The sequence below is a fragment of the Anopheles nili genome, chromosome 3 (genome assembly GCF_943737925.1).
Source record: "Anopheles nili chromosome 3, idAnoNiliSN_F5_01, whole genome shotgun sequence".
Lineage (NCBI taxonomy): Eukaryota > Metazoa > Arthropoda > Insecta > Diptera > Culicidae > Anopheles > Anopheles nili.
Window position 1 is genome coordinate 71686051 of NC_071292.1, and position 72089 is coordinate 71758139.

At 48.3% G+C, this 72089-nt stretch overlaps 2 protein-coding genes and 4 non-coding genes across 6 annotated transcripts; 5 read left to right on the plus strand and 1 right to left on the minus strand.

Moving 5' to 3' along the window:
- Positions 1-9839: 9839 nt before the first annotated feature.
- Positions 9840-10248, plus strand: LOC128726949 (uncharacterized). The gene is made up of 2 exons (XM_053820798.1): positions 9840-9857; positions 9928-10248. The coding sequence occupies exons 1-2, from the start codon at positions 9840-9842 to the stop codon at positions 10246-10248; spliced, it is 339 nt and encodes a 112-aa protein (XP_053676773.1).
- Positions 10249-27293: 17045 nt separating this feature from the next.
- On the minus strand, positions 27294-28019 carry LOC128725006 (uncharacterized). The gene is made up of 2 exons (XM_053818724.1): positions 27915-28019; positions 27294-27848 (listed from the first exon to the last, which is right to left on the minus strand). The coding sequence occupies exons 1-2, from the start codon at positions 28017-28019 to the stop codon at positions 27294-27296; spliced, it is 660 nt and encodes a 219-aa protein (XP_053674699.1).
- A 211-nt stretch (positions 28020-28230) lies between these two features.
- Positions 28231-28302, plus strand: Trnam-cau (transfer RNA methionine (anticodon CAU)). Its single transcript has one exon. It is a non-coding gene; the product is annotated as a tRNA-Met (tRNA).
- A 3468-nt stretch (positions 28303-31770) lies between these two features.
- Trnam-cau (transfer RNA methionine (anticodon CAU)) lies at positions 31771-31843 on the plus strand. The gene has a single exon. It is a non-coding gene; the product is annotated as a tRNA-Met (tRNA).
- Positions 31844-33150: 1307 nt separating this feature from the next.
- Trnam-cau (transfer RNA methionine (anticodon CAU)) lies at positions 33151-33222 on the plus strand. Its single transcript has one exon. It is a non-coding gene; the product is annotated as a tRNA-Met (tRNA).
- A 433-nt stretch (positions 33223-33655) lies between these two features.
- Trnam-cau (transfer RNA methionine (anticodon CAU)) lies at positions 33656-33728 on the plus strand. The gene has a single exon. It is a non-coding gene; the product is annotated as a tRNA-Met (tRNA).
- Positions 33729-72089: the final 38361 nt, after the last annotated feature.

Sequence of the window (72089 nt, forward strand, 5' to 3'; positions counted from 1 at the left end):
ACTCATGGAACTTCCACTCAAAGCGCGACAGTTCACAATTCATAGATTTCTATCTCTATCCATAATTAATCGCGCTGCGCCCAGCGACGCGTGTTCGCATGGAGGCGGGCAAGCAAAAAACAAATTCTTGCAATTTTTTCTCTACTTTTTTCTCACTCTTCTCTTCTCATTCACACACACGCACACACGCAGGCCCACACGGGACACGGTTCGGTGCGGTAGTGGCGGTAATTAAATTGTGCTTTTTATGGCACTATCAGCGCAAACCTGAAAGCCTAATTTGCAACATAGCTCCCACAAGGGCGAGCCCCAAATTGGGCCCGCCGGCCTGGGAGCAGCACCAGTCGCCTGGGAGACCTTCAAATCGTCACCTTTCCGCCAACTCGTTAGCTACGGGAAGCTTCACCCTTGGGATCCTTGGTGGACACGCGGGAGAACGCCGTACGATCAGCCGCATTCGATAAGACCCCGCGGGACGGTAAATTATCGCGATAATCAAGCGGCAACGTGATAAATAATATTTTACGCCATATGACAAGGCTTCGATTGCGTACGGACCGTGCCAGCAGGATCGACTCGCAGGAGCAGCAGGGGTTGCAAATTGGGAGACGCGAGACGAGAGCGATCCGACACGATGTAAGTAAAATAAGATCGTGTTCAGTTGTCGTGCGGACAAGGGTGACTTGGGTAGCGGTACGAGCCGGGAAATACTTTCAAGTTCGGTAGCAACGTCCCGGACATGCATTAGCCGTGCCAGGCAACGATGGCGACGACGACGACAACTCGACCGGCATCAGTACACCGAGGGTGCCTTAATTATACGCACTTTCGTACGCAAACGGACGGATAAATTATGGCCCTTTCTGGAGCGACGGTTTTGCAGCCCCACGCTAACGATTGAGACGCCTCGTTCTGCTCGGGCCCTGGAGAAGGTGTTTGGCTTCCTACTTCCCGGGACATCCCCTCGCAATTGGGTGACCGTTCGAGGAGAGGAAGGGGAGGCAAAAGCAAAGGGCGAAAGTGTTATGCAATAAAGAACGAAATTTATGAGGCCCCCTATTAAATACTAATTTAATCTCACTTTTCTCATCACACCACGGAAAAGCTCTCCTGTAACCCAAGCTCCGTGTTGTCCCTTCATGGGTTCAGCGGAAGCTAATGTTTTGATTTCGTTTTTCGATCTTCTCTGTTGCTGATCTCAGCCCGTGATCACACGCAAGGACACGGCACGAGGAATGGCATGTCCGCAGGGCAAGGCACTTGTAACAAATAACGCAAAAAAGGCGCAATCTCAGTGTATTTTTTGTTGTCGTTGTTCACCATGCTGCCCTGCCAAGTACCGAGGGGTTTCTGCAAAGGGGTCCGGCTAATTATCATCATTACCGTCGCTGAATGTGATAAGAACGATGTAAAATAATCGACGAACGCATCGAAATCAAAGGCGCGCGGATGCGCAGGTGGACCGAGAGTTTCACTCGCCAAAGGAGCGGTTACTTTCTTGTTGCAGGAAACCGCCAGCGGCACGATCGTCGGGCCTTGTGATCTTACCCAGGAATCCTGCTCAGTCTCCGTTCGTTCCAGTCTTCTACGTGGGATGAATAAAAAGAAGATGCACTCTGTGATTCATTCGCGTATATCCTCCAAAAGCCATCTTCAGCCACGATCGAAGATGTCGTGAGCGTTGCACCCGAAAGTGCATCGGTCATTCGCTTTACTTTTATTCCCTTTCAATTAGGTTTGTCTCTCTGGCTCTTTCACTCGCTCTTTCTCTTTCTATCTTCAGCTTCGGTGTGCTTCTTGAGGGCGTTAAAGTGGGCGTTTGCGGGGTTCCGAAAATGAGCCGCGTGATGGCGGTGTCGGCTTATGGTAATTAGCAGAATGCGTTCGTTTAATGCGAAACCGGTCCCGGTTCCCGGTGGCCCGGTCCGCTACGAGAAATGGGTGTTTTAATTAATTTTTAATTAAACTGCATAAACTTGCTTGCTCAAAAGAGAAGAAAATACGTGGTACACGGTGGGCCGACGCGTAAACGTCGCGTTTGCACCGTTTCGAGCTCAGTGATCGCGATGATGCTTATGCTTATCCCACCGATGGGATGTTTTTGTCACATTATAAACCAGGGAGCGCAGGTATGGCAGAGGATAGCTGTTTTATGTACAACCTAATTAAAAACTCGTGACAATGTTGCACTTTACAGGCTCGGTGTGGGGAATCATGGGTATTTTTATGTTGCTTTTTCGTTGGAACGATTTTTACAGCCGAGAAAACGCTCACAGGTTGATTCGATTCCATTCCCATTGCAATCATTTAACGAAGGAAACTTACGCTTTAAGATCGATACCACGAACTGTTGCATGAATGCCGTCAGGCAAATACCAATTTGTAACCTCTTAGAAGTAAAACGATGCTCCTTAGCTAACTGGAATGTCAAAGTAAATTGCAATCACGGCACAAAATGGGTGAGTGTGTGAACCTCGCCGTCCGATTTCCCAACCAGACAGGATGTTCATGTCAAACGACACCTCGGGTGCCAATTCCACAGAGGGGTCTTCTTTGGCCACCTCAGGGATGCAAAGTTTGCGCATTCGATCGTGTAAAAATTAATTATTTGAACGCACGCTCCAGCCGGGCCTTTGGTCAGTCATGGAGTATGGCTCGTAAATCTTAACTCACATAATTACTGCGCGCATCGGACTGGTGAAATTGGTTTATCCCGAATTTGCATATTTGCCACAAGTTGCAGCAGGTCGCTTGTTTGCTCTTATGTATTATTTTTAATATTCACCCCATTCCAGAGCATCGTGTCGTGTAACGAAGAAAGCGCACGCTCGTTGCGAATATTTTCGTCCGGTTTGCGCCCTTTTACAGGTCGAAGCATACGTGACACGCGTGTTCCGCTTCGAACATCGACCGACCCACATCGACCAGGTGGAGAACGCTCCCGGGTGCAGGGGAATAAACCATTTTCAACACTTCATCTCGCCAGACGCGACCCTCAATTATCATTTTTGTACGATTGTCCGCTAGTAAAGGACCCTGAAAAAGGAACGAATGTGGAAAACGCGGGATGACATTGGAAGGAAGTGGTACGCAAAATTTACATATCACAAGATTTGTTGCCATCCATGCTTCGGAGTTGGACTTTAAAGTGCGGCTGCTGTTTTTCCATTTGATTCCTTTTTCCATGCTTATATAGCTGGAAGGAATGTTCGCGATTTGTGTCAGCGCATGAGCAACGGATCGCCAATCGACATATGCCATTTGCATTTTACCAGTTTTAATTGCTCGGTTGCAACATTCTGCATTGGCGCATGTAAAGGCAAATACAGCTTCTGGGTACTGCCAGCTGCACTCGGATCACATTTACAGCAAAAGAAAACATCACTTAGGTGCCGATGTATGTAAAATACCATGCAGAATTACAATTAGGCATCGTTTTTCATTTACTTTCTCTGTCGTGATTTCAAGGGCAAGGAAAACGCAAATGTTTGCTACACATCCTGCTGCATCTTGAGGTGAAGATGAATTTATTGCCTATATTTGCCTGTTCCTTTTATGATAGTTTTAAATAAGTAGATAGTTTTGTAATTATTACTGTAATGTTATAGGCCTTAAATGAATAAGGGTGTTGCGCTGCATCGAAATTTGTGTCATCAATTTCACTTTCTCATGATGGAACAAAAATACGAGTGCATCTGTGTAGTGAAATGCTACTAAACGACATTAAAACTTCCATTTAATACAAAGAGATCCTGGCGATAAAGGCAAAATTTATCCTCCAATTACACGGTAATGGTAGAAAAGACGGAAAGGAAATTAGTACCGCTTTCGTTCCTCGACAAAACCACCGCGTAAAAGCTCCTTTATCGGACGACCGATCCGTTCCATTTGATCTCCCCTTAACGATGGCAACAATAAAAGTATGTTTTATCGCAAAGAGCAAAAACAACAAAAGCCATCCAACCCCGTTTACAAAACCAGAGGCCCCCTTAAAGTCGCTGGATCGCGGAGATCAATAAAACTTCAAATAATTTCCCTCCTCGCCCGCTCGGTAATGATCAATAAAAAGATTACAGTGGGCAGTGGCCATCCGAACGAGGCGCTTTGCCCCGTTTTGCGATGGCTATAAGCCCTTACCGAATCGGGTGAGTCCTTCTGGAGCGCCGCGTGTACCGTACGCGAACGGTTAGGTAAACATTAAGACGTCATAAATTAATGACACTTAATTGATACTGTTCGAAGAGGATTGTAATGTTTTTTTTCCTGCTTGTGCGTAGTTACGCTTTCCTCTCTTGTCGTCCGATTATCGAACCGTCTCAAGCAAAGCCAATAAGGCTTGCTCCAGCGGGAATGCTGGCGTTGGTTTTCTTTTGCTTTTAGTGCTCGTTTGTGCGGCCATCAGATGCGACCGGATTTTCCTTTCGCTTGCAGGGAAGGTTGCGTAAAGTTGCGCGGGCTGCCGAAATTGGGTTCATAATTTGTTCCCACCCAAGTGATCCCTTCGCGCTTTCCCTGATTCTCGAATCGAACCGTACGCTCTGATCCTTACGGACTTATAATCGGTTGGGTTCGAGATGGGTAAAAGGTACATTCTCTTATAAAAACCACTGAGGAAATAATCTCAAATCATGTTTATTGAAGAAGATTATTATTATGTGTGTTTTCTTCCGAGCTCCTTGCTGCCACGAAACGAACGATCGGGATGAAAGATGTTATTAATCGAAATTAATATTAACAAATTGTTTGCACAAGTAAAACACATGATGCGGTCGATTGGGCAGAAAAAGCCACCGTAGCTGGAAGGCAACGGATTGTTTATAATTTGAAACAATCTCTTTTACGCTTTGATCAATTGCAAAATAAGTACAAAAAAGTTGGTTAATGCACTTAGCTGAAAATGAAAGAATATTTGGAGAAAGAAAACCTTCACGTAGCTGTCCCAAAATTGTTCGTGTATATTACCCAAACGTTCAAACGCAAGTGATCGAGAACACGCGAGTAAACCAAAGTACTTCTTATCAGCAATCGCATACCGTTCCGGAGCGTGTAATTTAATATACGGAACACCTAACATCTGTGCACGTCACGCCACGCAACTGTCCCAAACTATCAGCGATCGATCTAGAACGCACGCAGTTGCTAACATTACGGCGAGGCTGTAATGAGCCCCCAACCAATATGGAGCACACCCTCGGGTGGAAATGGTTTTTTTACTGATGCTTCTTTTTTCCCAGATTGCTTCTGCCGATATGTCTCTCCGGGAGATGTAGCGATGAATGCTCCGCTCCCAAAAGCGTTCCCAGTGAGCACTCTAGGAGCTCCACATTTGGTGGCGAGGATCAGCCGAAAAGCTAGTAGCACCCTGTTGCCAACGGGATGCATCTTAATCTCGCCATCTTTCACTCGCTTTCGCTGTCTGTCACACGGAGCCTCGGACATCGTTTTTCCGTTCGCCTCGGGACGGTACGGCAGCAGAAGCCTTACACCAATCATTATCTGATAGGGCTTAAGATATTACGCCAAGGAGCAATCCCGCAGCCTTGCACACGGTCACGTGCAGAGCGCCCGACGTAGATCCTATCAGCTCGGTCTCGCTCGAAGGTCCTGACCGGTGAGATAGCAAGCGAAAAGAGTGAAACGACGCGTGATAAATCAGACCACGAGCTGTGGATTTTTTGCCACATGCAAACACCTCACGAAGCGTTATCCTTTCGCGCGCACGGTTTTTCATTCTTTTTTACAATTTTGGGTACACCGTGGTTTCGTCTTATCATCGAATCGGCTTCATTACTGCTACAACCTCGTGTGGCAGATCTCTCACGGCAGGATGCCAGAGGTTTTGCTTGCGACTCACCCGATTCAAATTTGGCGAGTGTACCCAAAAAAGTTCAAGCTCTTTCCAACCCCGAGAAAATCTTGCACCATTTTTTGGGGCGGATGAATAAACATACCGCACGATCACGCGTACGTGACAGTACGATCGTGTGACCGAAGCGACCATGGCGTTGGTTTTTGGGTTCGGCTCCAACAGAACAGGATGCGTGCGTCACCACGAAGCAGCTTGAAAGGTTTTTTTTTATATCAAACTAACCGAGCAATAAAAACGATCCCCCTCACGAAATGCGTTTCAAGGCGAAATCGGTAAAATGGCTGGAATTGCTGCTCTTGGGGGCTGATGGAGACTATCGGTGGCATACGATCAGCAAGGAGAGACCTGAGCCAAACGTCTTTCAGCGAGCGAAACGATAAATCACAATCGCACCATCACGATCCAGACGATCATCCGCTCGGGTGGACACGTCGAGGACATCGATACTGTGGGGTGATGAGCGATCACGTTTTTTTGTTAGACTTTGTTTTTCATCCCATCGGTCGCTCGAACGAAATTGATCCATAAGCAGAGCGGAAATGGAGTGTGGAGTGATTTATCCGTTCGGAGCAATAACACCTTTTTCAGTTACTCGATTTTGAGGGTTAGTCTGAACGGGTGTATTGATTTTGCTGGCTTCAAATTGTAATTTGTTGACTTCTGATTATGTATTGCTCATATCAAACATTATGTAAATTGCAACATATTATCTAAAATTTATATCACGCAACAAATACAAAATTGTTTGATAATATAAATCTCAAACTTATATTGTGCTCAAAGACGTCAAGTGCATATTTGGGGCACCAATCCCCAGTTTTGAGACCCGTTTCCATCCCATTTTCAGCGTCAAAAACATCGCCAAAAGCACGCAAAGAAAAGGTACATTTTTAACCAGCAAAACTGCTACAACACAATCCACTTATCGCCTTTGCGAGCCACCCGTACCGACGCGGCATGTAATTCCACACACACCGCTACCGAACCAACAAGGATTAATGCGCGGTACGCCAACACCACGCACCGGCGGTCGCATCTGTCCGTTCGATTCCGGGCGGCTATAAATTATCCACGGATCGGTCGCCGCCCGGTCAGCTTATCGGTTGGGATCAAAGCGCGTTGGGAAGCGTCGCTTGCAGGATCTGTGCTGCTAAGGCGCGGTGAAAGGATCACATTTCCGACTGCACCACCCATCATCGTCATCATCAGCAAGGGTAGGGCGCGTTACCGACGAGAGCCCGCTTAAGGATCGCCTTGCCCTAGAGTCTCGGAAAAGTCGTTACTTTGCTCGGTGCCCAGGAGCGGAAGCCTGCCAGGATTTAATTGATGTAGAAAGTTCCATCAGCCTCGACTAAGATGGCACGAAAAAAGGGAAGGTCGCCCGGGGAAGGCGATGTAATAAATCGTACTCATTACCGAGCGGCGTCCATTTAAACCTCCACCACGGGCTCGTCCGAGACCGAGGTTGACCTGAGGATTTCTCACCCCAGTTTTGCGGTTCGCGGAATTGCTGCAATCCGCAATCGGTTCCAGCTGTCGTGCGCCGAAAAATGCATTTAACATTACGCTGTGGCAAAAGAAGCCTGAGGTTTTTTCTTCTTTTTTTTCGTCCACTCTCTTCCCAAAGCCTTTCCCACTGCCACCGTGCGTACGTTCGCCAAAACGGTGCATTTTTCTGTGACACAAATTTTTACTACCCATCGGTAGTCCTGAGAGTCTCGACCATTTCGCCGAACTCATCACCATTAACCGCAGGCGAAACGTGGACGCATTCGCACGACACCACCACCACCACTGACTTTCGGGAGACAAAAGAATTCAATCAGCGATATGGCGACGAACCCCTTGTTAGTCAGGCCGATGGGCACACCGTTTCGCCGTTATACGATGTTGTTATTGAGTAAATTAACTAAATTACCCCGAGGCCGGCATCGATGATACCGATGCGCGTGTAATGATACGGTAATGTGAACCGAATGAACCCTCTTGACAAATAAGGATGCGTACCTATAAAAGAGGGCTCGCAAAAATAGGGGGACCGTCTCGCTGGATCGACTTTTTTCTCGATTCGTTTTCACGGTAGTTATCGAACCGATACGTGATCACTGTAAAAGCTGCCATTAAATCATTAGAATGCATCAAATGAATCGATCGTACCTTATCACGTCCTCACCCAGGTCAGAAGCATCTGAAGTAATCGTATTAAGTCAATGGAATAATCATGCCTTAAATTGAAGTGTATAAAACCTTTCGTTGCCTGTTGATTATTTAAAGAAGAAGTAATTCGATGACACTTGTTTAATAATGTTATTAATGTCTCATTCATCGTTTGGTTTGACTCACTAAATACAATAAAGTTGATCGTTCCTTCAGAAAAATTAACCAATTTAGTCAATCAATCTGCTCATTTAGTCCCAATTTCCCGTTTCATTTAAAAACTGTGCTTATTTTCTCTTACTGAAACGTATTGATCTACTAGCCATTTTCGAACAGTTCGAACATTGCCCGTTTACATTCTTCCATTTGCTCGCTTCCGTACGTTGCACCAGAGACACTTAGCAAACCGTACGAAATGTGGCGAAACGTGCCGGAAAGCTTCCCGAACAACCAGTGACGCGAGATGCATTTCAAAACCATCAAAACGTCTCGTAAATCGCCGCTCGCACGACACTATCATCTGCCCATCAATGCCAAGCAATCATTGCCTAAAAGGATGGGATCGCGGCTCCACACAGGGCTGAGGGATCGACGGTTGGGAAAATGGCCAGGAATTCCGAACCGCTATCGAAACCACCGCACGTCGCACCAGCACACCAGTTTCACAGCTCTTTCGGCCCTTCGCTGCTTGATGAACACCAATCACGACGAGCGGTACTGGTGCGAATTCGACGCGAGACATGGACGACGCAAGTTGGGAGGACGAAGAAAAAAGGCTCCCTCTCCAAAGACGACAAAAGAAGCCGCTTTGTGAGTGTTGACTCCATCCCGAAATAACCAGCTGGCGATGTAAAGCGCGGTCCGATTCGCACCAAACGAAGACAAACGAGCGAGCTGACAGTTGGTCAGAGAAAGAGCATGAAGCACGAAGGTTCGAGGGCACGCCAGAAGTGATTTCAATCAGGAGGCCCTACGCGCGAGCCGCAGCTTTCGAATCGAATTAACAAAACAAAACGCACGACCATCAGACAATCGAAACCTGTTCGAACGCTCGAATGTCGGGTGGCAGCGGTCGGTATCGCGGTTGGGATAAACAGGTGGAAATAAGTGCCACAAACGAGCAGAATCACCACCGCAAGCCGCATAGGGTGACCGATCTTTCACCCTGTGCCGTTTGATCGGTGATTTTGGGGCGCGTGTCGTCGGACTAGAAACCACACGTCTTGAAACCCGATCGTCTGCGGCGGCTCTATTACGACAGACTCCCAGGGTGGCTGAATCAACCACCGATAGAGCGTCCGCTTGGTGCCCATTACGATGGACCATTTCACTCGACTGAAGCTGAGGGTTTGCTCGCACCTCCTTATGCAGGTCACGGTCGTGTACCGGTCATCATTCGTCAATCGCCACCATAGACGCCCCGGATGATGAGCCGCTAAATGGGCTTCGAATCTGTGACAGCCGGCACGCGAGTCAACCCCCATGGACGGTTCCAAGTCCATTCACTCCCGAACATACCAAGGACACACGTACCGATGGGTTGCCAGCAACAACCATTATCGGATTTGGCGATGCGCAAGGTGAACGGACTATAGCGCGTTTCGACGGTGCAAGTGTACTGCGAGCCCGTTGAAAGTGAACCGCTAAGAAGACAAAACGAGCATGTAAGCCTAACATCATCCCCATGCATATGCGAGCGCGTGCGTGGGGTCGGAGAGGTTTTCCGTACCACAGGGTCGCTATAAAAGCCCACCAATGTCGGGCCATGCCGGCCATTTGGTCCCCTGCGGGTTGGCAGTATTGATCGTGCGTAATGAAAGCGACAGTGAGCGTAAGTAGGGTCTCCCATACATCCGTCAACAGCTCGTTTTCTCTTCAGCAACTTTACTCCTTTTCCACAGCCACTGCTGCTCGTGCTGGTACTTGTTGGCACGTGCCGGGCAGCACCGTTCAAAGGAACGCGAACCTACAACCTCGAGACGGACGCGGACCGGTACGGCCGGTATGAACGCGTCCTGCTTGGGTTACGTTCGTCCGAGGGCCTAAGGGTCGATCCGGCACTGCTGGAGGAGGTGCGTCAGGTGCTGGTGCAGGAAGAGAAACAGGACACATCCGGTCCGGTCGAAGTACGGCTCTACCAGCCACTCCAATCGCGCCACATTGCCGAGTTGCTGTACCGGGCTCGGCTTGGACCTGCTGCGGACCACAAGCGCACTCGATAGCGCTAATCGGCACCGGAAATTGGTCTCAACCGGTTGCTCGATCGATGGTGGAAGCTGCAAACAGTACAAAATAAATAATTATGGTTTAGGCAATAAGTCGAAACAGGAAAACGGGGACACCATGGCATGTCGAGTCGCTAGAAACGAGATGCTTGCTGTTTGATTTTCACTCGCTTTGGAAAGGGTAGATAAGATGAAATAAAATTGTTTCAGCTGATATATGTTGGCTGCAGTGCAAAAAATGAAACGAATATAATTACAAGAAAATAAAAGAGAAATTTTAAGTTAATCTACACAAACATTTTCTAATTTAATTAAATTTTTTCGACAATATTTAATAAATCATACCAACATTAAATTACTTCTCTTATATTATAGAAACTTCTCTGCAACATCATTTTTAAATATAGTTTCATTGACCGATTGTATACCAACTTCAATCGCACTAAAACATCCTGACAAACCAGAAGGCAACCCCTGTAAAAAATTCACCCCGAAGTATCGGTGAAACAATAAATATGCAATCCGTGGTCCCGTTCTCGTGTGCAAGTACGAAAGACTCGACATGAAATTATTCTCACCACGGATTTTGGAAACGTTCGCCCGAAGGGAGACACAAGAAACCCGCAATCTCCGCCCGTGCCGATCGTTCCTCGACGATCCTGCTTCTCCGCTGGCCGGCACATGTAACCGGGAAAAATATGTCGATTGGAATGAAAATTTGCCGCTCCCTGATATCGGTGCCCGGTTTCGGGGCGATTCCGATGCCGATTGTTGCGCGTAATTTAATGATTACAATTACAAATAAATAACGGCAGCTGCTACTCGGCGAGCCGCCATCGCCATGTCCTGCGGTACACGTGTGCTTCCGTTTTATTTTAGTTTTTTTTGTTGCTACTTTGGTCCGCATTGCTTGTCGTTGCGTTCACTTGCCTTGCGCTGCTCACGCGCTGCCGCCTTCCGTTGGCTTTTATTCTGCCCTTCGGGGGTTGAAAAGGCATGGGTTGTGTTGCGTTTTGCTGGGCCGCCAAGACGCTATCAGCATCGGAGAATCGCGCAGATCGAACCGCGGAAAGATATTGTGCGCACTCGCGCCATCTCTACTGCTCCCGGGCTGCCGAAGACCCATTCTAGACGGCCGATCCGCTGGTTCGATTTGGACTTACTTTATCGCGGCGTCTCGCCGTACTCCTGGATAAAGCCCGCATCAAGCGAGGAACAAATTTGTTGATCATTAATCAGATTCAAACAAGAATTATTATCAACGAGGCTCAAGCGATGCGAGAGGCAGGCTTGCGATCAGCGAGCAGTGAAGTATCGAATGGCTAAAGTGACTGTATGCAAATTTAGCGAGCAGCGTTTCTTCTGGCCTGGTAGCCGAATTCCGGCCCTACAGGTGCAGAATGGCCCGCCGGCGAGGGACAGCGTGAACACTTACTGATCACGTCTGAGTGCCGTTCTAACATGTTCAAAAAACAAGCAAAATCGTAACACCGATGCAATGCCTATTGAAGATAAAATCGATTCGCTTTTTCGATTGTTGGCTACTGACCAAGTTATGACTTGCAAAATGAACAGGAAAAGATACACTTGACAGAGTTCATTTCTTATAAAATAATGTTTTTAACACGAGTAAAGGCACATTTTTTTTATTATATTGTTGTTTAAAATTTTTCAATTTTTCTTGTTATGATCTTATAAGAAAATATGCTTTTTATATGCGACGTATTAAGCATCAACTATAAAATTTTATCCTTAACACACGAGAGAAATTATAAAAAAAACGCTAACAGAGAAATCGTTAAAACAGGCTTAGTTTATTAAGGAAAAAGTTTATTCAACCACATAAACCAATCGGACCAATTTTTCATACGACCACTCCGTCCCGATGTAACTGATTAATGATTGAGAGTTGATAATCGTTCATTTCTCACAAAATTACAGCTCGCTCGTTCCCTCCAAGGCAAACAACTGCTGCCAACTGGCTCAAAGCTGCACTGCACCCAAGTTGCACTTCTCCAGATCGAAGAATTAGCTCGTTTTGCATACGCTCCACATCCCTAAAGTCCGTGCCCGTTGCGAAGGCGAGCGAGTTCGAACCGCCATCTCTGTCCCTGCGTACGCCCCGATTAAGCTCCGATCCCGGCGGCGGCTGCATGCAGATACCGCCATTGTTCTGATCGCTCCGTCGTTCTTCTGCAAAACCCGTGCCACGATTCAGTCGCTTATTGTTATCAGACGTACGCCCGACCCGCGGGGACCATTTCAAGCTCCAGCGGTTCGTTTTCGCGATCGAAAAAGGCAAGCGGCTCATTTATCACTCTCTTCGGCTGGTACGTTCGTACACGCGGCTCACGCGCGGCCAGCGATCGACCGATCGACAAGTGGTAATGAATCACGCGCGATCTGTCAATTGTCTTGTCAGTGATCGATATCGGACAGCGGATCCCGGAGGCGTCCCGGCAGGGGAGCAAGTTGAAAAGTACGAAGAAATAAAAATCGATTCGGGGATTAAGATTTACTTGTCCACCGTGGGACGCGGCGCCGATGCTCAAAGAGCGAATCCTCGTGGGTCCTTGGATTGAGTGTGTTTAGGGCGCGAAGGGCGCACTCGTGCGTTCGATCACGCGTGACAGTGCAAATGTGCAATGAGTCGACCGAGGCTCAACGGGAAAACAAGAGTAATGAGCCTGCTGCTGGGATTCCGTCCGCAATGACCCGCTTTCATCCGACTGAGGCACGTCCTGTGGCGCATTATTCACGTCGAAAAAATACATCGACCTCCGCACACTGCACGGCGCATGACTGATGGAGCAACTGCTCCGAATATTCGGCAACGGACGACTCAATCTGGCGTCAGCTTTAGCCTCCCGTTTTGGGAGGAACTTCGCTTGCAGACGCTGTTGAATATTTATTTATTCACTCGACGCCGCAGTGACAACACTTTGCGCCCAGATTCATGCATTCATTTCGAGGTCGGCTCCTGGCGAAGGGAAAGTTAATCACGTTAAGGTCAACGACGACGCCACGCGGCCCGGTTTCGCAACAGATGGTGGATGAGATAATTTAATCGGCCCGACGTTGACACTTCCGTCCCAATTTGCGCATTCTAGCCCGTGCGCGGCACCGGAACAAGTTCCCTCGTTGCTGGTGATCGTGCCGATGCGCTGCTGCGATGCCGAATTTCTTCGCTCAATCAGTGCTTGGGCACGCAGCGGAAAGTATTTTAAGGACACCGAGATGGGACCCGATACTCGCCGCCAGGAATGGCAATTGGGCTTCATTTTTTGTCACACCGAGCGACCGGTGTGGAATGAGGTCGAGCCTGTTTGCTCGGTACGTGCTGCCGACGGGTGCGTTCAATTTATTCCCATCCTCGAAGCATGCAATCACCAGCACGAGATTGAACCTTGGTAGCGACTATTTAAAATACAACGAATGAAATTGAATTGTATTGACCCATTCCTTGGTCCAAAACACTTAAGTTCAATTTGATCCTGAGATCCACAGTCAAGAGATGGTGGGATTATAATTTTTTGCAACTTATTTTTTAAACTTCCTTTTCCAAAGCTTCGTGTTCTGGCAAAGCAAAAAATGCTTGTAAATTCCCATTCACATTTTCTCCACCAGCTTCTGGAGTCCAATCGACGATTAAAACACGCATGATTCAATGAAAAATATGAGCACGAATATAAACGAACCGATTTGGGCTCGTATTGAGCCAACAATTACACCCAATCCGCAGAGCATCCCTGCTCATTCGCGATGCTCACGGGCGCGATGGAATCAAATCTCGATCGCTCGTACTCGCAGGCACCCGTTCCGATGAACTTCCAAGAATTTCCTTCCCCAAAGGGTCTGACTGTTTAGGCGCAGGACGATCAAAGATACGCGATTCGCCGGGAGGCGTGGTGCAGAAGCTGCGAAAAAATCGATTTTCCTTGAGAAAATATTTCCGATCTTCACACTTCGTCGTGCCCGTGCGCGGAAGCATGCAAGGAGAAAGGACATGAAAACCGGTCGCGATTAGAAGCCGTGCATTCGGAAGCGATCGCATTCGCGTGGTCGACGAAAATCTCCAAAATGGCCACCGATCCCGGGAGCTACCATTTATCAAAGCTCCCGTTCAGCCACGCAGTGACGCACATTCAGAACGATTTAATCCGGCTGCAGGCCGGAAACGATGCCTTTTTGCCGCAGGACGAAGCGTCTGGTAGGCTACACGAGGAAGGCCGACAACTGCATAATTTATGCCGTTTTAATTGCAACCTGTAAAACCGCGCAATGTCCTCCGCCTCAAAGGTCCGCACGGTTCGAGTGCAATTAAGTCTTTAACTTGTGCACACCGGCCGTTCCGAAGTTCGGTGAAGTCCTTACGACTTACGATGTCACTGTGGCTCAGATGCCATGGTATTAATGACTACAGGCGATGGCGAACGACTCTGATTCGGGGCGGCCCCAAAAGTGCGATGATTTGTGATGATGCCGCCCAACAAATGACGTGCCCAAAGCGTGGGGAAATGCCAATCCCTCGCATGATTTCGGAAACTGCGAGAAGCAATTGAGGGCCAACTCGTTTGCCTCATCTTTACAAAGTCTGCGTTCCGTCGCAGTCTACCGTTCCGTTTACTAACATTTCGTCACAACATAGAACCCGCCGCCGGCAGAACTGGCGCTGTGAGTAATGGCATGATTAATCGTCACAAATTGCGCCATCTTGGCTCGATAAAGGCGGCTTCCACCGCAAACGATCGGTAGGACTGTGCTCGACCGTTTAAATGGAAGCCGTTTTCAAGCCAGCAGCAAGGATGTTGGCAGGGATTCTATTGATGGCGTACGCCGGCAGCTACTTTACCAAGCCGGATGTTCTGTGGTCCACAGACTAGAGCGAACTCATGATTTACGTTTAAGTACGGTGTGAAGAAATTAAAGTGCCTGTAGCAGCGAGGATGGATCTTTGAACTGTCTAAAAATATCAACCTTATTTCCTCGCTCATGCAAGGGCGAGAAGCTTCAAGATCGAGCTTAAGAGATTCTTAAAAAGAACTCTATTGAGCGGATATCAATTTTCATTTTACGCTTGTTTTTATAATTTCTGAATTCACCTCAACAGACTATCAAAAGCTTCTACGTAACGGAGCACATCTTTGCTTCGCGATCATTCATTCAGAGTTGCACCCATGATGGAAACGGATGAACAATCAAATCAAAGCTCGATCATAAACGCTCAGCTCACGCGCGGACCACTAAACGACGCGCGACAGAAACGACCATCTCGTGGATGGAATCCGTTCGCATTAGTAACGTTAATTATGATTACAACAGGCAAAAACAAATGGTTCGTCCGCCCCGTTCGAGCGTAACGGAACGATCCGATGGATCGGGCAAAGAACGAAGCATAAAAACAACACAATAAATGAAACACAAAACGAAGCAAACTCCTCTCAAGTCATGCACAGTTGCTCCCATTACGGTGGCAACGCGCACGATCGGCAGCAGTATGCCGCTTGTAAATGGTCACCCATCAACCGTCCGCAAGCGGCACCGGAAGATGATGGCCGGTTAGTCCATTTAATAGATGATTTGATTTATAAACGCTGGGCCCATTTATTACCGCGGATACCGACGATGTGGCTGATCAATCATCACGCCGGGTTTTCGCGACGAACGGCGTCGAAGACACCCTCGGTGGCACCGTTCTGGGGTGGAGAACGTCGTGGTATAAATTTTCTTTATTAATGCGCTTAATGAGCGACGCAAGGATTACGCTTGATGACTGGCGGGTGACTCGCGGGTTCGGATGGAGAAGTAGCAAGTTTCCATCGAACGCCAAGGCTTAGAGAAAGTGTCGGAATGGATCCCTATCGCCTTCTAAAGCATGCGAGATTAACTCCCCATGCGATAGAAGAAGACGTAAGCTAGCGCTAGTGTTGATCCATCATTACACGCTTGATGATAGCGATTATGACTAGCAGTTGGGAATCACACTTTACAGTACGCCGAAGATGCTCGGGAATCACGAACTTACAAGGAACTGCTATTTAAGATACCGTAAAGCATATTTTGAGAACAAAATCCATGAAAAAAAAAGATTATCAGCGATGAATCTTGAACTCTATCTTAATGTGCGAGAAGGTTTTCAAAAACATATTCCACAAGCTTTGTAACCTGGTCGTAGGTTGTAACCACAACCTAATTTAATTTAACATCGTTTTTTTACAGTAGTAAAAATAAAACAAAAATGCAGAATTCAATAATTGATAATCGTACATTTTAAAAACAGCAACAAATATGAGTTCATTTGTTCCACAAAAACAACAAAAAAGCCTACAAAAGCTTCCACACTCATTTCTTATTATTATCGCCTGAAGAAGAACGATCCCGCTATTGCCTTTCAATATCCGCTTCCTTCACGGGCAGCTATCAATCACCACGCCAGCCAATTAGCGCATCATCAAAGTTTACATCATTCAGCACGGCGTTGAGCTGAGTCGCTGGAAAACTCCATCCGTCCCAGCAACAATGTAGACCATTCGTGGTGGACTAGTCACGTCCGACCGAGGGCTTGCGAGAGCAGTAAGCCCTACAAGCCGCCGCCAACAAGCGCCTGACGCCGGCCGTCGCTAATGCGGCTCATTTGTTTGACGATGCATTAATTGGTGATTGGCCGCAGAAGCGCTCAGGCGGCTGATGATGATGGTGATGATGCAGCGACCACTCGAGTGTTCCTTTCCTGCGATCAGCAACCTTCGATCCGAACAGGGTAGCCTATCAAACGGTACTAGCACTCTCCGGTACTAGTTACCGGGCCGGATGTTTGGTGCAGCCACCTCACACTAGACGGCGACACTTGACGCGCCACTGAGCACGCGCGTCTAGCTCCCGAAGACCACGGGAAGCTCGCGGAGAGACGTGGTTCCGGCATGGCGTCGCACTTGTGCAAAGTTTATTGGACCTCAGCGCCGGCACTCGACACCTTCGGGTGTAGCGATAGTGTTGGAGGAGCCTCGAGTTCATCGGGACTGCTGTTACTAACCATTTCCCGAGATGGCTCGTGGAGGAGTGGTCTGTTACATCGTCGTGCAGGGAGTCATTGGTGGACTCGTGTGGCTCGTGGGTCAATATTTACACTATCGGGTTGGTGACGAGATAAAGCGGTTATTGGCATTCGATGTGTGTCTTCTCGAGTGTGCCGCACTGCTGCAACCGGTGCTTAAGAGCTGCTTCTGAGATGGGTTTCTAATGGGGTGCCAACAAAATAAATGTTGTGATTTTATGAGCTTTTTAGAAGCCTTTAATGGTAGTTTTAGAAAACATATTTGGCGTAACCTTAATCAAAAGCGAAATATGAATAATTTGTCATTTTGTTCCTGAAAACCCCTTCCCTAACTAGAACAACCATCGCTCGTTAGCATCAACGTCAATTTTGCTGCTCACATTCATTCCACGCCGGCGTTAAACCGCTCGGTAAAGCAAATCACGTACCGCCGGACCACCGCAAAACGTGTCAAATTAATTGCTCATTGCAAACCGCTCAACACACGCCATTTCAAGCCCGAAGCTCCTTTTTTTCGTTCACCGACGCGCCCATAAACTGCGACCAAATCTTTTGCCACGTACTCGTAAGAAAACGCTCCTACAGGGGATCGGGCGTCCTTTGTCGTTCGAATCGTGTTCAAATTTACGTTATCAATTTGTATGATAATTAATTAGCACTTCGACCGGTCCCGCGAACCGACCGAACCGTGGCCTTTCCTAGCGCAAGGGCTTCCCTGGGGGCTTTTATTGCGCGACACACGACGTACAACGGAAAACACTGCCAGACCAGGAACGGCGGCCAGCACGCTAAATGGTGTGGGAATGCTAATTCAATTTATCACCTTCATTTTCATTAACGAGCGAGTGTGCGGCGGCCGCGCGAGTGGTTTGAAATTGATTTTTTATCGCCCATCGAAGTCGGCCGGCTCCTTCTTGCTCCATTAGAAAGCTTTCCCCCAAGAAAGACTACGATGCACCGACCAACCGACCTAACTGCAGTTGGGAGCCCTTGTCATCTTGCTTATTTTTTCTTCACTTCTTTCACAACTCCAACAATGTAGTTTTGACAACCGAACACAGCTGCAGCTGCGGCGGTTGGCATTTGATTGTAAAAAAATAATAATTTCACATTAATGAGTGTCTTAACGCCTCGGCGAGAGCGGTGAACGTGGTACACGCTCGTTGTTGATCGCATCCAAAATAAACCTGCCGATGCGGTCAATTTGGGCGAAATGGCATTGATTTGCGTTGCACGCTTTCCCAGACGTCACGGGAAGTTGGGATCGGACCATAAAATAATGATAATGCGTTTTTCATTTCACGCCTTCCGTACGAGGAGCTGACGTGCGATGCACCAGCTCGGACGAAATTATGAACATTAAAGGTGTCGTTAATGCATCCGCCACGAATGCATCGGATGGATCTTGTGTGTTTCGCCGGCACTAATCGTGCGAGTATGTGTATGTGTGCTGGTGATCGGAAAGGGACCCCAAATGCAGCCGGCACTTTGCGTTAATGTATTCGGCAACTTGTGGGCCGTAAGTTACGACCAGGAATGCCAACAGGCTTCAAGCGTTAACCACGGGAAAAGATGCAGGGGAAAATTAGCAACAGAGTCTATAAAATTAATTATTTTTTATAAGCATAATACATGGTTTCATTTTTCACACAATTGTGAAGGAAAGCAGACATGCTGCAGACATGAATTTAGCGCAGATTTGTTCAACTTTGCAACAATAAAAATACAAACAAACATAATCCAGAGCATGCTCTTCGTTAAATGCAGTTAACTCCCAACATTCAGATTTGATAAAAACATATCCTTCTATGTCGCTTCCATCGCTTCGAATGCACCCCAGTCAGGATCGATTTTAGCATTACGGCTCGAAATTTAACATGACCGCACCATCATTTTTCTCATCTGTTGGCTGGTCATATTTTCCTGTGGGAAAGGAAATTCACCTTCTTTTGAAGTCTTAACACGCTCACGCTAATTGCGTAGCATCACTCTCGGTTTTTATGGTACTTTTTGGTATGGAAAGGCAACCCCGTGAATGCAACGCGATGTGCTGCAATTCTTAAGTGGCTCGAAAACATAATGCGTACGTGGGTCAAAATATATACATAAAGAAATGAGTGAAAAAGGAAGCACTCTCCACGCCAATGGGGTGAAAAAAAGGACACAAAAATGCGTACCATCCCTTCGTACGGATGCGGCCCCAACAGCGCCGTCGATCATTAATCAATTACATAATTTATCACCGCATCGCGTCGCCGTCGAAGGTGTGGCTCAGTGAGAAACCGCTTTTTTATCGGTCCCGATCACTCTCGGTGCGCCCAACTGGTGCACTTATGCCGAGCCTCGGTGGAAAGTGGAAGCGCAAAAACTACCCCTTTCGCGTTTCTGTGCACGAGGTGGATCCCGCTTCGTGTGACGGATTGGGATGGGAAAATTCACCGCCATCAGAGGCTGCAACGACCGCTCCGGTGCAATAGCGATCATTAGCGACTTAACACCTGTATACGAGTTTCATTGCACCCGTGGCTCGCCAACGGGGAGAGGAGTGATAATGTGCAGCTTTCGGGGATGAGATCATCATTTGCATACACCGACCGGTGAGGCTCGTAAAATCATGATGCGTCGGCGCAAGCCGAACCGGTATTGTGGGGCAATCGGTTTTATTGGCGGATGCGAGGGATGCGTTCGTTGGGGTGGAGTTTTTTTTTCATTTCAGAGCTGCGATGCAACAAATACGGCGGAAAGACGGCGAAGTGCACGAATCGAAATTCGATTTATTGTTGCTAGTCGCGCTGATTCCGTTGGGCGGAGTTCATCAACCGAATCGAAGGGAACAATATCAAGCACCTGAATTTGAGAAGAGAAAGTTTACTGCAACTCCAGGAAGTGTTTATTATTTGTGATTTTTCCTTTCCTGATTTGTTGGTGTATTGAACATTTCATCATTGCTGTTAAATCATGCATAATCAACTAAAAGAACCTGCGTCCTTGTCGTGTCGTGACACGCATCCTTGTCGTATCAAATCCTTTCACATGATAACGCCTTGAGTCCTGTTTTCAATACTACCCATCGAAAATCCACTTAAAAGCTCATCCCAGACTAATGCGCAAGATCACCGCGGTAGTATTTTTCACCACGGTTCTCTGATCGGTCCAAAATCGGAGTCTGTAAAGCCTAAACGACACGAAAACAAAACGGCTACCCATGTCGCGAGTCGTGTCGTGAAAGCGCACGGTGTCACACTGGCCAGCAGCTCTAATCCGGAACAAATCTTCCTTACAAACGGCCGATCGGTAGTTACCGAAATGGCGCGCGACGATTTATGCCCCACAGCGACGACCCCAAAGACGACGACGACGACGGTGCGTGTTCTCTCGACAAGCCCGGCCATAAACTACGCGCGCGCTCGCTAGCCTTAAAATCGCATCTCATTTACGTCCGTGGACGCCCAATCGGCCAATGATCGTAGAGCAGACCAAGGCCCTGGTCGAGCTTTTCCCCGTTTTGTGGCACCATCGGAAAGCGTAAACTAATCAGCGCGTAAAGTGACACAGCCCGCCCGAATGAATTAGGACCTCTCGAAGAAGTCCTAACGGACGCGAAAAGTCGCCGCCATCGCCGGCTAGTTTGCGGCTTCGTCTATCTTAACGAGAAACGGCGTGGCGCAGGCCTCCAAGGCGAGCCCATCGCCGTCATAAAACGCCGTAACGGATGAGCCTTCCATCAGCGGCGAGTCCTCGCGGCGAGTGGCGCATTACAATAATTCACCTCACTCCCGAAAAAAAAAAAGATGAAGCCCACCGGCTTTGGGGCAAACAAAAGATCACACAAAACTACGCGAACCGACGCGGTCTCACGCGCCATGAAAGAGATCCCGCGCGTAAAATGTCACCTGGGTCAACCAAGGAGGGGAAGCAAATTATCGACCGGTAAATTATGGAGCCCATTATCGCACTCTCGAAGCGCGGCAAAAGTGCACCCCCGTGCGGGCAACCAGCCAGGATCGATACGCCTTTAGGAGGGTGGATTGCCAGAAAAGGCGGGTGGAAAGGTTCCATTTTATCCGCCATTTCTCTCCGCGTGGACGGCACTGTTGGGGTGGGGGTGCCGTTTGATTTGGTTTGGGTTTTGCTGCCGCTCCGGTTTCTTTCGATCATTTTCCTCGTGATCCAGTCCACGACGGCAACCTTCGCCGTAACGCTCGTGGCTCGCGGGAGAAATCATTTGAATAATAATCTAGACGGGTTAATAAAATCGGCTGACGAACGCCGGTTCACTGCGGGGCTCGGATGTGGCGTGTGGGTTGGCTTTTCCTTGCGTCCTATCCCTCCCCCCCGGGACGTGTGGCGCAAATGAGTGTTCCCAGATAAGCCCGACAAGGTTGACTACCGATAAAGCACCGGCACCGGTTTCCCACCAACGGTGGTGCCGTTTTTTTGTTCTCTTTCTCTCTCTCTCTCGTGGGCTTCTGTCGGTAGCATGACACGCGGTGTGGAGGCGACTAATTACGCAGTCGTAGGCTGGGAAAGTGCACGACGCGTCGGGGCCGCAGTAAACCACCACCGGACGATGGATGGAGGGTAATTATAAGGCGCCAGCTTTCGAACCGAAAAGGAGAGCAAAAAAAAGGCTACGTCCGCGTCACCGTAATTGCACCGATGACGGTCAATTTCACGCAATTACGTCCCGTGGGGTGTTCGTGGTTTGGGGTGGAATTTTAGCGTTGATTTTGAAGAAACCATATCCGGAGGCATACGAACGATGGGTTCGAGAGTTCTCGCCCATCAGAGACGAGAACTATGCTTCAATAAACTTGGGTAATACAGGTTTTTCAAAAGATCTTGAGCACTTAATACATGAGAGCTTCGTTGCTCATTTAACACTTTTCACATTCTGTTGAGCGATATTGGAAACAGTAACAGAACAAGTATATGTTCCTACTTCTCAGTTTTCGATATACATAGCTAACTATAAAAGCACAAAACGTGATTTATTTTCGCTGTATTTCAGTGACAAGTTCATTTTGATCGACCTATTTAATTGATCAAAGAGCACTGAATGTCAAAATCTGAATGCTCTTCCGTGCGGTAGTGACCCTTCACGACAACGTTGAGATAATCCCTGTTCCAGATTGCCTTTTCAGTAATTATCGGGCGGAAATTTTTACTAAAAAACCTAAAAGCGGCGTTAGTACTAACCAAGTTAATGCACGGTGAGACCCTGGTACCTTACCTCTCGAAACCAAGGTCAGCTGTTCTGTGGAAAACCACGCGATCGCCACCCAATGACGGGTCTGAAGAATCACATCACAGCGCCGGTTGATTCTCCAAATTTTTTTTGTTCGTCTTTGCGCTGCTCCGTACTTTGGGGCCACCCGTAATTGTGGCTAATAAAAGCCACACCGATGTAATTGCAGTCGATGCCAATGTACGCGTGCAGATCAAAAGAAAGCAGGCACAACCTACGTACGTGACGTGACGGAACGCACGCCAGCTGCATCGGTCACAGGCGCCGACAAAGCGGCTCCAAATCCGTACGCTTATGGAGCTTTTCTCGCGAATGCTTTCACGTCGGTGGTGGGTTTTTGGGGACTCAATTTGGCAACGTTCTGCGCATGTCAAGTGCGACCGTCGATCGATGCAACGGGCTGTGATCTGACTGTAGAATCCTAGTGCGTGTGGGAAAAAGTTCGATCGGGAAATGCAGCTTTCTGCTAATGACATTAAATAACTACAAAATGGTTCCGATACGCGGTTGAATGAGACAGTTCTGTCTTACGTAATGGAGCATTTGTGACTCCACATATTATCATGATCATTGGACACTCAATTTAATTAGTAAAATTACACGTTTCCAATATTCTTTTGATGTATCGCAATCATTCGTTTACTTATACAATCCCAGAAAATATGATTATAAAACAATGTAGCGCAAAAACATTCACGATATTGAACTGGTAAAACCCCACTTACTAAAGCACCTTAATTCGCTGAGAAGAGCGAGCTAAAACTTATATCAAGCACTCAAAGCAGTAAGATTCCGTTCGCTGAAAACTAGTCCCTCTCATTTCTATTCCAATTAATTACCCCACTAACGTGCTCTCCCCACGAATGGCTATCAATTATTCGACCCGGTTCGAAGAGCTCTCGGAGGGTCTCCAGATTACAGGTGTTTGAGCACCGGTTCCGCAACCTTCCACCGGCAAATACCGACGATAAGCATCCCGATCACAGCTAGTCCGCGGCAGTTGACCCGAAATGACGCCGTCCAGCCCAATCTTAAATGCCATCTGCTTCAATTGCCTCGCACTCGGAGAACGCTTCTCCTTGACGAAGCGAAGAAACGTGAAAATGCGCTCATTTTGTCTATCTAATGGTCGCTTGGTCACCCTCACGTCGACTCTGCCGCCTCAGAAGCAGATTCCCAGGCCTCCGAAAAATAAAACGATCGTCCCACCGAAGACCGGGCGCCGTTTGTCACACACAATCTCACCCTCCACAGCATAGACCCCCAAAAGCTAGCACTCCTAAGCACGTCATCACCATCACCATCGCCATCATCATCATCGCGAGCGCCGGTTGCTTCGATCTTCGCTCGGTTAGCAGCGTTTTCCCATTACCGAAGCGCGGGCTTATCGCACCGGCTCGTCCGTCCCGTAATGTGTTGGAGCTCCATTTCGTGCCGCGGCAAGTGGCAGTCCCATTTTCCCACAGTCCCACGCCAGACAGCGATCAACCGGACCCTTTTGCGTGCCGTGAAGAGAAGTGCCATATCTCGCGTCGTGGCTGTGATGTTCCGTCGCCAAACGCCACGCGAGGGAAAACCGGCTTGGACAATTTATCGAAAATATCGTCCATATTCCTCGCCGAAATGGCGGCCGGTGAAGTGCTACGATTTCCATTCTACGCTACACCTCTTGCTGGTCGCTGGCGCAAGCAGCGAGCATTAGGGAAGCAAACGGGCAGGGAAAATATTGAGATAAATTATTGATAAAAAAATAATTCCCCAAAGAGGATTAACACCCCCAAGCTCCACCTCAACCAGGCGTTTCGATGGTCGAATGGTTCCCATACCATCCAAATGATAGTGTGGATGCATTTCGTGCAATGGGATGATGCTAGATCTTTATGCTTATCCCACTCATACCCATCTTCCATTAAGGTACGCGTTCCAAGCGCAATAAATGATGCTGAAATGTGTATTTTCGACATACTGCACTAATAGAAGAAACATATCAAGCGCTCAGAGCGCTTGTTTTATCTTAATATAAGGTTATAATCCTTTCCAAATACATCGATTAACATATCGAACGGTTAATGTCCTCCACGGGATTCTGTCTGTTAAAGCAATATGAAATTGTGAAGCCAAATGGGCCACAAATAAGAATTTAAAAATTTACTATAAAACACAAACAAAATCGAGAAGAACGAAAGCTCCTGCTAAATCGTGGTAACTGACTCTTCTTAGCTCGCTGCTACGGATACATTTTGAATCACACTCGTCTGCAGCATACCCGTTCCTTTAACGAATGGTCAGAATAAAAACCTATCTGCCCATCTGAAACGAAACGGCGACAAATTAACGTACCCGAAATTAGCCAACCGTTTGCATTGGAGCATTCGTTCGAGCCATCGACCACAAAAAAAACAAACGCACAAAGAACCCGTCTGGCTCATTGCATTCGTTCCAGCCACCGTCTGTCGCGCGAACGAAAACGGCGAAAAGCGAAAGCACCACGTGGAACAGTATGCGCTAATTTTCTAAAATCGTCCGCGGGCTTCCAATTTGTTAAATTACTAAATTAGAGCCACCGTCGGCGACCGTGGCGATGGTTTCGGGTGACGATGGTGGCGTCCGGCAGATGGTGGATTAAGTTTAATTAGAAAACTCACCCGAATTCCACCGTCCCGACTCGATCCCGGTTGACGGGGATTGAGGCTAGTCGAAAAAAAAAACGAAAAATTAATGCCCCCATCCTGTCACATTGATGTCATCAAATTCATTACCGCGCCTTTTTCCGCAGAGTTTGTCTGTGTGTTCAGTAGTCTTTTTTCCGGCTGCCATCGCGAAGTCTTTTATAATCTTTTTTTTTTCAACTTCCATTCCCGGCTGCTCCCGTTCAGTGGCATTAAAACTTTTCGGGTGCTTTTTGTCTTCTTTGCAGCCGTTTCACGATTTCGGGGAGGGCAAAAAAAGAGAGTGCGCCATCTCGAGCACCTCGCGATCGCGCTTGATCGAGCGCGCCTGTCGCAACAGTGTCGCGGCCGGCGTTTATAATCGCCAGAACCACCCTGGGACTCCACCATCCACCTGGGCATCACCTTCCCGTCCAACGATATCTTTTCAATGGGTTGCGCGCCCGAAGCGCGATTGAGTTTTGGTGCCCTGACACAAATCCCGTGCGCCGTTTCCCGCGCGGCCATGACAGGTTCGCCAATTTCCCATGCGAACGGGAACGGCAGCAGAAGGGCGTTTTTAATACATGTCAACATGACCCCTGAGGCGCGGTAGCTTTTAACACCCCACCACCCGGACGGCCGGACAGGCTTGCGCCCGAAGTGGTCGATTATTGCGGCTAATCGGCAGCCGAGTCCGGGTGCCGACACAATCCGGGGTGGATGAGAATTTTCTGCCCCGTGGGTAAGCGGTGGAATGAAAATGGGCCTCCTGGACCGGATTGATAAACCTTTTGCGAAACATCAGCCGCCTGATATCGGGGCGCTTCTCATTGAGAAACTGTCACCAAACTCCTCCAGCCGACTCGCTCCGGTGTAATTTTACTTACCTTAAATTTACGCATTAGTGTTATCATCAATAAAGCTTTACCGCATGTGAGTGGCTTTCGCCGGGGGATCGAAGAATTTTTTCTCTGCACAATGCTTTTTGGGTGAATTTCTGAATTCCAGCTGGAGACTTTTTGAAGAAAAAAATTAAACGTTTTACGAGCAAAAACAATGTCAAATACTGGCAGATTACGCACTGCGGAAGGTGAAGAATTTTTTTTTCATAAGCAAAGCTGCTGCAAGGGAGGTACAATTATACTGGTATTATGAAACGATCAACGCATTAAATATGAAGATACACTCTGTCATATGAAAAGTGAATGTTGTATTAATATAGTTTAACTGTCATACAAAAACAGCGAATACTTTATTTACTGTACATATATAAGCTATAAAAGCTTTTCAAGAAACGTCCTTTGTGTTTAAAACAAATTGATAGCACAAACTTTGAGCGACGATTTCATGGATTGTGAGGCCCCAATTAAGCCAGTTGCATATGTCCTGGCTCAACAATTTCATAAACAGACAAAACATTCAATTTTCAACAAAGAAACCCACCGCATCTCACAAGTCCTGTCAAAGATGACTTAATGCCGCTCAATGCCATCGGCACGTCAGTGTCGCATTTTTGTAAAAGAAATCTCCACCAACGTGGCCCCATTTATGGCCATTGTCGAACGCGTAAGGCAGGGATTGTCATGTCGAAAGCCGAATGCGAAACCTGGGACCAGATCAACATGACTCCTTCAACGCCAAATAAGTACGCCACCGATCCGACTCGATCGAGTGCATGCTGGGTGTTACTTTGGGGTTTAAATATTGATTCATTTCTCAACGGCACCTCGCCAATGCCGGGAGATGGACCTAGCCGTAAGGGAACAAATTTCATCATCATGCCGAAATAACAATCATCAATACGTTTGAAAGAAACATCTACGCAAAGATGGAGCACTTCTTTCCCGACACTACTGTACGATAGGACAAAAGAAGTCAGAAACGAAATAATTGTGTGATACACAGGCAACCGATGCAGTTTTATTGACCAGCACGAGCCACTGGGCGTGATGTCAATGTTTGTCTCGCTTCGATTAGAAAACGCTAAAGGGACTGGAAAAGCACAAATCCTCCCTCAGTTTTTACGCAACAAAGCGTTGAATAGTTTTATTCAATAGCAACTCAAAAAATTAACATAGAAATCCAGACATCACTCCAATGTCTCTAAATCCTTTAGCCGTCTCAAACGCTCGAGAATTTCGTCCAGCAGTCGCACGCGTGTATATCGCTTACTTGCCACAAACATATCCGTCTGAAGTACTTGTAAATTTTGTCTCCTATAGCCGGGCTGACTACGATCTCCATCCGGGTGTAGGGCTTTGGACGTTTCCACGGAAAATTGGAAGGGTTCGACATCTTTTCTAGATATATCCCGGTCCTCAACCGATTCTACCACGCTAGGTACCTTTGTGGGTGCTGCGTGAGGTTCTAAATCTAGTTCGATTTTCATGATCGATTCATCGATCAACCGCGTTACTTCGTCTTTCAGCTCGGATAGCACTTTGCCCGCACTGTTTGTTAGGGTTGGAACTCGAATCGATGCATGAATGCCACCGGAAAATTCAGAAGTACTCAGTTCGCTTGAACATTCGGAAACGACATCCTTAGTTTCTTCTTCCACGTTAGGGGCAGGAGTAATACTGAACTGTCGAGGAGATTGAACACCGGAATCCGACCGCGTACTCTGTAGTTGTTGAGGTTGCATCTATATGATGGCAAACAGAAAAATAAAACTATTATAAAAATTTAATGCGTAAAATACTACTCCCACCTGAAGTTGCTCCATATAATCCATGGGTACGGAATAAACATGCCCTTCGCACTCGACTACCAGCCGGTTTCCTTTAGTTCCGAGAAAATTCAACGGAGGCGCCATGAAACTGCACTTCGTACAAGACAGGACCGATATGGCAAATGAAGTACAAAGCCTACTGCTATTCTATTGCGTATAAATTGGAAACATTGCGAATTAAGCCTCCTTTGATAGAACCGATCTCTAGCAAACTTTCCATTACTTTTGGAGAAAATACATTTTACATGGCAGGATAATGGATTCCAATCCAATCCCAATAAAATTTTTTCAATACAGCAGAGTGGCGCAGTGGAAGCGTGCTGGGCCCATAACCCAGAGGTCCGTAGATCGAAACTACGTTCTGCTAGCTGAGAAAAGCTGACTAACTATTATTTTATAAAAAAAAATTATTAGTCCAATCATATCGTTTTGCTGATGCTTTGAAACTGGTCATACACGGTGGATGTTTGAACATAATTTGTTAGAAAGATACATGTCAGATAACTTTATTAAAATAACACTCAACTCCTACCAGCTGAAGGTTTCTTCATATTGCATTGCATCCTTTTTGACCACGCTGGACTCGAATGGTATGAATAATGTATCTGATGTTAATCCTCGCTATGTTGTCTATACAGTGCTTTAATAAGATAGAAGAAACTGGGGCGATACTGGTAGAGAAAAAAGAACAAAACCTTCTTCCAAAACATTTTGTTGTCGTCGCTCAAATCTCATTCAACTGCTACCGGTTAGTGAGCAGAAAAAGTGAGAATTTATCAGCCACGCCAGCACCGAGATGAGTCCAATCCGACGTAGAACCATCACGGAAGGCAAATTGAAAGCGCACCGAATCATCGCCTCGATCCGAATGGTCAGCGAAACCTAACCGCAGTCCGATGAAAGCGTCGCCTCCTTGAACCGTGGCACAAACGTAGGCTCTTCCGTAACAAAAAAGGATGTCGTGAGAGTCTGCAAAAAAAAGCTCAGACCACAAACGAAAGGAGGTAGCAGGAAGAAAAAAAACCACCGCCAATCGAGAAGGAAGAAATTGACAAAGGAAACGGTCGCACATCGACGGTGGCGGCAAAAAGCCGCAACCTCGGCGGTGGTGCGGTCGCACAAGTCCGAGAAGTGTACGAGACAAACCAACAGGGTGAACAAAAAAAAGCTGTATATGAATAAGTAGCAAAAAAGCTCAAGCTCGAAAAAGGACGAAGAACGCGTTGCCACACGCTTGCCACGAGATGGTGCGCCACGAGTAAAATGGGCGATGAAACCGAACCTAAAAAAGGCAAGAAAAAATTAAAAAAAAAGTAGCGAATAAAGGCTCCGTTCCGTGGGCTCCCCCAGGGACGTGCAAAGAAATCGCAGCCTCCCGAAGACGGCAAAAGATGAGTCCCAGTGTGCTGGCTGGAACAAAAGGCACGAGACGATGGTGCAGGTGTGCGCGGCAAGGTGTGTGGACACACAAAAAGCCACTGCGAAATATCATCAGCAGCCGCAGAATACAAAGCAACAGCAGCAGCAGCAACAAAATTCAATTCCCTGCCATCTTCCGTCCAGCCTCAGAAAAGCGAGCGCGCGGTTTCAGCAGCGCTATCGGCGCGCTTCTGCGCGATCCGTTTTGCGCAAGTGGGCACGCAAGCGGGCCACGCGGCCGGAACCGGAGTGAGATGGCAGACGAGTCAGCTTAAAGGCCGTGAGAACGGTTTGCGACCGCCAGTTCCCAGACTCGTGCTCTTTCGTAAATTGCAGACCGCATCCCAGGGCCCGACGGTTTCCCGGTGCCGCCCGATGCTCGAACTTTGATCTGGACGATCGGTCGACGGAGAAGGAAAACGAGAAAGAGAGAGAGAGAGAGAGAGAGAACGAGCGAGAAGTGATCGTTGGCGGTGATCGAAAAGGGATCTTCAGCCCACTCTACCCACCCGTGTCAGCGTACATTCCGGTGAGGCGAGCGCGTGTTCACGGACCCAACAATGGCACACGGTGGCTTCGGCGTGTGTCTACAGGCGTCCTCTACCCCACGCACTCACCCTTTCCATCCCACTCGATCAAGCAATGAATGTTTTATTACGATCGACGACGGTGAAGGGTGCGGCCAAGCGCGCCTTATGCGCTTCTCGGACGCCGCTGGACCGACCGTTTGTTCAATCTCGTCGGTCGAGTGAAATTGAATGGGGAAAAGGACGACTTGTTGGCCAAACCGGCAATCCCGAGGGGTGAGAGCGCACGCGCACGCTTCCAATTCGTATGCCCACAGCCTCCCACTTTCCTGTGTCTGCGTTTTGATCGTGCGATCGAGCGCTTGAAGCGATCGTGGCACGATCCGGGCGCAAGCCGGCCGCCAGCTTGGCTCAGGAAGCCATACGTGACCGAGTATTGCCGTTGCTTGGCCATGGGAATTTGGATTCGGTGGGAGACCATCGGTGCAATTCGCGTAATTGAAGATGATGAGCTGGCGGGCGAGGAGTTGCAATCAACAGTGCTTGATGGGAAATGTAGCGATGCATTTTTGGCTTAGATTGGTGCAGTTTTATAATGTTTCTTAGCGAAAGTACAATGCCTTTGAATCGAATTTTCTCTATAATTGTCATGTTCCGTTTTTGTACAATTAATTTCAATACTAACTACGTATTGTGCAGTAATTTTTTCAACTATGGAAGTTCAACTAAACTAATTTAAATGTTAAGTATAACAATAATTTAAAATCGAATCTTGAAAGGAAATTGTATGAAGATGTTCTTGATGTGAACACGTTATTTTTTCCTCGTTCATAAACGACTTATTTCATCGTTCAACTTAGAAGAATTATACTTTCGTAAACGATTGCTGAATTTTCATGAAACCGTTAGGTTCGTAAATCTAAAATACCAGTATCAAATACAACCTGCTTTCTTGAATTAAAATCAGCTAAAAGCTTATTGCCACGTGTTACACTTTTTCGTCCAGCACTGTAGCCCGCACATTAGTAAACGCCAAAAACTATGGCACCCGTCAGCCCGCTGGCCTGCCTAAAGCCTACCCAGTCACCCATGGGATAGAGTGATCGTCTGGTACGTAGCATGTGCGGGTCAGAGAACCACCACCGGCGGGCATGTCCGCGGGCCACTTACGGCAGCAAGTTCAAATTACCCCGACCCCATCACCATCGGCCACCCCTCGTGGGCATAATCTAGGATCAAGTATGCGTGGTCGTGCAGCTCCACGTCTACGAACCGCGTGATGGCGAAAAGGGGCACGCGCGCTCGCGCAAGATCATCGCGCTTGAACGATTCAGCGCAGCGCAATTCACTTGATCGAGGAAACGAAGGAGAGAGAGAGAGAGAACGGTGAGAAGCGGTCGTTCCCAGGCTTCGTGGCGCACGCCGGCCTAGGCTCAATCGTGAGACCACTTCAGCCCCGCGAGCTAGCCCACCTCGGCAACCCTAGTACCCCTGCAAAAGCCCATAGACGCGCAATGGCTAGCGTGGTGCCGCGTGCGCGATCGCAACTCGCGTGGTGCTCCTTCTCAAACCGCGACCGAGTCGAGTGATTATTGGTGCGAGCGCCGCCGGGTGCCGTTTTGCTTCATTTATGCGCGTCCGCCTGCTCTCGGCCCATGCTTGTGGCCAGTCCGGACAAGCTCCCTTATAGAGTTATTCATATTATTATCTAATTTATATACATTGAAAATTGGTGCGCACGACTAGCGGCGCCCGCGTGCGTTGCCTTGTTGGCGCACTTCCTGACCGGCACGTCAGAGGACCTTTGGATAGTGCCGCGCGTTCACGGGTGTTTAGATTTATGAACGGAAATTGGCCTGGTTCCATGCATGGGTGTGAGCTCGTAATTGGCCTCGATAGCGCAGTCGGTAGCGCGTAAGTCTCATAATCTTAAGGTCGTGAGTTCGATCCTCACTCGGGGCAGAGAACGGTCACTTAAGGCACCCAGGACCTTTTTGACGTGACAGAAAGAGATGGATGCAAAAAGGATATCATTCTATCATGTTTTCAAAAATTGATAATTAAACACTACACCACCTTCTTCAACGTCACATGACTACCTCAAACTGTATGAAGTTGAATCACTAACCATATAAAATATCTGTAAAGGAGCAGTGCTTTCAAAACGATCCTTCAATCATGACACATTTTGTCCATTTTTTAACAAAAACTCGTCCAAAGTCATTGACCGTCCCGTCAATTGGCGCGCGTGATTGCGAGGAATTGCACTCGACGGCAAATTCCCCACACACGACTCCAAATCCGGCCTTCCCACAAAAACCCCCTTTCGCTCGTTTCGTGACTCATTTCTCGCGGGCCACCACCACACATCATCATTATATTTCCCGTTTCGAAAACAATGACCGCGACCGGGCCACGGTGTTTCACGCGTGCTTAGAAACATGACAGGCTTCACGGGGCCGACCGATGGGATTCACATGATAGCCCCCAACCAGCAGTCAACGCCGGCACGTTTTCGAACGCGCACCCCAAAAAAGGCAGAGGCGGCACACGCGGACGCGCCCGGACGCTCTGGAACGCGCTTCCTTATCTCGCGGAACCTGCACGACAGACAGGCGGCCTCCTTCCACCGGTGGTGAGTTTTCGCAAGTCAGATTACGATAACGGACGTCGGGCCGCGAGTAGACCCTCTAATGGACAAACACTGTTCCTGCGAGCGCTACCTCCGGTCTGGAAAGGAAGGTCCGCAAGAGGATACCTTGATGTGCGATTTTTTTTTCAACGCATCGTCTCCGAAAAATGCAAAGTCTAAGTAGGCGTGTTGAATGCCAAAAGGGCCGTCAAAGAGCATCGAGGGCAAGTGGAAATGTAAACTTTTTTTTACATCCCAAACACGCCATGGCCTGCCTACTCACTCAAAGACACACGTCAAACTGTCGAACGGGTGCGACCGACAGCGAACCTGCTGCTGGGGAATATTAGAGGATGGCTACGGTTTGACGGGAAGCACTCATCATCAACGCGCCAAAATAGTCAAGATTATTCTATGTTAAAGCAGGAAAAGGCATTCATAATGAGATTGGTACGTGTACAAATTATGCCGTCATCGATCGTTGGTAAGGGAGATGAAACAGTTCCACCAGTAGAGATGATAGCGAAGGTGTATGAAATTGTATGCGCATGTGCATAGCGTCGTGAACCGCTATGGCGTTTGGCAGAATGTGTTTCGGCTAAAAATATAATTACGCGATAGAAAAATGTAGATACGAAGCAGAGTGGCGCAGTGGAAGCGTGCTGGGCCCATAACCCAGAGGTCCGTAGATCGAAACTACGTTCTGCTATCCTAAATGTATTCGAGGGGGTGGTTGCATAAGCTCCTTTTTGTTGTTTTTGTTGAGCAAAACCTGAAATTCATTCACATCGTAAACAAAAATCAGATAAGATAAATTACTACCAAACAAACTCCGATCAAACACCAGTGATATTATTGATATTGAAGTGATGATATTTTTTAATTTATTTGTAGATAAATACTACGAACTGTAATACAACACTGCTGCATAAAGATATTTTATGAAATATTTTTTTTACAATACCTAATAGAAATATAATATGTATTCTAAAAATTTCAATCGAAGAAGAAATCGGGATACTGTTTGTGGAACAGTAACTGTTTCATTTTAATTGAAGCGTATGCTTGGGATAAACATGTGCAATCATAAAATTATGCAAAAAAGTGCATCCCGTCATTAAAATATTCGCCCTGTTTCACAAGCCTCGATAGCGCAGTAGGTAGCGCGTAAGTCTCATAATCTTAAGGTCGTGAGTTCGATCCTCACTCGGGGCATTTCTGATGAGCTTTTTTCCATAAATTTGTTTAAAAAAGCAATGTGTATCCAGATGCATTACGACAGACTGACTGGAGGAGACATTTATTATTTATCATTTATTATTTTTGTCATTTTTCTCCACACCATGAACTCCTGCCAGCAATGAACATGTTGCACATGTGCCTTGCTGCCAGATTCGACCTTCTCAAGTCCCGTAGCATAATCCAAGCGTCACGATCACATCCTTCCGCAATGGGCTTCGGTGTAAGTCGATAATCCGTCGGGATAAAAACACGTCGACGCAGCCGTCTCCGACGCTCAATAGCACCGCTGAACGATGTTTCAATTAAAATCTCCTTCAAACGCGAACGCGAGCCGCAATTCACTGCAAATGCATTTGCCAAAAAGCAACCGCAACCGAGCAACAACACGGGCAACGTCACTCATAATTTATATGACAGCAAACCGGGGCTCGGAAGCCGGCAAAAGGCCGATCCCAAACCTGGCAAGGATTGCGCGATCGCGGCCCGTTTGAACTCGGCCGCACCCTGATACTGTCCGTCGCTTTTAGACCGCCGACCCTTTTATCGCAACAGTGTGCCCTTTCGCAGGCGGCACACCTGAGAAGCGATAGTTAGCCGAGCGCGCGCATCCATAATTTATGCCTTTCAAGTAAGATTTCCAGCGCGTTTTAGTGCACTTGAAGCCGACCATACAGCTAACCTTTGGGTGATGGGCAATTTCGTTTTCGTTCAAGGTGAAAAGAGTACATCAACGGAGGCAAAAATCTTCATTCTAAAACCAGTAAGTCAGAAGCTTATTTCAAGAATGCCTTCCTTTACAGGCCTACAGCAAAACATGTGCGATAAATCATGCAAGGGTTAACCGCATCCTGCCGAATGTTGGTTTGAGTCGGAGTCTCGCAAACATCCCAACCACAATGACAGCAGAAAGGTGGCAGGGAAAAACCTCAAAAAAGGATATTAGATCATTTGAAGATTCAATTATGCTGAGCGCATTGCTTCGAATTGGTTTGTTTGCGACGGTTTGAATTACTGATTTTATGAATTCAATTTCCGTTGCATCTTCAGATACCTTTTTTAGCTGCTATTCGATATTTGCAATCAATAACAATTTTGAGTAATAAAACTAACTGTTCTGTTATTTGAATCATATTTTTCTGAATATATTGATCGAAATCGCAATCGTACAATCCCAACAAGTAAGAGATCTTTTTGGGTTTTTTATACCACTCATCATGACTGTTCCGGTGGTCTGTGTCTGTAATTGTAATTGAAAATTAAAGTATTTTAATAACGTTCAGCTCATTCTAGTGAAAAGAAAGGCGTCAGCAACTACGTTTCATTAGCCAAAATTCAGGCATAAAGAAAAAGCAGCATCTTCCGTTGGACAGCAGTCGTAAACGAAATTATTTTAGTGTTTTATGGCAACCTCACGCTTTCGAGAGCTGAGCTCCCATTTCATGTGCCCATTTAACCATACTCCGTCGTTTAACTGGATCTGGGATCCTGATTTTCTTTTCAACTTTTTGGAGCTCCACCGGGTGGCCTCCCTTAGAGCGTTCGCCTTCGCACCTGGTAGAACTGTTACCCGATGCGACCACTTTCACCAGAAACCACAACCGTCGGTTAGCTGCAGCTAAAGCATGTTTTTTCCTCCGAGAAACTGCCAGTGAATGTAAGAAAAAGAAAACAAAAAGCTTCATTAACCAGAAAGGATTAAAATGTAACGTTCTTTTAATGACTGATCGAGTGTGCGTTGCGCTGAAAAAACAGACGGATACGCGGAATTCAATTATTGTTCCGCGCGATTGCAATTTGTTATTTTCGATCACCGATAATTGTAGATACTGATTCTGGAATAAGATGGATAAAAACAGCCAACAAAAGCGGCTTGAATCCGCACATGTTCCGCTCGAAACAGGAGCAAATTAAAACATTCCCTGGACAGTTACTAAAGGAAAAAAACAACCCTTCTTCAAATGTGACTCAAATCATGACGAATCAATTGCTTCCGCATCCCATTCAATGATTGCAATAATTACTCACCGTGATTAGAGCGCATGATCAGACGCTTGATCAGGCGGTTTACGGTGACCACGCGTCCTTCATGTGGAGCAGCGTGCCAACGATCGTTAAAGGGAATAAACGACGGCACCACAGGGCTGGTCAGCTCCCTTCACCCATTTTGCGATCGGTCTCTATTGCGGTGTACAAATTAATCACAATTTGCCTGCAATTATAAACTCAGCGTGACGTTGCCATCGGCTCTCATAATGTGTACCACCACCATCCCTATTTCTCCTTAAGGCGAAAGCAAAGCAAGAAAAAAATACACTCAACATGCACCCGCATGTCGGCCACAATGCGGAGCGTGCGAACCGCGTTTCGTGACTTTCGCGATCTCTACACGGGCGTAACGAGAGAAGGAAACGAGGAGGAAAAGGTAACGTCCACCGGCGAAACACCTCCCACATGCCAGGACCACCTTTCCCCGTGCGTGCCACCTTTCCCGCTGACGTGCGCCAAAGAAAAGCCGAAGAAAATCGTGCACCGCCGTACGCCTGATCGCGATCAGGTACCGCGAACGATGGCCACTGCCGCCATCGTTGCCGCTTGCAGCATGCAACCCACACGCGTACAATCCCTTCCCCCTCCCCTCCTGCCCTACCTCTTTACTCTCACACCGTTCCACCGGGTCGCATAATAACCTTTTAATTTTCACCTAACTGCCAACAGTGATATTCTAAATCACACCATATCTGCAATCATTAGGCGTCGTTAGCGAGGTGATTTATTACGATGTCGCGCTCGGCACCGCGCTCGTGTATGTGTGTGTGTGTATGTGTGCAAGCTCCCCCGGAGCAGGGATAGATAAATCGAGCCCGCGTCGAAGGGAAACGGCCCACCTACCCCCTAAGGTGGTCGCGAAACACGCGCACGAGACACCCCAGACGGCGCGCCATCTTGCTTTCGATCTCTCGATCGTAGCCGTTGCCGTCGGTCGCTGCCGTCGTCGTCGCCGTCGGTCACACACCCTGCTAGGCGCGCCACGGGCGCCCGGCAGCCGGAATAAATTACTATCGAATCGTTTAATCTATTGGCCGCGCGCAACCGTGCTCCGAGGCGGGCCTGGAGTCCGTGCCATCACGAATGCCGTGCCGTGGTCTGGTTGACGCGTTGTCGACATAGATTTCTAGGGGCGGGTGGTTGGTGGGATGAGGGAGAAGGACGCCCAAATCGATTCCGGAACCCGCCAGTCTGGTGCTGCAGTTGTTCCATTTGAACAAGCGCGAATGCAAATCGCCTTTCGATCGTGTTCGGTATTTATTCCTTCCTCGTCGAACGCATCCTGTCGGTTTGGGGAACTGGTACAGCCTTTTCAATGCCGAAGGATGTTTCTTTTTGGGTCGTGACGATTTATTGTAAGAACTGCAATATAAAACTTTTTACATTAACGATAATAAAACTGCGATCGATTGGTATAAAAAAGTGTTAAATTGAGACACATTTGATTAGAGGATCACTTCTGGTAAAAGATTCCTCAATCCATAATAAGATTGCAGTTTTGGTTACAGAGGGCATTTAATTGAAAATATTTTATAATTATCTTATTTTGTTAAAGTTGTTCAGCTTCTAATACTATTCACTATTAAATCCATTGAGCTCCAACACTGGAAGGAAGAAAGTAAGACTTAGCCTTTTGGCTAATTTTGTTTTAATCCATACAACATCATGGAGGCCATTGATTAGAAGGAATGATATTTAAAACCGTTCCTACAGGATCTTGCAGGAGCTGTGCACCATCTCACGATCTGTTTGCCCTCTTCAACTCGTTGTCAGTTGCAATTTTCTATAATTTAGTTTTAAGCGCTCCCGCTTTTCTCAAGACTCACAAACTACCGCTGCCCTTAAGTGGCACCGAAATAAATAGCACTCGCCAGTTCCATTTCGCACACCAGCTGCTATACCAGCGAACTCTCAACCAAGTGTCCGGGTGAAACTCAGCGAAATCCCACAAAACAAACCATTAAACGGTCCATTCACTGACCATTCCTCCTCGGTAGCCGTGTCGAGGCCGTTTTGTTTCACCGTCCCTACCACGATTACGCTAACGATCGCTGATCGGCCGAATGGCACCACAGGACTGCAGGGATGTTTGGTGGAATTTAAGGATCGAATTTTCGGTTTCCTCGAAAACCACATCCGTGGCTTACCGCCACCGTGGTGCCGTGGTGGTGGCATGTTTAGCTAAAATAAACAATTTTCGTGACCGCCCGAAGGCCAAACGGGCGAGTGCCCTTGTGTCCACCACAAAAAAAGGCTCCACCAAAACCGATACAATCCAGGGAAGAAGCAAACTGCGCCGGTTTGTCAGACGAATCCCGTGGGCGACTACAGGCAGCTGAAACCATGCCCGTAAATTCCTTGGGAATGTGTTCCTGGCTGATTCGAACGGCGTGAACATGCTCCCCAAAATGCGATTCCGTGCCGATGGCTAATACGTCTGCGAATGAACCGCTCTCTGGAGCCCACAAGGAAACGCAACTATTACAGTAGATTATATTTTAATTAATATTATAATTCATCATCCACGTTCATCCCTGCGGCTTGGCAGAATAACACCCTTTGGCCGGGACCGTTTGCATGCCTTTAGGGTATGCATTCTCTTCACAAATTGATTTATCCCTCACGAGCACCGGCGGATGGTTTGTGGGATTCAATTTCGTCTTCCTGTCGGATCGAATGAAAAGGATATTCGTGGGTCTCTCATGCCCTAGTGTGTGTTTGTGTATGTGTGCGTTAATGCTGGTGTCCGTCGCCATCAGGTCGTTTTCATAAATTGAATCAGAATCTATAAATCTTGCAGCAGGGATCTAATTTGGTTATTTTTATTTACATTTTGCCTGCAGTTCGTCCTTCGACGCCGTTCCGTACGCCGAGCCTACACGCGGCTTAGGGATGAGGCTTAGCGAAACTGACGAATCATAATAACAGAATCACGTTCGAGGGATGCGTTGTTGCGAGAGAGCACACAACAAAAAATCGAGCAATCTTTGCTTCCCATTCGACGCCTCGTGTTCACGATGGGGTGTTATGCTGTTCGCAAGTTCGCAGTTTTGGGACGGATGATCCGTCTGGGTCAGAATTTATGGAGGGTCCTCCAGTTCTGAGGCCTCGCTTGGGGTGGGTTATGTAAACATAATCACCCGGTCGTTCAGTCCCAAACCACGCGCCCTTTCCATGTGCCAGCCTAAAGGCGCCCGTGCACGATCGGCGGATGTGGATAAAGGGTGGAAAATTGAATTTAATTTTCAATATGTAGCTCGATAAATCTTCGATCGGTCGGTATCGATCGGTGCGCATCGATACGGCCCCGGATGCGACCCCTTGACGCATCCCCCATTCTGCTCCACCGGAACCGGTTCCACCGATCGACCGGTCCCACGCCGTGTGAGACCTTGTTGATCGGCTGCAAATTTGTACGCCTCAACATGCAGTACCGCACGCGAGCTTCGACGATGGGGATTAACAGACGGTGGAGGCCTGTCGAACGATTTTCCGATCGGAGACGCTTCTCGTCGATGCGCGGTAATAGTGTGCCGGCTCGTTAAGGCACAACGCTGCTTAGTATGATCATAGGGTACGCGCAGGTGTTGCGCTTAATCGTGATTGCAGCTAAACTGCGTACGGATAAACCGCAGACCGGTCGATCGTTCGCGTAGGACTTGATAAGGCCACCTGCCGAGACCTGCCGGGACGTCGATCATGTAACGAGGGGTCGTAAATTTTGCAATTAATTTGCACGGTATTTGGGCCCGGCGTGCCAGGGCATCGATTGAATGCTGAATCGTGCCATCGGTCCGTAATTTTGTGCAAGAAAATAATACAAATTTGCCACAGGAATGTGTTGACCTAAACAAGCCTTCGCAATTTGCTGTTGAGTAGTTGAGTCCTGTATCGCGGGAAAGATATTATTTCAAACGCTAATCCAAAAAGATGCATTGTAGAGTTGTTCTTACTATGTCCTTTTCAATGAGTAATGATTTTAAAAAAAATATTAAAAGGAATGTCACCAAAAGTCGTACCTCAAAACATTGATAAGAACTCATGAAATGATGCAGCAACGAAACAATAGCCTAACGCCAAATGTCTAAACTCAATTCTAATAAAACGCTGCAACCGAAACAAAATTTGTTAACAAGAAAAGCCCCGAGGAGTGCGTAAAATAAGCGAACACCATCTGCCCATCGCACCCGGGCACCCTTTGCAGGCCGTAGAAATGCCCAAGCACGCCAAAACAACAGCTCGACCAAAGGCGAACAAAAAAAAATCACATCACAAGCGAAAGATAATCGCTTCTAGTGACAGCTCCAAAGCGAGGCCGAACCGAGAGCCAAGTCATGGCCCATTATTCGCGAGCATCACGTCCGGCTACCGGAGGCGTGTCGGGCGTGATCCACTGACGTGACGTGGCGCAGGAACCGAGAGGAAAGTCACGGTAGGATGAGGCGAAAGGACGTCTTCCCATCCGGCGTCCAGCGTGGCCTCCCTTCGCAGATGTGGTGTAGATTTCCGCCGGTTTTCTCATGCTTCTATTCATTTGCTCCCGTCTCCAGGGTGGATTCCCGAGCACGTTCCACGTCCGATCGAATCGCGCACGGTTGCCATGTTCCCATTCGCACCGATGGGAGGCAGTGAGAAATCGGTTCCAAGCCGAGGAAGAATATCTACCTCCCTGGATGCCCTCTACGATGGGATGCGTGCGAAAGGGAACCTTTACGGCAATGCCACAGAAATGCGCGCGCCCATCCATCCGGAGCACCCGCGAGCGCGATCGGACGATATTTATGGGAACGCGTAATGGTTGGCGCGTCGGTCGATCGATCGATCGCTCGTTTGAACAATGGCCGCCATGTCAACCGGAAGCCACAAACGCTGACAGCTCGCTTCGATGGGAGGAAAAATGTGAGGAAAGCCTGTGCGGCACGGACGCGCACATGGCAGAAAAAGAGAAGAGAAAACAATCAATGCGTAAATAAATGACCGCTCGAGTTTCATCTGGTGTGAACGAATCGACGGTTCTCTCGAGCGCATGGTGATCGAGCACGATCTTATCTCGCGAGCTGTCGCAGCGTCGTGATCGATTCCCGTTGTGGTGGGAAAGCCCCATCGATGACACCTAGCTGCTGGATCTGTGTAACCGAGCATGTAAAAAGCAACACCACATGCCTATTTTTTCATGCTGCAAGCTAAAGTACTCGAAATTAGCCACTTTACTTTGGCGCTTTTGAACAGGTTTATGAGTAGCTCAATAAACAAGCGATCATCAGCGGCCAATGACAATGTCCGGTTTGATCGTATCTCGCGTCTTAGTGATCTGTTTAATTTTTATGGTTAACCACCGTTCCACAGGATCGCCTTGGGGGTAATGATAAACTCACGACTTCGGACGTGCGGTGACAGCTCGCTGATGGCTGAAATTATCTGCTTTTGGATCTAATTTTTGTAACGACGCAATCAACCGAGCACCTTGAGTGAGCCCGTGAACGGTTTGAGGTGCAGCGGCTCAATTAAAAGGTCCCATTCGCATTCTGGACGGTAAAGATCAACACTAAACTTTTTTGAAAGGACATTTGGCTGTGAAACTGAAGAGCAAATCACGTTCTTAGAAGGAAACTTTATTAAAAATGCTTTTACGATTGCCTTTTTTATGATCGCTTCCAACGATTCCCTTACATTTTGAATAAACTAGATTTCTCTCGCCTGTTAAAGTTCACGAATCGCCTTGCGCACCATGCTGCTTGCCATGTTCGATTTAGACGATAAGCTAGATCGAGTTTTTCTTCAAGTCTAAAACAGCCACAATTTGTAATAACTGGTGCAAACTGTTAAACAAAATTTTCAACAAACGATCAACACAAACCCATGAATCTCTTCCATACTTCTCAAGGTACAACGTTGCTTTTTTCGCTCATTCTCATCCAGCACAGAGCAGCGAATACGTTGCATCTAGCAAGTGTACACAGGCCGTCAGAGGTCTCGCGCCGGCAATGCAACTTTACGGCCGCCGTAAAACGGTTTACACCTTCCAACATCCGTCCCAGCGGGACATTGACAGCTCCGACAGGCGCTGGGCAGAACCGTACCGGTCCAACCCAGCCATTCCTTGACGGATTGCCTCCTCACGCTTGATGCCTGCGCCCTATCCAATCGCACAGCACCTATCATGGGGCCCGTTTATTATTTATAGCTCGCGAAAGTGGCCCGGACAGGGCGCGTAAAGATCCGACTGTGCAAGAAGGCATGGTGCGGCACAGTGCGGCCGACGAGATGCGTCCAGGTGGCGACCGAGACTGCCTGACGACGTCGTGCCTGGTCGAAGGTCCGAAAGTTCGTGACTCCATTTTCCAACGGGCGGGCACGCCATCCCGACTGCGACGAGCGCACAAGTAGTCATTTCAGACGAATTTATAAATTACGTGATTCCATTCGACTCGCGGACCTCCACAGGGCGGCCATCCACCATGCGACCCTAATCGAGATCGCCAGCGAGCCATTAGGAGCGCGATTCGGACACTCGCTCCTGGTTGCCGGTGCATCGAGAGCCGCGACTTGGCCACGAGATTGATTTATGGAATGTCCACGAATGTGAACCAACGGTCGAGGCGCACGAGTCCTGCTTCTGCTGCTGCGGTGGTGGATTAATTTATTTGCGGCCCTACGTGACGGTACGTGACACGGTGTTTGCGCTGCGATCTGGCGGATTAGCACGCCTGCTTTCGGACCAGCGGGGGCCACGGTGCGAGAAATGAATTATTGGCCGTCAATAAATGGTGTTTGCTCCTAGTTCTACCACAAAGAGGGAGGATACCAACCCCATTACATACATCACGTAAAGAATTAGAGTTTTGCATGTTCTTGTTCCACCGCACCGCTTTATGATTTATTAGCCCATTAGAAAAAGAGCAGATTTCTGCTGCATCTTGCTGTCGAAACGGGTTGAAAGCTTCTTTTCTTCTTTGCAAAAAAGCTGATGTCTTTGGAAGTTGTTATTTTTTGTTACTTAAGCGCAATAGGTTTAAAAAAGTAATTTGAAACGATGACTTCAAGTCATAAAACCAAAGTTAAGCGAAGTCGCATCCCTAATTTCAAGACGCGTAATTTTACCCAAAGCAAAAACAAAACGAAACAATGGCTCGGAGAACGGACTCAGTGCCTGTGCATTCAAAGCAGAAGACGTTCATCAACCGTTTCTAAAGCCCTAAAATCTGCCTCAGGGCGATTCCATTTTATTTGCACTAAAAAAAGCTCCTAAAAATCAATTTGTAGAATAGTATATGTAAAACGTCAATTAACGACCGTGCAGGCAGCTGCGTCCGAAAAGATGGACTCTCGTTTCGCACAGGATGCACGTTGATTAGCTGCGCGGAATGCTAAAACACCTTAAAAGTCCCCCGAAACCCGTCCGGATGGTTCCACTAAAGCGGCAACAGGAACGAACACGCTCGGGCTCAACATAACCAGGAAAACAGCCGCTCCAGAATGCACCGCCTTCGAACCGTCTCGTGTTACGCGTTTTGTGGGTTAATACGTTTTTAAGCGTCCGCGTTAGGCATTCGTTTTTTTTTTTGCGCGTGGCTCTCTGTTTTCGGGGAGATTTAAAATTCGATCAATTCGTGAAGCGGTTCGCGCGCATCCCCACATCCGGCCCGGAGACACACAAACACACTCGATCTCCTAGAGCAAGCGGTCCAAGGTAATAATAATAATCATCGTCCTTCCAGCCTTCATCCGGTGCCGGGCGAATTCCCGGGGGCGGCCCACCGAATGGCACCCAAACCCACGCCCAACGGCGGTCCGGTCTTGGGCGATTTGCAGGTGTCGATGGTCAGGTTCCTTTCGGCATACACACACAGGCAGATCTGACCGCCATGTTTCGCGTGGTCAGATTGCCCCCACGGCGAGGCCGGCTTCGTGGATAGAGCGCTCATTTAAACACGACCCAGGATGTGTCTCGCGCCAGAACCACGGGACGTAAATGAGATTCAGGAGAGCAGACGGAAAATAAAAGAAAACGCAAGCATCCATAAACGCGAGTCTGGGGCGGTCGGCAACTTCGAAGAGAGTGCATACAAAATCAAAACAACAACCACAAAGGTCTCGTGCTTCCATCGCGGCCACTAGGCCATCCACGGTGAGGTGAAAAAAGAACTCGACACACGGACAGAAACGGACCAAAACGGCATTACAAAATAACCCGATCGTCAACCTACGGCAGCAAGCAACGAACCTCGAATCCCTGTGATGCATTTGTCGCCCCCGGCGGGACGATCGGACCGAAAACCGATCATTATCTTCGTCTGGGTTGTTCCGCGGACGCACACACGCGGAAAGATCGCATAGAATGCAATTATCAAATTTACATACGCCCCAAAAAGGCGACGCCGAAGGTCGAACGGTTTGATTAGGCGGTACAATCCTGCCATCCTGCTGCATCCCAGCGAACGGCCGACGTTGGATGGAATTATCAAATTTACTCTCCACTCGGAGTGGGTGTTTCCGAGTCACAGATCGTTCCGAGCCGCGGGTCGTTCGAAGCTGGCCTTAAATGGTGGGTTTAAAAGGGTTTGATGAGCCTTGTGCGCATCTTCCGGAGGGTCAACTTTTCCGGTTCGGTGTCGTTAAATTTACTGGGCGTGTTGAAGATGTGGAGCGAATGTGATGGCCACCAACGAGACGATCGCTTTTCACGACAAGTTTGCGCCTGGCGGAAACAAATGACTTTATTAGTCGCAGGTGCATTTTGGTAAAGGTGAAATGATCATGTGGGATGAACAATCGTGAGATGGTTTGAAAGATTCATACGATCTGGAAGCGATGATCACGTTTTCTGCGGTCACTGTGTTACAAGAATTTAGAAATGTTTCCCATACAGGAAAAAATAAGCACTGATATAAAAGATCATTATTATCGCCAGTGGTTTACTACATTATTGCTACTTGTCCATTGTTAGACATGTTTGAAAATGTCTATAAATTTTGAAGAATTCGCTCATATTAACCTTACCTCGAAAGCAGACCTTGCAACTCTCACAATGTCCACCTAACAGCCAACGTCATTACTCCCAAGGAGGATGTGAAAGAATGGACTCCGTAAGATGTACCCACGGAGAAGATTACTAGCCGCGAAACGTGCGACCCCCCGTCGATGACCTTTGCGCACAAAGTAGCGAAAACCACAAAGCCGCCATCGAACTGCCCTAATAACAGGGCCGAAGGAAGCTGGCAAACGCCGGGTTCCGGTCGCGCGGTCCCGGACGTGCGCACCTCCCACAATTGCCCAAACGATCATGGCAGCCCTGCCTTCGCCACGTATGATTTAATACTCATTAGCATTCCGTTCCTCGGGCTCGAATACCGGCGCAAGTCCCACCATTCGAGGTCTCACCGCGAAATTGGATCTGACCCTCCCGTGGGCCCTGGGATTTCTAATTGTTTCGACCGGGCCCCTTTTTTTGCCGAACCCGCGTTCGATCGTTTAGGTCACCGCCACGACCATACTTGGGTCCACACCGGGGCCAACTAATCGCCGTCCGGTCCGGGGCCAACGGACGGTTGCACCCTCTAAATCATCCCCCTGGTGGAACCCGCGATCAACCCTTCGACCCATCGGGAAAGGCACCCCTAACGGACGCACCGATCGAGTCAACCGACGGCCAGTATGATTTATGGGAAACTTTAATGGCCCCGACCCGACCCGTCGGCAGGGATGATGATCCGTCCGGGAAATTACCGACTGTGCGGACCTTTCTTCTCGATGCGGCTGCCAAAGGGCTGACGTTCGACGGGATGGCGGTCCAATTTGCTGAGCAAACAATACACGCGCACCGAACGAAATTGGAACCTACCGGTCTTCTGTGGACCTGCGAACCCGCGAACCATAAATCACGTGTGCTCTCTCATTCTCGCATGTTTGCTGGAGGATTTCCGGCAGTGGCGACGGATTGGAAATGGGCGATTGCGATCGGATCGGCTGCGGTTGATATCGGTAGCCGCGTGCGCTTCGGTTGGGTTATTAGTTTAATTGAAAAATGCTACACCCGAGCCTCCGAAAGCCCACGAGCGAACGTAATGAATTCCAACTTTACGACGACACAGTCCCAATCTGTGGTCTGGAAATCGAACCCCACGATTTTGGATCGTTAATCGGAAATTGAATGAATTTTTTTTTCGCAACCTTGACTACGAAGATCGAATTAAAACTGTTGAGCCGACCGTTCGAGACATTCGTCTGAGATTGGAATATTTATGGGCTTTGCATAATTTTCCACTACGAAAGTGAAGGATTTCACTTCTAAAGCTGACTTTTATGAGACATAAAGTGTATTTTGTTCTTTTTGCATCAGCAGTAAGCAACAGTGGTTAATCTTTTAAGCCTTCGTTACATTTCATTGGAGAGATTCAATGGTATTTTATTGCCTGCACATCTTCAGACTTTCTTTGGCATTCTTCAATTGCAATTCTTCAATCAATCTTAATGAGAAATAGGTCTTCTCAACTTATGCAAAAATCACGAAACTAATTACAAATAAGAATTAATGTAAAGTTCAGCAAACAGCTGTTTATGATTGCATTTAATATTCTAAGCTAGATTCCATGAAATAAGTCATAAAAATAATCCTCCCTGCGAACCGGATCAACTGCGTGCCGGAGCATCTGCCGGAGCAGTGCCGGGTCCAGTTTTAGTGCGAAATAAAATAAACTCCCAGCAAATTGATTCCAACCGAAGCGCAATTCCTGCGAACCGTTCACTTCGTGCGCTTGCGCCTACACGCGTTAATCCCGCTCCTAATTCCAATCGTGCAATTGCGCCGACCATGCAGCCTAATCTAATCGCCAGCGCACCGTTACCCGAATCAGCAGCCATAAACATTTTCCTACATTAAATTGTGATTCCCTTCGTTAGCGGTGTGATTGCATTTATTTTATTTCCCGCTCTCCGGATGCACCACTCGATCCCGCGTGGTTCTGCGATCGGAATCGCACCCTCAGCATGCGACACACCGACCACGCGAACCCATACCGGCCCCATAATCAACGATCCACGGTTCTCTAGACCCTCCCTAGGGAAACCCGTGAAGGTGCGCCACCGAAGGGACCCCAAACGGAACACGGAAAGGCGGAAGATCGTAATCTTTGCGCGCTCTTTTTCCACCCAGCTCAGCGTGGAACCCTGCGAGTCAGCGGCACCAGCAGCCACAGAAGACAGCCTGGGAAAGTGGTAAACTTTGGCATCGCGCGTGCCAACTTGCCTGCAAGGCAGAGAGAGAGAAAGAGAAAGAGAGAGGCTACTCAGCGGCCTTCTGACACCGATCCCGCGGCCCGATTAGCGGGTGGCCGGCAACACACAGCCGGAACTGGGAGTCTGCGAGCCGAGCGTATGAAAAATTGTTATTAAAACAGGGCTTAGGACTGCGGGGCGTTATTTATGAAGCCCGTGTGGAGAGGACCGTGCTGGAGACCCGGCAATGGAAAGGGATCGTGGTCCGATGATCGATGGTGAAGGGATTATCGATGCAAATCCAGCGCGAGGTTACGAGTCCGTAGTTGGCCACGTTTGGGACCAATTTGTCGAGCTTCCTCGTGAAGCATGCCCTCGCAACAGGTTGGGTTGGGTTAGGGTTAAAGGCACAAAGGGTGAGAGGACATTTCTCCATTTTTTTTCTTCTTCTTCGTCCATTCACCGCAGCAATTCTCCGATCCACTTGCCATGCGCGTTGCATTTGCTTCGCTACAGCCTCTCTCTCTTTCATCCCAGTTGCAGTAATCCTTTGATGAAGCGCCCATTAAAAAGCCACACCGCAGCGAAAGTCCTCGCCATGCTTCGATCGCTAACGATGTCGTAAAGCTGCAACTGCAACCCCCCACGACCTCGGGACCACCCTGGCTACGGGGTCTCCGAGTAGTCACCTTCGGTTATCAATTTGTATCACTCGCAAACCACGACTGCCAGGCCGGGATTTGCCACCGGCGAAGCTGGCTCCTCAGAGGTCGGCGCAAGGATGTCGTCCTCGTCGGGTGCAACCGTCTCCGATCGCCGTTATCGCCCCGATCGATCTCATAAAAAGCAAATAAACATAAATATAAACGAATTAAAACTTATACAATTACGAAATTATCATAATCATGATCATGATCATGTGGTCATGTCCCCGAGTCGGAGCTTGGTTTCTTTTTCTCTCGTTGTTTTTGTTTCTTCTTCATCCCTGTGCAAGCTCCCCGGCAAGCTTCCCATCTTCTTCCCATGTGTGGCAAATTCCCAGCTCTCCCTGTGGTTCCCTAATCAATTGCAGTGCCGTTCGATGCGGCCAAAAAGCACGGCGAGGTCGCCCGCACGCTATCGGGGGCATAAATCTTTTTATTGACTATTTGAGTTAATTATTTCGTTTCGGAATTGCAGTTTTATTTGTGCCGCGGTTCTCAGGAAGCGCGTGGCAGGCCGGGAGGTGAGATCGTGGCATCGCGAATTCGTGGTCCCGTAGTCATCGTCGTCGTCGTCGTCGTCGTCGTGAGGCTTGCCTGTCGACGGCGTTGTCGCGACATCGTGGAATCGCGGAAAAAAAAGCTCCAGCTCCCTGCTGGTTCCACCACAGATGGCCCACCCCGAATGGAGCAGCAGGAACGTTTTAATTGTAATCGGACCACCGAGGAAGCGTTGCGACCGCCGGAATCCACCGGCGGTCTGCCGAGCTAGAAACGTGTCCTTGTTTCTGATCCGTGAGCCAGTCCGTGCGGAAAAAAAAGGACAGAAATCATCTCTCTCTCGTTCGTTCGCTGCCTCTCTCCGGGAGCTGGCTCACGTTTGACGATGCAATTTAACGTTAATAAAGTCGAATTAATAATGGGCCGTACCGGAGCTGCCAATGGAACGGCCAAACAAGGATGTCAACGTGGGGTCGGGTTCGGCTCGTGTGATCAAAGGACTGAAGCGGCCCCCCATGGACGACGGGACACGCTGCGTGTGACCGATTCCCAATCGAGAAGGTCGCTTTGCACCGGAATGGATTGTCGGAGTTTTTGGCGAGGAAGCGATCAGAGCGATCAGAACGATCGTCTCGAGCTGGTGCTGGAACCGCCTCAACGATGCCTCAAGGGAATTTCAAAGATTTTTTTATTATATGATACTATGAGGAAAATATAGCAAATACATAACTTATAATAAAAACAATTGCACACTCCCAGTGCGTATTTCAATGATTCGTTTGCACACAAAAGCGCCAGCTAAGGTAGCATTTTTCCTCTAGGCTAAAATCCCCCATTGTTCGAGTTTCCCACCTGTCGAAGCTGCCCTGCGATCGGTCGATCTTAAATCGATCTCAGATTCGTAAAGTTGCCAAAATTTGCGCTCCGATTAGGCAGCTGCAGCTATTCACTGCCCTCGTCGAGATTTCATCCCAGGTAGTAGTAAAACAAAAACCACAGCCCTCTTCCGTTGTGTTCGCGGGGATGATTTAGGATTGCTAGCGCTAAAAATTATAGTTCTATTGAATTCTAAAACCCCCGTTTCGGGCCAGAGCCAGCCAGGGTGAAGATGCGAACCATCGACTGTCCCACGTCCTTTCCGGACGGACCCAACTCTCCTGCTGCGGAGATTATGCTCCATATAATTTTTTTCTCGCATTCCCAGAAAGATCAACCGATCGATCATCGCTCGCCCATCGGACCGTGGTGAAACGGTTATTTATGAACTATAAAACTAGCCCGCGAAAATGCTGCACGGCGGCTCGGGCGGTCCATTTTTTTTTGCCTTATGCTTTTTGCCACTATGCCCCCAAGATTTAGGACCCACGGGTTCAACATGCGCGAAGATGCACCACCATCTTTGCTACCCCATCGAACCGCCGGCGAGTCGGAGATGATCTTCGGCGTGATTTTCCTCCAATTTTTTGCAGCTCCAGCTCTTCACGGACGCGTTGAAATGTTTATGTGTCTTGCCGGTATCCGGTGAGGGTTCATTTTGCTCAACGCGCCCTCGCAAGTGTGCGTTAGGCCGCGTGCCACCCTATCCATACGAATCCGTTGGAGGCTGCCTGAATTATGACCATCATGTCGTCGCGCGCGCCATCCTTTCGGCATCGGTAACGGATTCGGATATTTTATTGCCATGGCGAAAAACGGAAAGGTCCACTTCATTTGCCTGGCGTCTGTGCGAAAACCGTAGCGCGACGAATTCGTTCCACGAAATCGCGTTCCCGCTGGAGCCAGAGCAAAAAGGTGCCGCCATCGCACCGTCGTCGCCTTTGCAAACGGTCCGGCACTAGCTGGGCTGGATCGGGGCATTGTTTCTGCGACCTGTGTGACTCATGGATTCGTGAAAGCCAATTGATACGATCTGTGGCATCTGTTTGTGCGGGATGGGTCAGAACGTCGGTATTGGGAGAGCTTTTTTTAAATGATTTGCAGGAGATTTCAAGTTATGATCTCATGAAGAGCATTTATGACTAAAACTTTAAAAGATAAAGTAAACCTATCATCGTACTTTTACGATGATAATAAATTTATTAAAACAGATCGATCCTAAATGATTGATCCTGTAGCTTTATCATAGACTCGTTATCAAATCCTTTACAAGCTACTCCGTCGGAACTTGTTTACCAAGAGTATTTCCTTGAACATGAAGAAAATTGAAAATAACATCTCTGAACAGCTCATTTGCCACAGCTTCTTACATTCTTACGGGTCCACTCGGAACACCCCAGCCCAACGTTTTCTCTCCGAAACAAGCAAGTAAAACTTTTAATTTTATTACCCAACTGTAACCAATTCGTAACTACGCGGCGGCCGAATGCAGCCTACTACTTACTGCTCATTAATCGCGTGTGCGCCCCGAAAATTGTTCTCGTTCTTGGCCTGCAGTTTGTCAACGCGAGTCCGCTCTCCAGAACGATTGGAGCTGGAGCATAAACTAGTGCCCCAAACGAACGTGTTGCGATCGAATTCGGCGCCGCGGCGATGATGGGACTAATAAAATTAAGCAACGTAACAACCCCCGCGCGATCGGGAAAGAGTACTCTCGGGGGAAAAAAAATACAATCCCAAGAGCCTTTCGGTTTTGGCCAACTCAGGCACGCCTTGGGGACCACAGAAACGCACAAAACGGCCCTGCGCCAATTATTTAAAGTTAATTATATTAAGTAACATCAATTAAGGGGAAAAATTTATCTATCATACACCGGCCTTTAATGACCGTCGTAATGATCATGAAATTTGCTGCCCGGGTGCGTAACGATGGCGGCTGCATCGACACGTTCGTGCACCGCTACCACGTGCCTCGTGGATGCTTCCCTTACTTACAGACACGCAGATTTCCACGCCAAAGCGTCTCACAGGCGAACGGGAGCGAAAGACTTGAACGCTGCGATGACAACGAACCCACCAGTGAGGGGCTCTTGCGCGAATAATGGCCGTGCGAGTGGGACCGTCTCTCAGGTGTGACGATAATCAATGCAACGGGGGATGCATCTCTCGATGGTGCCCCACTGTTCGTTCGAGCAGCCGGAATGGAATGCCAAACGGCCAGTCACGACGGGTGGGACATCTGCAGCTGCCACGTTCACGACATCGCTCTGGTACGGATCGTCACACACGCGTGCGTTGGAATTTCCAGCTCCAAACCCCGAAGGGACGGGTGTTTTATGTGACTGCTATTTAGCACGTTGTTTAATCCGCTCGTTTGTCCACCCGAACGGTGTGGCATCTGCGTGTGCTCGAGCGCTTCTTAGCAACGGGGACCTTTTATTAAAAGTTACTACCGATCGCCGATCGAGAGCGAACCCGGTTCCAGACGAGCCACAATTATTACAAACTAACTTTCCAGCCCTCGAGCGACCTGAGACGAGCGAGTGAACGTCAGTTTTCCTCCGGCTAAAGGTTAATTGGTCGTACCGCATCAGCCAACAGGTTCCATCTCAAAACCAGAACGCCCCGGTGTGGTCGCCGGAGACTTCGGTGTGTGCTATTGTCGTTTAATGATCGCTGAGAAGACGACGACGCTTGACAACATTACGCCGGGAATGGAGACTCTCGTGGGAATGGGCTCAACCCGGCGTTGAGCTCGTTACACGTCACCCAGCCACCCGGAGAGGCAGCTTTTCTTTGTTTTCATCCCGCATCATTCTTCGGGGGTCGCTCGTTTCTAGCACGGAGTGATCGAAGATCGGACCGAGCGGGATGCTCCCGTAGTTTAACCGTTTCGCCAATCGCACGCCAATCGTGCCCATTCAGCGCACGAGCGCCGTTCAATTACGCTCGCGACCAGGTGCTTGTAATCACTTGACGCTGCGTTGGGTGCCTGAGGATAGGCTGCGGGTACATTTTTTAAATTCTTTCGCCTTTTCAGCCCTACCATCGCGAGGTCGGGGTGAGTTTTTCGCGTGGCGAAAGGCACCATATGGCACCTAGCGCTTGGTTGGCGTTTCTGGCCGTTTGGGGGAAGAAAGTTAGCACAGTCAAGTGGGGAACGGTAGCGTCGCGGTAGCGATGGCCTCTTCAGGAGTCGTGAGCACACGAGAGGCCGTCTTCGCTTTGGAATGCAACCGCTTGAAGATTCGCGAGAGCATTCCAGACCCCTTTTCGAGAGGGTGAAATAAGAACGCGCACGTTTTATCCCAAAAATATTCCTCTATCGGTGCGGCCAGCAGAAACAATGGATTCTTTTGATCGTATACGGCTTAAGACAAAAAAAACTTCACATTCGAATCATGAATTGCTAAAATATCTGATATCAGATGGTCATATCTGAAAACCAATCGTGCAACCAAATGCTTGCAACAAACGAATTTTCCTTGCATCCTTTTTCAATAATTCTGTTACTTTGTTTCGTCTTGCATCAAGCATTAACTCAAGATAGGCTTGACGAACCTGCGCTCGAAACATGCTTGCTGATATACCCCGGAACGAATCTGTGATCGATTCTAATTCCCTCTCGAGCCGCCGGTTCGATCACGCTTTCACGCTGTACAAATAAGCAAAACGATCTAAAATCGATCGAAACACACACACAGACACACGGACACACGGGTGCACGCGGTACGATCCCTTCAAATCACACACCCCGACCGATAATCCAACGCTCTTAGGCCAATAAATATAGCGCCGTGGCATTAATAGTCGGTTATTAAGCCGACCTCGATGGGCGCTCATTATAGCCTCCCGTAAAACATACACCCAACGCGAATCGAGCGCTCGTGCGCTCGCGCCACCGTGTGTGTTGGTGATCTTCTGTCCGGTGGATCAGGGTAAACAGGGCCAGCCAGCCCTTGGCAATCCTTCTTGGCACCTTTGACCTGTGCTCGATGCAGCAAGGGCACGTAAGCCTGGCTGGGCGTCGTGATAAACACAGCCCTGGCGTGCTATAATGCGCCATAATTTCTATTCGCTGCTGCAGCACCAGTGTCCGATGCTACCATTCGGAAAAGGTGCACAAGAAACGCAAATATACGAGTTGATAATAAAAACCACGATCAAGGAAAATCCATAAACGAAATGCACATTCAATTCGATCATTTTTTATATTCCTTCAGGATAATTTTTTATTTGTTTTCTCTTTTTTTACTGACGTCCAACGAATGAAAAATATGAAAGGAAAATGCATATGAAATACTTCTTTGATAATGAACTGAATTTGTGAACTAATGATCGTAATAATTCACGTTCTTAATTACACTACATGTTTGATTGTTAAACGTTTATGGATTGCCATTCCAGTTCATTGCGTAGAGCTGGCTCTTATATTTCTGTGCGAGCAATCAAGAAATATTAGAACTATTTGTCTTACCCTTGACCTAAATAAATGCTACTTTGGGACGGCTAAACTCCAAAAATATTAAAGAATCCATCAACATATCTTTGACTCAAAGAATGGAATGTACTTTTAATGTAAATTCCTCCTAAATTCCTCCTTTTTTGACTGCCCTTCGAAATCAAACGTCCAGCACCTTCTCTTTCTCTCTCTCTTTCTCTCTCTGGGAACGCTGAACCAGGCCCAGGGCTCGCCGAAGGGCCACCCTGACGTCCTTAGCGCAGCGTGCCGAGATTAAACGTCGTCGAATCCGGGTTCTCACTCAACCCCCTCACACAATCAAACGGCATTAATCAAATTACCCGTCGGTGCGGCCCGCACGACGGAGTGATGGACGCGTTGGGATTAACCGAAAATTGAATAATGGATAAATTGCCGCGACTCGACGGCGACAGCGAGGTCCTCCCGCATCTCCCGGGTGACCTTTCCGGTTTGGTCGAGCGCCAGCGAACGTGTCTCGCGCCCGCACGCCATCACAGTTTTCCTCGTTGGCGGGAAACCGCGAGCTAAGGGCGCGATGATGGGCCGTTTGCCCGGTTGACAACCGAACAAGCTTCGGTCCCGGCGGGCGGCTCAAGTTGACGGATAAGTGTCTCCCGGTGTCGCGCGCGTTCGAACGAGATGAATGGGTCCGTTCGTTCAAGTGGTCTTCTTCCTCGAGTGCAGAGTCGTTCTAGCAGCGCTGTTTTGGTCGTGCGTTTTTTTTTTGTTTTGTTTTCTTACGCCGCGTTCTCGAGGAGGCCCTTCTGGCGTGGCTTTCCCACTCGCGTGGTGATGACCGTGTGACAGGAAATAGACTCTATACTGTCTAATTGAATGAATGCGGTGTGAAGGAAGCTTGTTAACTGCCCGGTGGGAGATAATTAATCAAAGCCAGCGTCCATCGCCGTCACTTCTAGTCACATCCATGCGCCCTGGCTGGGAATCCCGCCCAATGGAGGGTCGTAAAATCGGTTCGACAGAAGAGCCACCGTCGAGGCCGATGAACTGGTGCTGGTCAAAATCAATCACAAATCGTGACGTCCACTTAAAAAATGTCTCGCATCCACTTCCCAGCAACTGACTCACACTACTTGAACGATTGCATTAGAACGGCTGCACGCAACTCTTTCAGCTCTTTGGTTCGAAAATCGCACAACAAATTCCCTGCACTCGAAGTTTGTCCGTCAAAATGCGAGCCTCACGCGCGTACGAGCCCCCTGAGGTATGTGCAGCTGGTTGCAATATTTTACCGCGTGGCATAAAACCATCGAATTATTCCGAAACCGCGCCGGCCATAAACCCGGACGCGATGGTCCCATGCATTCCGGGGCGGAGAACGACGACCAGCCGCTGGCCGGGCGCAATTTAAATCGGCGTAAAGCACTGTCCAAAGCCGGCTCAGACCAGCTCGGGATGAGTGAAATGGTTCTAAGGTGCAACAATAAATACCGAAACGGTCCACCAGCCGTCCGGTGCACACGCAGCGGGAATGCAAACGTGCATCGATCGGCTTTTGACGATTCCGGATTGCGACGGTTGCACCTTTTGTACTGTCCGTTTGTTTTTTTTTTCTCCTGTCGTTTTGTTCCATCTTTCTCGACTTCAATCCCCTCGGGAGCTGCTTCCCAGGGCTGGCAGGTCTTTTGGGAGAGACCACGATTCCTTCGACTTTCGGCGTCCAGCAGAGTACACAATGCAATCGATGCAATTGCAGCACCCTTGAGGCGAGTGCACCGACACATGGCCAACCGCTCGTGTACGCTCGTTTCGGCTAAAGATATTTATCCCCCGTTCGGAATATATGACAGTCGTAAAAACCTATCGCCTCGCCTCAAAGTTTGGCCTGTTGCAGGCTCTGGTTCAGGATGCTATCGGGACGAGCCAGTGCTTGAACGGTGCGTGAACGGAATTTCACACACGAACCATTAACGAAACGAGAGAGACAGCGCACAAAACGCCTCGGTGCCTCGGGAGCATTCTTAAGATAACGATTGAAACCCGAAACAGAACCACTGGCTTATTGCAAAACCGCAAATACCTCAATTAACGGCATGCCTAATTGCGTGTTCAGGCTCTAAGGACTGACTGGATTAAAATTGCCAATTAATCCGGCTGCAATTGTGTAGCCGTTGCATTGTTGCAAGGTGCCCGATAAAATGACGCTGAGTCAGAGAAATAAAGCGAAGAGGTGTTCAAATGTTAATTGGATTTGAATTTAAATGTCGTTTATATGGTCATTCTCTGCATCGAAGTCCTCAGAAAAATGTGCCAGTTTGTATTTATTGTTTGAATGATAAAAATGCATCGAAGTAAGCAAGGACTTCACGAAATATGTCAACTTTAGCGCGGATGCTTTTCTCATTTCTAATGAAATTTTCTCACCGATTTAAACCCAAAGTTTTCATCAATAATTCCTCGTCATCGATTGCTCGTATTTCGTTACACCACATTAATTGATACTACTTTAAACTACACTTTCGAATGGTGCATTTAATTCAGGCCCCGACTTGAATCCACCCAAACTACCGCCAACATCAGCTTTTCCTCTTAAGCCACATTTAAATGTACCACAATCAAGTCCCATTTCTCTCGTCTCAAGCCAAGCACCAGCCACGGTGAAGAGATCAGGAACCCCTCGAAATCCGATCGCTCGCGAGGCGAGGATAATAGCGAAAATATTCCAAAACACTTCCCCGTCCAAGGCTGTGCAGGTGCGATGCCGCCTGGGCTCTATTGTTTGTTTATTTTTCATGCCATTCATTTTATTAATACCCCAACGAGTCATCCGATGCTGGATAATGCACCGACCAGGCAGAGCCTTAACCCCGGGGAAAAATACATTCCCAAAAAAGAGTTCCAATCTAACGAGGAGCGGCATCGAGCTGACCGAACCTTCGCGCGTCGGTTAACGCGTAAACAATTTGAATGATAATGCGCGCCCGATAATAACGCGCCGTCGTAAAATGGAAATGATATACATTTACATTATCATAATATTATTAACGGCACCAGATTTAATCTCGCAGGTCGGCACGCCGCCCGCATTTCGCCTTTCGGAATGCGCCAACGACAAAAAAAGCAGCCAAACTCGAGACGCCGCCGTTGCCGCGTGACGCGGCTAATGTGACAATTTACAAGCCAGTCGGGCAGCCGTGGCCATCGTAGCCATCGGTGCGGTCACCGGTGGCTTTTTGTCGTGCCGACACCTCGGGCAACACCTCGTGCCACGGAAAAGGGCACTCGGAGGAGCAACCCATTAGGCACCGTGACGAGATCATACCCCGCCGCGTTGCGGATAATGTTTCACGCTTTTCCTCCGCACCGGACGCTGTCGGGAAACTAGCCGGAATGCTAATCTCGAGCCACGGGGAGGCACGCGATCTGCGAGAATTTAAAGTTCTCGACGGCGCTCGTGGCACGAGCGTGGGTGCTGGACGGATCGACGGATCGAATGCGAGTGCCGTTGTGCGGTTTGTTGCGCTTTAATCCTCCCGAAAAGGGTGCCAACATTCGAGAGTTTTACGCGAGCGCAATTGCAAAAGGGTTCCAGTTTCGGGTTGGGGTGGTTGTCGCATATATTTTTGCGGATTATTCCGTTAAGCTCGATTTTATTTTCACGCGTGCAGCTACGTGGTTCATCTTGCACCCCCAGAAGGCTTGAGACACGCATATGAAGGACAAGAAATGAGGTTGGTGAAGTAATAAAATTTGTGATTTTTAGGTGTGGCTCTGAGCATTATGTTTGGAAGTTTGCAATACTCTTAAGCTCAAAATATATAACTCAATAGCCCATTAAAGTTTTAAACGAACATCAAATTTATCCCCTTTTACTAAAATGTCCTAGATTTCATTTCATACTGCCTATTGAAAGTAAGACTAAGTATTTTTTTTCAAGCTAAATAAATGTCCTTTATTTGAACAAACTTTTCATAGAATTCATTTTGTTTCAAAAGTCGTGTCTCGCATCGTTTACATCAAACCAAAAGGTGACTGTAGTGTGATTTTGCAAAATATGTATCATTTGCATACATTCCATCGCAGCTTTTAAAAAGCGCGCATAAAACTCAAAAAATGCATAAAAAGCCGTTCTGTCCACGCGGGCTCCAAAATCACCTGCTCATTAGCTCACGTTTTGCAGTAAAACCATCACAAAAAACCTAAAGGCTCCAACATAACTAGTCAAAACATTTCCCTGGGGGGTTTCTCCGCTTGCCTCCGGCGGGCCTCCTAAATCATCACTCGTCCTGGAATGCCAGACCACAGCCACCGCAAGTGATTGGCAAGCGACAATTCCAACCGCGAACCTGTCAAATTAGCAGCCCAACTAGCTCGAGGAACAGCCTCAGCCACCAAAAAAACACACACACACTCACACACAAAGGTGCCAGCCAGTGAAACCGGCCATAATGCTCCACACGAGCCACGGAGACACCTCATTAGCATTCGCGTTCAGCAGGCAACGGCACCGTTTTGGCAGTAGTAGATCACGGTCAGCGCCCGAAGGGAGGATGATCCTCCTAGAGGGTGCGCACCACCCCCCCGGGGGGTGACGGAAAAATCAAAACACTCGTAAAACAAAACATCCCCCCACGGTCCGACACTCGTGACATGTTTTACGATCATATTTCAGCGGCCATTAGGTCGCGCATAAAATGTAATTTACAATTCACCCGATCGCGATGGCGGCTCGATCACGCTGAAGATGGCGGCCGAGTGTCAGGACTGGTGGGGGCCTCTGCTTCGTATGCTCGGAATGTGCGCCATCTGTAGCGTGCGCGCGGCACGTATCCACGTCCGCCTGGTGGGTAATGATTTAATCTCGGCATGATCCCGCACGTCCACGCCCGACCTGATAGGAGTCCCGGCAACGAGGCTCAGGCGTCACGTCATAAAACGGCCCCGAACAGTGCTCGCGACCGCGCATCTTGAGTCTGCGAAATGAAACACACCCTCAACAACCCGTCACGCTCGGCGATCGTAAAGATGTCAGAATATTGTCACAGATCAATTCCAGTTCGATTCCAGGCCGTTCGACCGCTCGAGCCAAAAAGCCATCAGTCGCTGCTAAGGAAACACGCTGTGCGCCCCGTAGACGCGCAATGGCATGAATATTCATCGGTCCGAGTCCGTTCGATGCCCACGAGGAGCCACGCGGCCTGGGAACAGTCCGCGATGGAAGAATGCCGAACGGACGTGTCATAAATATGTTCTAGATATTATTGACCCTTTTGTCGCATCGGCCCCCCTTTTGTGATGAGACTGCGGGCTCGGGAAGATCGTAGCGAAGGTGGGATTATTAATGGGAAATCAAATCTCCAGACATGAGCAAATGATTTCGACTGGCTGACGATCCGAGGTGAACCATTATATGCACAGCAAAGGCAAGCTTCTATAGTTCCCAGACGGTGTGATTATTTCAAGGTGAGTTTATGTTCCATTTAAATCTTTTTTGAAAGTGGTTTTACAATTTGTAGACATTACTGCATATTTTTAAGTAATTTTTTGTTTGCTATCCACATGTTTTGCTCATGCACTATAAGTATGAATATTTGCCCTTTCGAAAGCCCTTCTTTGCACCAATTATAACAATTGTAAGTATGCAAAAAACGTGAAGTTTCTCACTTCCAATTTGTGTTCAATTATCCTGCAATTGCTAGCTTTCCTTCTGGATCTGACGAATCCCACCGCTCGTTCGTAATAAACTGGATAATCCCCACAATTAACGTGTGACGGAATAATCCACGATTCTTCGCTTGCTTTTTGCTTTCGCAAACACCTTGCGACGCGTTATTTCAAGCTTCCGAAAGCCGTGTTTCGCGGTCACCGGATGCGCGCCTTTAAAATGTCGCCCATCGAAATCGAAATCGAATTCGCCTCCAAATAAAAAGTAGAAAGGATCGAGAAAAGCAGCGCATCGTGTGGCAGAACCATTTGTCAACGTTTCGCCAAAATTGCCACCACGGAGTGAACCTCGCCGAATGATGCATCACATGTGTATATAAATATGCGTATGCCCTTTTTATTGCCCCCATAGCCGCGATCGCGTTCTCTCATTTTCCTTATCGAAAAAAAGGGGTTTTCTTCCCGTTTTCATTTAGCAAAGCCAAAGCCCGTTTCATTCTGCACGGTAGCATGGAAAAATGCAACACTTCTCGGAACCCACCGCCACCGGTACGCGTTCGCGAGGGCCTCCTTTTAATTATGCTTAATTCAATTAAATGCTCCACATTCCGTGTTCGTCACATATTTGTCAGAAGGTGCGCACACCTGCCAAAGATTTCCCCGCACCGAGCACGGCGACGTCCAACCAATCCACCGGACGGTCATTAGCGGTTGCAGAAAGGGCCCTGGTCGAGGACTTCTGGCGTCGAGGCCAGCGAACATGCACAGAAAAAAACCGACACTCGAAAACGAGCATCAGAATGCAACGGAGAAAAAGATGCGCTCCGTATTTTGCTCCGTTTCAGCTTCGTTTTTTTTTGTTTGTTTGTTCTGGTCGTAATTTCGTTCCCCGTCGTGGTCCGTGCACTGCGCACTTATCTCGACGTGTTCGACGGTCGGCCGCCAGTTCGGCGGGTGTTTGGCGTGCTCTGGCAGCAGCAACAGCATCCCAGCATCCCAGATAAGAGGGCAAAAAGCCGCACCGAGAAGGATACGGCACCACTGGCCCTACAAGCAAGCAAGTGAAGCCGGTACAAATTGAAACATTCCCCCTTGGGTTGCCCTCGGGAACCGGAAGCCCCCAGTCTGGCGCACTTACCGGTTGCGTACCTGAGCCACGGGAGTGTCTGGTTTGAAGGACCAATTATCTGACCGGTGCGTGCGCCGAAGTCTAGCCGTAGGCCTGCAGGAGCTTATCGTGCCCCGATCTGCCTCCGGGGGCGCCCACAGCACGGCATCGAGGCGCTTGTGCCGGTCCGTATTTGTTCATTGACTAATTACGATCCCTCGACGGGTTGGCTTTTACCGATGCCCTTTCCGAGGCCGCCGGCACCAGCCGGATTGGGGAAGGACCATCGTCGTGGCTGCACGTGGCTCGCCCGGGGATCGAAACGAACGTTCAAGCGAAGATTAGACAACTAATCGATGCCCGGTCCCGTCTGGGCGGAGGCTGTGGATTGCGACTAAACACTTTTCCCTAGCGACGGGTGAGAGGTCGGAAGAAGAATGAGATGGAGAGGGAGGTAAAAAATGGTTCCAACAGTTTCTTATCGCTCGCTTCCTTTTCCCTTTCCGGCGCGGCAGACACGCCATCAAGGGCGTGAGGTCGAAAGGATCAACCGGCCGAGTGTGTCCGTGGTGGAAGGAAAAAGGTTGTCTTGCTGCGTTCAAAAGCAGGCTTGAAACTAAATTGCTTAACCATTTGTTTTAGCTAGCAAAAGCGAAAAAGGTGAACTAGTTAGGAAGTTAAGTGAAGTCTTCCAGACTTATCAAATGCATTTTCGATTTCATTTTCAGCCACACGTATAGCAACTATTTCGAGCATTTTTCCTCAGCTTAGATGCGAATGATAAGCACCTTAAAAAAACGACTCATAATCCTCGTAACCGGCTTGCTGGCGAAAAAAACCCTACCACAGTATGAATGAAAAATGATCCCGCCTGGTTCGTGTTCGAATGTCACTGTCGTGTTTTGGAAACAGCGCACCGTAGAGCTGTCGAAGTCGGCGATCTTTTACCGGTGGTGGAAAGACGGCGGCTAAAAGGAGAACAGTAAGCAGCAAAAAGGGACGCGCTCGGCGTAACCGGGCCACGTAATAACTAAGCGCCCGTCCGCGTGAGCAAACAAAATTTCTAACCATTTCCTGTCCCGTCCCATCGGTGCAAGACGGACGAAACAACAGCCCAGAACGAACTAGGTGGTTTGCATCGCCAGCCATTATCGAAGGGAAAAGGGACGAAATTAAGTGCAGAAGAAGAAGAAAAGGAAAAAGCACACACACAAACACGCGCGCGTCCTTTGCACGCGAAAGATGATCCCTGCGGGATGCTTGCGGTCCCTACCGAAAGCGAAGAAAAGAAACCAAAGGAAGGACCTCTTTTCAGGAGGCGCAAGGCTTCCGAACGACGCGCAAGCGTGGCATAAACGCTTGTACGCAAAGGAGTCCCGTAATTTGCGCCCCTTTTTTTCATCCCTACCGATGATTCCCGGCGTACGGCGTGGGCTCTGAATCACCGTGGCGTAAGGCAACGGATTGAGCGGAGAAACCGTGAGGCGATGTTTTGGCGGGATTATGGAACATACCCAAGCAGTCGGGGTTGCGGTCAAGCTAGCAACATGCAACAGCAACAGCAGCAGCAGCAGCAGCAGCGAGAACAGCATCATCGGCAAGGAAAAGTATTAATTACAGGCTGTCCTAGCTCGGGCGAACCGGGCGCAAAAATTAAACCTCAAAAGGCAGCAACGATGATGGAAACATATTAAATCGTATCCAAACAGTGCAGTTCGAGCAAACAAAAAAAAACGCACACACTCTGATTCCCCACAGGAAGGAGTAGCAGCGAGAGAAGAGAAAAAAAACCGAAAGAAAAAATAATTCCGACCCATCCCGAAGGGTTCGTCGCTTGTTGAGCGTTCAAGTTTTTTGCTCCCCAACGAGAAGCCACCCGGTTGCCCGTGGTCGTTTGGGTGGCTGCATATTTGCTGCTTCCTTCGTCTGCAACCACTGCCTGCCACGGAACCGAATCCTTCCTCCTACTCCTGCAAGGAATGTCCCAGTGTGGCGAGAGCCCGTACCGGCCGTGAAATCCAATCCGCCCATCCTATCTGTCACTAGCGTCTAATGACGGGCGGCGGCAAATCCCTCCCAAGGAATGCGCCTCCTTTTTTTTTCTCCGTTGTCTTCTGCCTCACTACCCACGTATCCTTTTTATCCGTGCCCGTTGTGGCATCCCGCAAGGATGCCCGCGTTCTCGGCCGTTTCGTTGGTTTCGAGTTTCGACTCGACACGCGTGGACACTGTCATCCCGGTTCGGGGCATCTTGCACGCCAGTGCGGGCTCCTGCCGAGCATCCTGTGGTCGTGCTGCACGTTAATTAAGCCCCCGCTGTGCGGTCGGGCGGATAATCTGTTCCTGTGCCCAGGTCCGTGCTTTCGGAGCGGGTTTTGTTCTGTTTTTTTCTTCTCTTGACTGCTTCCTCGACCGGGCGAACGTAGGCGTCGTGCTTTATTAGGTGTGGGCAATCGGCTGCAAATCGGCGCGTCGCGATGCATCGTCCACCGGCATTTGTGCGAGCGTTCTTTTCAGGCCCGATCACTTATGAAGCTTATGATTTGTGGTCCCGCTGGTGGCATGGATTCGTCGCATGCTGATGACGGTGGGAAAAATGACCGTGAAAGGCGGGAGGATCGCCCTATCCAAACCGCCTTTGGAAGTCTTTCGTTCCGAGGCGGAAGATGTGTGTCGCACATTTTTATCGTTTGTGAAAATTTTTAATTTTATCACGCTCGTAAAGTGCATCACAATGGGTGTGATGAGTAAATTATTTGTAAGGCCATTTACTAAATCACGTATCGGAATAAAACACCCTCCGTATATGGTCATAAACGATCGCGTCATAACGCGCAATTCGAACATCCGAGCATCTGGCATGAGTCGAGAAATCGCGGCCCGTTCGCATCAATACCGATCGAATGTGAGTGCATTTCCTATTGTCCACGTTAGGACACACTTTTTTATTCACAAAAGCGCATGATTAACAATGCACGAAACGATGATCATTGCTCGCGAAAATTTATCAAACGAATCAATTCATCTTCCGTCACTTCATTAGCATCGTGATGCCGAATTTCTAATGCATGCTCGCACGCTAAAAGCACATCTGCCATAAACTGCTCAACCCTTGCTTAGATTACGCAGATTTTTAACAAAATTCAGCTGCCTGTCGGAAGAAATTTTCCTTGCATGACAGCGAATAAAGTTTCCTAACCTAGCCGGCGAAACCGGCGATCCCAGGGCCTTGTGGCACTTTATGCAAAATCACCCCACAGTAATCAAGGCAAATTGATTTTGCAGCCAGCGATAATAATAATAATCCCTAACCGCACACTGCCGATGCATTTCGCACGCCAACCGGGACCGGGTGAACGGGTTAAACGAGGCCCCCTAAGACGGCTCTAACGGTCGGTCGCGTTGAGAGCCGGTTCACTCGATCCAGGGCTCGATTGCGTAGCCCTTCCGGTTGGTGGCAAACCCACGTGACAAATGGCAAGCGAGTGATTCAACACAATCTCCGGGTGGTTACGAGCGTACCTCCGGGGACGTTTGCTCATCTCGATACGCTCGCATGCATGGGAATGCACCGCGGTGCAGTTTTGCATTGCATGCAGAAAAACCCGCCCCGAGCGTAACAGGGAGGAAAATCGGCATCATTAGTGTCACCGATCGGGCTCGGCTAGAAACCTCAATCTAGAACCCTTCAGCCGCAAGCACAGGCGCAAGGATGATTAATGTGGCCCACTTTATCCGAGCGCGCCATTTCCGGCTCGAGTGCAGCTGCAATTGTACCGCGTCTCGATGCAACGGTGACGGCCGGGCGTGCGTTTTGTCGTCGCCCGAAATCGATGAGCCACGGAGCGCTTTTGCATAAATTATTTCACCACAACGGCGCGAGGCCGTGTTTACACACTTTGTTTGTTTACCATTCCGACACGCTTAAGCACCCGATTTGTTTAACGTCAACCAACCGGACGAGTGCAACCGTCGGAAAAAAGGGCGCGCAACCGGTTCCAGGAGGTTCCGGCAGAAGACGGGACCACCGGATTCCGAGGTCCTGCCGGTGACGCCACCCGGTAGCGGCACGCACGTCGCGATGCACTTGCGCTGCACGCTTTAATTTGTGCACCACTACCGCCGGCGAGGAGTGAAGCAATTTGCATAATTGCAGTCGATTAATCATGATTAATAAAGAGGTTTCGGACGGAGTGCTTATGGGTGCCGGATTTCCCGCACCAGTAAGCGGTTTCGAGCCGCACTTGCTGTTTCGATTGCGTGTGTGCGTGTCCTTCGTGGGGAGGAGTGCAATTGTGCAAGTGCACCGGAGGAACTGGTGCAATTATTGATGGATAAATGAGGATGTTTGAGCAGGCAACTCGTTCACGGATATAATCTTTTTTTTAACATATAATTTTTATTCTACAATATATTCGAATGTCATAGTTTTGTTCGTTTTAAGGCAGCTCTTTATACGTTTCTGAAAAATGGTGCACGCTTTCCATGCATCAGCAAATCAGAACAATAACCGGCTAATGTTCTTCACTGATTAACCCACGAAGGCCAGGCAAACCAACAAGCTCGGTCGATGAGCGATCATTGAATAAATTTTCAATTAAGCGTTCTGTAGACAGCTATATAGTTTTTTAACAAAATAAAGAATGAAAAAAACCTTCCCCATTGTGACCCCACGGTCCGAGACGGACTGTGTTTGGAAGTGCACCGGTTCAGAACGCCACCATCGCGACGTCCGTTAATGATTGAAGGTTTTCCTGCGCCGACGACCATGTCACCCACGCGTCCCGTCGCGATCGAATCCTTTTTCGGTTCGTCGCCGCCGGACACGACATTGGTGGAGGTGTTGGACGCGCGGAACACGCCACCCGGTTAATTAATGAATTAGTTGAAGTGAAAGTTTTATTGGTGCTGCGTTGGCGCATCCCACCACATTGTGTATGTGTGTGGCACACCTTGGCGTCCTGCGTTCGGTCAGTGTGCAATATGCATCAATCCGGGAACCGGTCTGGGTCGGCTCGAACCGTATTTGTTAATTGTAATGTCAACGTTGCAGTAAAAATTAAACCACCGCTGTGTGCGAGCGCGCGCACAAGGTGATGTCATGCGAATTATTTGCGTTGGTTGTGAAGATGCATTTTTTCTTCGATTTACCTCGTTTAATTACTCGCATCACCCTGGGACGCCCGACAAGTCCTCGTAGCGCAAGAAAGGATTTATAATTAAATAGAAACACATATAATTGGAATTGATTTGATTTATTGCATCCTTGTGCCGTTTTTTCATGCGCCATTTTTGTCCATCGAAGCCTACTTGGATGGTTTCAAGCATCATAGTTTAAACGTCTGTTTCATTTGCTGTTTTGCAATTTTTATTTGAACAACAAAAATCCCTCGATTTATGATAATTAAAAGCCGTCAATACATCAACAACGAACCGAGAAAGTCATAATCAATTCGACGCATCTGCTAAACAAAAAAATAATGCACCATGCTTATAGTATCTTCATTATGATAATTTATCACCACTTTTGCGATTTTCCGTTCAGCGATCCGCCTCGCGTGAGGAAAGATTCCGAACAAATTATGCTTCGTCTGCCTGCGGATGCACTCGTCGCTTCTTTAACGTCTTTGCTTCAGCGTTTCGTTACAAAATAATAATCAATCTACCGACCATCGAATGCGCCCAAACGAATGGCATTGAATTTTCGACCGTTTGTCGAAATTCCTCACAAAACCAATGCCCCAATTTCGCACATTCAACCTGCACAACGCGACATAGGACATGTCTATGGCATTTATCGGCACAAAAAAGGGAACCCGCAACAAATCACACGCAAAAGCGCACCGGCCATCTAAAGTTATGTTTGGTTTTATTCACGGGCGTGCCGTTTTTTTTTCTCTCCCCTTGCTTTGCTTTTTGGTTATGAATTATACAATTTTGTAATTTGTGTCATCATTATCCATTGATACGGCCATAAATCGTCCGATTGGTCCGTTATGATTTCTGCCTGGTAAGGATGCAGAGTCGACAGTGGAAGCGGGTTCCACTGATTCGCTCGAGGCGAAAAACTCCCTCAACCTGTCTGAGCAGCTCGAGCAAACCAGTTCGGGAAGAAATATATGTATCAGCTAAAATGCAGCTGCCTAGCCGTTTGTGTTTGTGTATCACCAGGCGACGCTAAACGATTCACACGGCCGTTAATGCACGACACACGAAAAAGAAAAGCACAAACCAAACGACCGGCTCCCCGTGCAAGGAGAAGATGCTTAGCGGCATTAGGAAGAACAACAACGCGCTTGTTGCAGAAAAAGCGATAAATTTAGCCTTTTTTGTGTGTTGTGTCTTCTCGGCGAGATCGATTTCGAAACTTGTGATTCGGTAGAATTCGCATTAACGTTACTGAAACGACGATTGTCTTCGAAAAAGGCAGCTGCAATAATTATTTCAAATATATTTTTTAAACAAAATCAAGTAAAACAATACATAAATGACCAAAACCCCTTCGAGAAGCTGATATTTAGCTTCAACTGCCTGTCTTTAAATGCCTGACTCATTTCCCATCCTTCAACCGTAGAATGATTTCCATGCCAATCGATCTCAACAGCCTTTCTCGACCATCGATTTAATTAAGCTTCGCCATCGAACGCCTTTCGATCTGGCGCCCGTCGATCGATCCGTTTGAGAACACTCTAATGATGCGTTCTAATGTGCCATTCGAAGCTGAGGCTCATGAACGGGCGGATCAGCGTGCTAGAATCTAATCTAACTCACATCCTAGCTCTATCCGTAATCCCGACCTACGTGCGTTCGCTTTCTCACGCGAGTGTGCGTCACGCCCCCGGGGCCACGTGAAGGATCCCTTTTCTCAGGGATGATGCCGCCACATCGCGCAATGTCTTACTCGTTGGCGGCATTCGCGCCGATAATCGCCTGTCGAACGTCCACCATCGAGGCGCTTTGGCGGCGCTTTAAACCCACCGATCCTTGCGCTGGCTTCCCATTTTATGGGCCCACTCGCACATGCCAGCTCGACGGTTCGGTGCCGCCGTTTATTAGACACACGTGCGGCTCTCCCGCCGTAATCGTGCCGCAGGGCGGTACTCGAAAATCGTGACTGATAAATTCAATCAGGCTCTAATCGGTCCAACGGACGCTCGCTTTGCCTTTTGAATGTGGACCAAGACCGATCGTGGTGGTGGGGGCTTACACCATGGGGTGAGTTTATCTACGTTAGGCGCCCTGGCGCGAGTGTGCACTGTGGGCTGACTGCAGCCGATGAATGGCCATTTAGTGTTGGATTGGAGAGCTTTATTTTGCCTTGGAACAAATGTACGTCGATCTTATGAGGTAGCTTTTAGGAAAACTTTAACGTAAATCTGCATGTCGATTCTCCACAAAACAAGTTATAATTAAATCAATTAATGATCGATTTCGAAAATGGACAAAAAAATCCAATCTGACCACCAAATCCCACCTGCGATCTCGTTGTTCACATCCATCGAGTGGCACTGGGAACGCGAACATGATGCGTCTATGTGAAGGCCACGAGTCTTTCCTCCCTTTAGGGCATCTCCGCGGGAATCAGGAGCCCAAGGCGCGCAGCAAGAGCGAATGAGAGCGATAAAGGAAAAAGTGGGAACGCGCGCGCGCACGCTAGATGCCGCTGTGAAGTAAAACATAATAATCAGTTGATGGTTATCAACAGATGATTTATAGGCGTCGGGTTGCCACCGGTGCCCCCACGGCACGGGTGATGGCTTGTAGTGGAGCAGACCGTGAACCGCGACTCACCTTTCTCTTCGTCGAAGCTGTGGCCCGTTGGGAGACGATAGAGAAATCTATTTCCCTTCGCCTGGGGCCGTCATTGTGCGCCACTTTAGAGCGACACCCGGGATTGCTGGCGCGAGATGAGCTTTCGATGGGTCAGGAATGCGCCAGACCCGGAGGTGATTCGATTTTGTAACCTCCCTTTTTTTGTTGCTGACTTATTTTGGACCCAGGATTAAATAATCGACCGGTGAAAACCCAAATTTAAGCAGCCAAAGCAAGCAGCAGTTTTCTTGATGATAAGGGACCGAATTATCTCAATCCCAAAAAAAAACCTTCGCCACCAAATAAACCCTTTAAAGTTCCACTGGGTTACGATGAACTGGCGGACGAATTTATCCAGCCACGAAAGGAGCCCAAACGACGTCCCTACCTCAAATTCATCTTAATTCGATGAATTCGTATGCGTCGACCAAAGCGCTAATGAGCAACGGAACCGTCAGTCCGAAACGGAGCCCGCACAAATCATATCTCAACGTGCGCGCGCACGCTCGAAAAGCGACCCCGGGAGCGCAATCGAATTGGTTCATTATTGATCATTTTTCACCCGGCCGGCTGCTAAATCACCTCCAGCGTGAGATCTCGCGGTGTGGATAAAGGTGATTTTTAATGGTGACTGCACTGCTGCTATCGCACTATTTGCATCTACTGATAGAGCGCCAAATTAAGCCATCCGAACCGTTCGCTTCAGGGGGTGATTTTTTAAAGTGGAAAATAATTCTACGATTACATCTGCCGACCTCCGGGCTTCGCGCGCCGATTACGATCTATAAATATTAATTCATCAATCCGAATCTTACTGCGAGTTGGCTCAAAAAACGTACACACCTCGCATGATAAATTAAAAGCGAATGAAGGATCCATGGTTTTATTTTTTATCTCAAATATACATCATCCACCCGCGTAGCGTGTCGGCATATCGAGGAACCGTTTTTTTTTCCCATCCCAAACGGGGCCAGCCACCACTGGTAAACAAATGCATGCCTAATACGTCGGTTCGGGCTTTCATCCGTCTGATATGACGCTAGACTTCAGATAGCATCGCGATCGACAGAACGCATCACCGACGTAGGTTTCATTTCCACGGCGGCAAAGCGGAGATTTCTTTTCGTTTTATTGCAACGCGAATGATACCTCCGTGGCACGACGCGCTGAAGAAAATAAACATCCCAAAAGTGTTATTTCTGAGGGAGCCCCGTAATCGGGCCAAATAAAACGCGCCCCGAAACCAAAGCCAGCGGAAGGAGAAAGAAAAAACCGGTCGGTAAACACACCGTGCAGCTGCCTCTGGTGGTTGGGTTTTTTATTGTGCCGGTTACGTTCGTGGCATCCTTTTGTCCGCGTGTCCTTCGGTGGCCGCTGAGCTGGGATTTTTCTGGCAAGTGCGATCCTCCGGCCGCACACACAGCCATATGAGTCACTAGTGGCGCCGTCAAGCAAGACGACGGGGTTGAGCGATTTTTTGTCCTCTCGTGGTTTGATCTGATATCGGATCACTTGGGCGATCGAGCGGATCGAGCATGAGTCACGCGCTTTGCCGCAAATGACGCATAGAGCACAGGAGACAGGAAAACATAGATAATAAGTAGTGTTGAAAAGAACAGCCTTTGTGATTATAAAAAATGGTCTTTCCCACATTCGACTTTCTTACATGTGTTCATCAATTCAGACCAATATTTAAATTAATTTTTCAATCGTACATTTGATATCTGGATCATGTATACAGCGATCCAGCAGTTTTGAACATCAAGCACAGACGATTTACGAAACCAAAGCTGCTTACTGCAGTTTGCTAAATGTCACGCATGTTTCGAAAGGACTCGAACATGAACAATAAATTACAAGCACTATAAACCATTGTGAACTCCATATAAAATAGGATGATCGTTCTGGCGAGAATGGAGCATATTTCACACACACGCACACACGCATACACGCTCTCGAAGGCACACAAGATGGTGGGTGCATTTTTCAATCTCTTCACAAACGGCAAATGCAGGCATTACGCAGTTTAAGCACACTTCATAAAACGTTCCTTATCTCGCTGAACGCATCGCACCCGTCCAGAGCACATATGCGTGGCTCACCGGTAATGGTGTTTAATATTTCGACGCCCGTACATGGCGAAAAGCGATTGACATCGATGAACAAGGATACTGCTCAGCCCGCGCAAGACACCGGATAATACCCCGGCTGGTTCGCTCCTGCCATTTCTTAGAGGCGCTTACAAAGCTGACTGCAGTTGATCTCTGTTCCAGCGGACACCAAAACCCATGCAAAAGCCATAGGCCTCAGGCCTCAGTCGATTGAAATTCCACCGTACCGCCGGTCGCGAGTGTGATGAAATTGATTTGCATGCCAGTAAAAATTTAATACGGATCAATAACGGACCGGACCGGCGTGGGCCGTACGTTTATACTTTTATTTTTATCGCGCTTCCCGCCGTGACGCCGATGGGCCGCGAACAACCCCCAAGACCACCGGTAGAGGGGCGAATAAAACTGGCCATTCGTGTGCAGCGATGACCGTAGGACAATGTACTGCAACTCCATCAACGTACTGCACCCCAGCATGGCGTGGAAGCATACGGATGGTGCCCCATTTGGCTGTAAAATTATTCGCACGCGATTCATTCGCTGGCTTCCGTAAAGCGCTTAACGCGGGTCTGTGTGTGTCTGTGCCAGTTAATCTGTTATAATATATATATACTTTTTCGACTTGTAGAAATTACCATACCGCTAACTTCAGCCAAGTCGTTCTGAAATGTGATTTTTACGGCACGGTTTATACATCGAAATCGTGAGCTTCCGTACTCGTAAACCAAGGCCTCTACATTGGCATGGCATAAAGCACGGGATTATTTACCAAATGGATATAATTCAGTGGCTAAATGGTGCACAAGGCTCATCTACTGATTTCGAAGAGTATCTCTTCTTAGAGCTAGATTTACAGTACGATCATTCTGTTGAGGATCGTATCAAATTGAATTGCATCCTTACGATCGCCATTTTATTTATTTGACTGCATTATTTTTTATAAGCTCCAAGAACCAAACAGAACTATAAAAACCAACAACAACAAGCACAACGCTCATTTCAAAATTATTCGATTAAACACATTAAACGTAATGTGAACTTTACGCGTTCCAAAAGCGTGATACCGATCCAAACCCAGTCGATCCCGATGCCGACACAGCTGCAAGCCGCTCCTTGTTGTAAAACCACATGATCCGGGACAAAACAAAAACCCAGAACTATTTACAACCATCCTGGGCTCGAATTTTGCCCCCACAAAAGGACAACCGGAGCGAGTGATTAAGCTCATCACGCCCGGACGGCATCGAAGCGGCTGATGTTTATCTGGCCACAGCACTCCAATCAAGGAATCTGTCCAATTCACGGGCTCCCCCGCACCAAAACCCGTACCCTTCGCCAACGGTTCGTCTCTCGCACCCATTTACGTTCGAGTGTATGCCCGTCTTGTTTGCCAGCATCCCGCGGGCGTGCCCAATAGACACCTTCGCGCAAGGCAAACAATCGCGCTTGGTAGCGCATCTTTCGTTCCATTGCAACCCGTCCTCAAACAACCAGTGCCAGTGCGACACACACCGACGAAGAAGACGCCCCGGGGACGAACAAAGGCCCTTTTAGTGGATGATGGAAGAAAGAGAGAAGAAAAAAACGCCACGCCGCAGTATCAGGTTTAACGCACGACGCACGCATGGACGCTTGCGACGACGCGAGTCCGGACGAAAATTAACGCCACACCGAGGCGGTCCAGGACGCCGCCGCTGGTGGCAGCCAGCCAGCACCAACTCGGTACCCAACCCGGCATCAAATCAGTGCCCAAGATCTACGGGTCGGCTCTCGGTCGGGGAAAAGGACAGAACAAACATAAAAAGCGAGGAGGCAACAAAAAAACCCACGAAACCCGTGGTCTCGAACTGCGCGTACCCA

Bases quoted from the DNA above. Each gene is read 5' to 3' on its own strand.
- LOC128725006 (XM_053818724.1), bottom strand. From the start codon at position 28,019: ATGGCGCCTCCGTTGAATTTTCTCGGAACTAAAGGAAACCGGCTGGTA. The intron at 27,849-27,914 runs GTGGGAGTAGTA...GCCATCATATAG, and splicing joins ATTATATGGAGCAACTTCAG to ATGCAACCTCAACAACTACA.